Raw genomic sequence first — 58,184 nt, forward strand, 5'->3', positions numbered from 1 at the left:
ATATATATATTGTTTTTAAGTCAAATTTCAGAAGACTTAGTCATTTTTCACAAACACCCAATTGAAATAAAAAAACCTCCCTCTTCTCTCAAAAAAAATCTCTCTCTAGACTCAAGAAAAAGAAGAACAAGACATTGGATCTAGGGTTGCTGGAGTTTCAAGATTCTTCTTCAAATTTCATGGAGCATGTTAGTGAAGGTATGGTTGCTTTTCATCCTTGGGTAGCTATCACCCAAGGAGCCCCTTCAAATTATGTTTTCAAGATATAAAATCCCCCAATTTCTAGGGTTTTCATTCTATAACATGGGTCTTCTTTCCAAAACGTTTTCATTGCTTAACTATGATTGTTTATGGTTGTTTATGATGAATTATGAATATATTGATGGAGAATTGATGTTTATAATGAGAATTCCCCATAGACCCATGTGTTCCGCATGTTGATAGATCTTGAATTGATATTGTGGGTTCGATGATACTATGAATGTTTCAATTGAATATGTTTATGTTAATTAAGCTATTGAATCATGAATTCCTTCTACATTATGTAGTAATTGTATATAGTTGGGTTGATTGTTATTTCAAGACCATTGAAGGGTAAAGGTATAAGGGTTATGCCACTTTATGGGAATTATGTATGAGATGGTTATGTAATTAGGTAGTAATGATTCTATATCTATTGTGTTGTTGTGGTATTGATGGCAAGATCCTTCATCCCTATACCCCATACACTTGGTTATACATGAAGTACGTATGTATGTTTATGGAAAGCTTGTTGTGTTGGTTGAAAGTACATTCTCATGGTCACAATACGATTATAATATGAAAGGTTTACTCACATGCTAATGTTTCTAAAGTGAAAGGAACATTCTCACTCAAGGAACTTATGAGCGATTATGATGTTATGTTGGCATGAGTGCCTAGTGTATTATTTTATGAATGTGAACTTAAGTAAAGACTAAATGTGACTCTTAAAGGGAATTATGCTTAGCATCGAGCGGATATGAATATGAGATGGGTTCCTTCACACTAGTCGGGGGTTCACATTACAGTGTCTCATGAGATGGAAGACTCCACGTTAGAGTACGGGTTTCTAGAAGCAATTTTTGTATCCCATAACTATGTGCCCACATAGGTCTTAGCTAGTGGATCCACCTAGAAGCTAACATATATATTCTACCTTGGGCAAGTAGGACACCTATTTTTGGTGTGGGGGTAGAACACCGGATTCCATGTAGCTCACATGGTCTATGTCGGTTAATGCAATCTTTCCTAAATGATATGAATATGAATCATGGTAAGAACATGGACTTTAATTATAAATTCTTGAAGGGTACTACTTAGTGTGAGTGGGGGTATGGGACTTCACTTATGCATTGTACAAGTGGACTCTAAGAGGGGTTGGGATAAGGTTCTGTTGTGTTATGACAATATGATGACTTATGAACTATGTATGAAATGGTATGTATGAATGTCTTCACTCTTAGGTAGGTGTGATATGACTATGGTAAGATATGTATGTTGTTGGTGACCTATTTGTGATACTTAGCATTTGGTAGGGTTATAGGATCTTACCTTTGCATTGCACTAGTGTGGCTTTGGGTTTCTTATATGTTGAGATGGCTTATGTTTCTTCATAAATATGCATATGGGTTTCCAAACTTGACAAAGGCATGATTTCAACTAAATGTCCCTTTTATGCATGTTTTAAGGATTTTTGTGCATGGCATCCATACTTAGTACAATTATTTGTGCTAACCAATATTTTCTACTTTACTATGAGTGTAGGTTCCGATCGTTGATACTTACTACTTCCTTGAAGGTGAAGCCTGGGTCGACTATTCCTAGGCTTGGTGAGTCCTCCATTTTGGGGACAAGGTGCTATTGATTCTAGTTTCTAGTTTCTAGTTTCTAGTTTACTTCCTAAGTTCAAAACTATATTGTATTCTCTATATTTGGAAACTTTATTGATGTAAGGTCTTAGACCCTAATTGTACTCTTATGTTTAGACGGTGATTGAGACAAGTCTAGTTCCTAATTTTCTTATATGAAAGAAGTTGACTTCTATTGTAAAAGTTTTAAATTTTTCCATATTTTTCTATGCCTTTATGTGATGATGAATGCTAAGGGCTTGTATGTGACCCCTTCGGAGTCAATTATGCCGTGTCACACCTAGGGGGTACTCTTTGGTCGTGACAGAGATGGAAGCTCTCCCGTAGTTAGTGGTCGAGTTCCTAGTAGAAATTTTCCTTATCCCATACCTATTTGCCCTAATAGGATGATTCTCTTAAGATAGATGATGATTGTCTAACATAGACATTAGCTAGTGGATCCACGTAAGCTACAAGTTATGGTTCTACCTTGGCAAGTGGGATGCTCTCTTTTCGGTGTGAGAGGAGTACACCAGATTCCATGTTATAGCTCACATTGTTTCTATGTCGGTTAAAGCTACTTCTCACAAAAATAATGAACTAAGGTTACCTCAAGAAGTATCTCACAAGTGTTCAAAGATGATTTAACTTTCATTAACCATGATTACGATTTATATTTTCTAACCCTCTTTATCTTATGTTTTCACTTTGTCTTTGTATACCACGAAATTACTTTTAGCATGATTTCATAACTTTTAAACATTGCTCTCATACTTGGTACATTTTGGTACTATCGCATACTCTTTCACATTGTTTCACTAGTGCAGGATATGACGCTCATATTCCGTATTTTCGTGGTTAGGGATCACTTAGTAGATATTGAAGGTTGGCGAGTCCTCATGTTCCGAGGACCTAATCTTTATTTCTTATTTTCTTTATATTTTTTTAGAGATTGTATGTGATCTACGGGTTACCTCTCGGTCACACTTGATGTAATAGATGGCTTTGAAACTATGTAGACTTCCACTTCGTTTTGACAAACTCTTTTATTAAATAAACTATTTTTTTAACTCATTAGTTCTATTTTCTTGGTTATGTATGCGAAGTGGCTTGTGAGCCTCCTTTTGGGGTATGATATGTCATGTCATGCCTACGGGGTACTTTGGGTTGTGACATTAAATATACAATGAATGACCAATATTTGTACCTTTGAAAGCATAAAGAAACAACAACATATAAATCATAAGATATGGTCAACTCATTTAAAATAAAAGACATAAAGTAGCTATGAAGAAAACATATTCTTTTTGTGGGAAATTAGTTTTAACCTTTAATAAGACCATGAGAGCTATATCATGGAATCCGGTCTATCTAGAAGAGGATTCTACTTGCCAAGATAGAACCCGTGCACATCATCTTTTGATAAAGTGGATCTACTAGTTAGGTCATGTAAGACAAACCTTGCGAGGGCACATAGTTTAGGACTAGAGGTTGTTACTAGAGACTACCATATTTGATCCTCTACCTCAAAGCCCACTCAGTGCTAAGTTAATATCCCAACAGAATAGATCAAAATCAAATATCATTATTATATAGGAAAGACAATGATCAATACCAACCTACATCTTAAAATTAAAACATAGAATAGCTCCATAAAACACAATTCAACATAGGTGAGAATACCTTTCATATTTATGATCATAGTAGCATGTGAAAAACCTTTCACAATAACATTGATACTTACCTCTCAAAAAATCCTCAAATTAGTTACATCAATTTCATAAAAGCATGAAAATCTTCATAAATTCATATTTCATAGTTCATAAGCTGCATCATGTGTTCATAGTTTAAAATCATGGATCATGAATGGGTTCATGTGGATTCAACTCAAAATCATATAATTACCTCAATTAATGCATTAGAAGATATAAATTAATTAATAAAATCACAATTGAAGAGAACCCACCATGAAGATTGGATAAAACCCTAACATTGAATTGAGAATTGAACTTGTAAAATTGCAATATCTTGGGAACCCTATGGAGGAAAGGACTCCGTAGGTGAATTAGTGATCAAGGCCCAAGAGCTATGTTAATTAAATATCTTGAAGTGAAACCCTAGATTCTTTTTCCTTAGCTTTGAGAGAACTTTGGAGATAAACTTGGAGGAAAATTTATGATTTAGGAGAATGATTTAGAATGGGTAGTTTTAGGACTTAAATCACATATATAGGGCTTATAATAGGGGTTAAAATGACATATCTTAGGTATTAAATACATAGGGAAAGACTAAAATGTCCCTGACATAAAAATTTGACAGCAGACATAAACTGGAGACCTTCACGGACTGTTTAGCCCTTCACGGTCCATCAAGGGTGTCGTACAGATTGGCCATCATTCAAGGTTTCCTTAAACGGCCAACCAGCTTCCTTTAAATGGGACGTGAACCCTTCCACAAACCGTTTACGCAATCGTGAAGGGTTCATGGTTGGTCTAAGGCTGTCGACCTGCCCGTTCAACCTGGCGTACCTTTCCCAAACTCAAAGGTGTTACGATCGAGGTCATATTGCAGTTTGAAAGTTGGGTCATGAGTCAGGTGTTAGAGCTTAGTCCCGATTTACAAGTTGGGGTCGAGTCCTAATTCAAAATTTTGGTTTCGTGTCAGGAGTCGGGGTAAAGTCCCTATTTGAATGTTGGGTCCTAGGTCTGGGGTCAGGAGTCGAGGTATTATCTCGGATCAACTATGGGGTTTTGGTCGTACTTCAAAAGTTGGGTCTAGCATCGGGTATTTGGGTCAAGTTTTGTTTTGGATGTCGGATCCAAGTTAAGATGTGGGGTCAAAGTTTGGGTGTCGGGTCATATGTTAGGGTGTCTAGGTCGGAGTTTAGGGCGGGTGTTGGGGTTGTATCCCATTTTAGGTTTTGACGTCAAAATTTAGTTTGAATATAGGGTCCTTAAATGAGAGTCGGGGTCAGTTCCTATGTGGGATGTCACGGTCAGATACCAAATCAATCATAGCATCGTGTTCTAGTTTGGAGTTCGGCTTTGGTCATGAAACGATAATTGGAATATTTTTCGAATTAGAAATTGTTTTCCTAAAAGGTATATTCTACTCTCTAGTCGAAAAAAATCTAAAATATATTTTTCATTCACCTTATTAATTGCTATGGTACATTATTTATTGTTCATTAAAAAATTTATCATTTTTTTATATAATGAAGTGTTATTTATTACTAGTCATGAGGTGGATTAAAATTGCAAATTTTGAAAATCATTTTTTTAATTACTACTATATATAAAGAAGAATATCCAAATTTTGTAGTATTCACATAATTTTCTTTTCATTTCTATTCGATGTTTTACAAATTTGTAAGTCCTCACATATTTGATAAATTTTAAGAACTTTAATGATTTTCTAATGCTTTCAAAAATAATGATGTCATGAAAAAGGTAATATAGAACCTATGAAAAATTATATATATAAAAGTACTTTACCTTAAAAATTTATTGTAAACATAAACTTAATGCATGTTATGATTTGAAACAAGTTGATTTATAGAGAGACATTATAGAAACATACATAAATACATTATCATGGTACCTCCTTGTTCAAACCTTATGTTATAACAATTGTCAGCGGCGAAAAAGTGTCTAGAGAACTATTTGATAACTCTAGTGAGTGGTGTAGGATAACCAATTTATAGAGGCTAAGATTTAATCTTGACCGTCCATCAAATAACCAATCTAGCATATGAAATTTGTTTTTCATTAGACATTAGTTAACAACTTTACATTAATTGGACCACACATAAATAAATAAATAAAAACATTTATTATACACAAGGAAATAATTATCCTAGCATTCAATTTCTATCTCAATATAGGTTTAAATATAAGTATCAATAAAAAATTTACTTATGATAGGGTTATATTTTAAATTTTAGAAAGAAAAAAAATAACTTACAGCTTTGTTATATACATTTAAAAGATGTTAAGATGTAAATTTTATTCTTCCATATCAATTGAAAAAATGAGTTTCAAAATTTGAAAGTTAATTAATTTAATTGTATAGGCATGCACTTTTAACATAATATATATATATATATAATAAATTATAGATTAATAAGTTTTTAAAAGGCTTGATAAAATCTTGTAATTAGAGAAAAAACACTTGGATCTTAAAAAAATTATGATAAAGCTCAATTTGAATGTCTTAGTAAAATATAAAATTTAATAAGTTCTTATGCATGAATTGATTTGTTTTCTTTTTAAAAATTTAATATATACAAATTAACAAAAAAAAATATTTTAACCTTCAGATGACAGTATAACAACCTAGCCCACCAGTGATATTAGCCACCCTAGGCCTAGACCCGCATGACTTTACCATGTGTCACTAGTGGTTGAGGTATAGTTACTTATATACCCAACATCTCACCTATATTTTACTGATGTGGACTTCTTATCTTAAGGTGGGGCTTCACATATACCCTTTTTATGGACTCAGCTTCATGGCTGAGGTTTGCCCTATTGTATGAGATTTGTGTAGACTCAGCACTCAAGTGTGTCTCGCCATATCAGAATTTACCTAAACTCAGTTGAACTTGGGCCCACATCGACAAGGCTGATACAAGAGTGTTTTTGATACCATTTTCTAATGGCCCAGTCCGTTTTTTATATTGTTTGTTGTGGTCCATGACCCACACAACTTTAAAAGGCGTTACTAGTGGGTAAGGACTGCTTACTTATATACCCAACATCTCTCCCAGGTATTGCTTATGTGAAACTTTTTATCCTAAGGTGGGGCATCACATAAATTTTGTCTCTACCCAAGTCTACACCCTAGTTGTGAAACGGTACTCGGAACGACAAGTGATCCCAATCTTAGCCTTGGCATAACATATCAAAACATATCATCTGACACTAATGCATAAGCTTAAACATATGCTTAATAAGTCTTAATATGGAAATCAATAAATCCATGTTGACTGAACAACTAATGTCTGAAATAAGCCTCTAGCTTTTAGACTAAAAGAAATAAATTTACTAGAACATGGCCCCTAGTTACCTCAATCCAAATAAACAAAGGAACTACTTAAATTAGTCTAACAACTAATCAGGAATTACCCGAAAGATCATTTTAGGATATTTTTAAAAAAATTATTGTTTCACCCCTCTCGATAGTTGTCTGAGTCATTTTCAATCAGTCGGTAAAGTTGGTTTGATGAATATTGAGCTTGTTGTTGAGGATATGTAATTGTTAGAGTGTTGTTGTTGAGCTGTGTGCTATGTTCATTGGGAATTGTTAGGTTGGGCTAATTTTATGCAGGTTGTAGTTGTGGAAGTTTGGTTGGGGTGGTAGGAGTACCCGTATTCTATATTCTTAACTTGTGTTTAGGAGTTCGCTTGTTGAGTATTGTGTGGTTTGGTACTCACCCCTTTCTTCTACATTTGTGTAGGTTATGTGCCCGGATATTCATGATACTCTCTCTTATCTTCTTTTCCAAGGCTTTCTATGAATATTTGTGAGGTAGATGATTGTTATCTCAGCACTCCTATTTATGATCTTGTACTACTTTAAAGACATCATTTGAGACTTGTTTAGTTCTTTCAAATCTATTGTAATACATAAGAGGCTTATGCACATGACAATCAGGTTTTCGGGGTATATTTAAGTTGATTATAAATTTCTGCATTATTTTTTAGTTTGGACTTTTATTCTTATTTTACTTATGTATTTATCATGTTAGTTGGATTTTAGGCTGACTTATCTTAGTGGAATAAGACGTGTGTCATCACGTCCATTTTTGGATCGTGACAAACTACTAGCTGGAACTGTTGCAACCTCACTAACCAAGAGTTTGAGTAAGGGCATCGGAATCTACATCATAAAAGTATGCGACATAGAGAAAGTATGTGTCAGTACGTTGAATATATTGAGTAAGTAAGGGGCACTACATTAATCGTATAATGGCATAATGAAGACAGTGAAATACAATTCCCAAAATCATATACATAGTGAAACAACTAAGAGAAAACAATTGGAGTTCATATCTAAGTACCATTCACATTCTTCTTTCAAAAGCATATATAGAGATGAGTTTATTTTTGTTGCCTTGTATAATCATAATTTTAAACAACATACTTAAAGTGAATCAAATAGAGTTAAGAGTATATCGTAAAAAGATACATAAATTGGGGGATTTCTTATAGCCAGCATATACAATGTGAGCTCATGATACCCAACAACTAACCCAGTTGGGAGGCCTTCCATATACCTTGACAGTGTATAAGACCATATCATATCTATGTGGATCCACTAATCAGAGCCTCTCAGGGCCAAAAGGTGTTGTCTGACAAAGTCATATACTCAAAACCTACGATGGCGTGTAGTTATGAGACTTGGGTTTACTAAACCCATGTCCTCTCTATACTATATGTTCCTCCCAAAATAGCATACATACATACATATATATTAATCCTCATAAGGAAAATAATATTCATCTATCTGAATCATATACGTGAATGAGCTCAAAAGTCATATCTAAAATAACTTGTATGGAGGTTAAAGTTCATATCATGTGAATTTTCTTACTCGAAAGCCTAAGGGTTTATATGATCAAAGAAATCATTCTAAATCAGTTCAATGTAGTTTAAAAGGCTAAAATAATATATAGGAAGCCTTCTACTCTTAACTCCCAATGATGAAAACTTTGTGGTGTTACAAAGACGACTCATATACCTTTAATTTGATAGGTCATGGTCTACTTAATTAATTATATACTGAGAGATATGATCGTTTGAAGTTGACCCTAGTATGAACTAATGTGAAAAACCTGAGCCGGTAGGAAGGTTTTGAACTAGACATAGTACTAGAGGTCTCTTTTGACCCTAACCACTTCTAATACACTTCTCACTAATAGGAATGAATTATAAAACATAAACACAAGTAGGACATCACCCGGTTCAAGCTTGTATACTTACGACGAAATATTCGGATTCTAAGAGTAGGTTACGAGGTGTTGCAATCATTTTTTATTTTAATATTTTAGGAGTCCTTAAAAAATGTCAAACTGATGTTTTTTTAAAAACAAAAGTCTTTTTTTAAAAAAAAATCTATGAATTTATTTTTTAGTATTGATTTGGGCCCAAACATAGGGTGGGCCAAATAAAACTTATGTAATAAAACTGATTTAATACATGAACTCGACAAACATAAAATAGTTTCACTAATACATTATTTTTTTTAATTGAAAATAATATTTATATTTCTTTGACAACATTTACATATATAATAATAAGCACTAATTGCATTAACCTTCGCATATTTTTGGGTGTTTGAATTCCCTTTGTCAATGGTAATAAATCCTCCTCAACAAGTTTCTGCATGAATTTTCTTTTCAACAAATCGGTATTTCTAATTTAAGTTCATTTTATTTGAAGTGTTAATTTTTGTTTTTGTAGTTTATTTAATAAAAAATTGTGAATGAAATTTTGTTTGGGCATAACTACTCACATGTTATACCCCACATGATTTGATTCTAAACACCTAATTCTAATGGACATAAAATTTTGGTTGCTATAAAGGGAAAAAGTTAAAGATCTATATATTATATAAGAAATTTCTGCAATTTCCTGTTTATTCGTGTATTTTTTCTTAAAATTATAAAAGATACATATGTCCTAAAAACACTTTAGTTTATAAACACTATAATAACTTCTAAAATACTATACATTTTATCTCATCTTCTTCTTCCTTCACCTACTCTTCCTCTTCTTCTGGATACATGTATATATGTAACTGGTATCATATGTATCAATGAATACAGTTTTACCAATGAATAGAATTTGTATCAATGAATAAATTGTATCATCAGATACAATTGTATCAATGTTGTATTAAGTTCAACACTTGTATTTGTATAATTGATTGCTATCATTTGTATCAATGTTATCTCAATTGTATTAACGAATAATACAATTTGTATTTATATACAGTTATATGAATGTTGTATCAAATTAAACATTTGTATTTGTATAATTAATTGTTATCATTTGTATGAATGATGTATGAGTGTTGTATTAGCGAATACACGTATATTTATATTTTGTATCACTGAAGAGGATCTGTATAGTTGACACTTCTCTTTTGTATAATTATAATTGGATGTTAAGATTGTTATTTGTATAATTAATTGCTATCATTTGTATTTGTATTGAGGGAGGGGGAGGTTAGAGAAAGGCGAGAGAGAGAGAGAGGAGGAGGAAAGGAGAGGAAAGAGGCAAGGAAGACATGAAAGAGAGAGAGGAGAGAGGCAAGCAAGCATGCAGAGATAGAGAGGAGAGAGGCAAGCAAGCGTGCAGAGATAGAGAGACGAGAGAGGCGAGCAAGAGTGCTGAGAGAGGAAGAGAGGTGATCGAGAGTGTAGAGAGAGAGGAGAGAGAAAATAACAACACCCTAACTATAGCAACATATTGTAATTCTTTCAAACTGTAATTAATGATATATTGTAAATACATCATGTATGTCTAATTATATAATTTTCCATATTTTCTAGATATATAGCTCAGTTATACATAACTTTGGTTCTATTATGAAATCATGCGTGAACTTGAAAGTGTTTTTTTTGTGGTAAGCTTTGTCATATGTATTGAAGTTGTCAAGACATTTTTATTAGGGCACAACTCTGACTAGCTGAAATTAAAAAAAATTGTAAACTCGAACTCTCTGGAATTTTTCTTAACTCAATGAAATCTGAAATTGAGAACTGAGTAAAAATAGGAGTAGAAGGGGTTCTATTTATAGACCCCAAATAGTTAGGGTTCAAAATTCGAAATTGGTTGGATGGATTTAGAATACGGATTTGAAATTGAATTTTGAGTTACTAAATGGGACAAAGATTCTGGTCTTGGTTCTTGTGATATGAATGTAAAAACTAACAAAACATAAAGTCAAAGAGAATAGATATTACCTTTCAAACAAAACTTTACATAATCCATTACTTCCTTTACTCGAAATAGGTTAGTTAGCTCTAAAGGAGAACCCGCAAGTTTCTTTATCAAGCGGGTAAAAACATGTGGGTGAACTTGATTGTCAAATAAGACAAACTCCATCAATATATTACTCCCAAAAGAGCGAGCTACATCTGGAGACAACAAAAGAGGACTGAGAAAAAAGCGACCAACATCAAACATTGATATGAATTGGATCTTCTATTTCTTGAGGAAGCTCAAATTGTTGAGGAAAATGTACGCAAACTACTAAAGAAGGTTGAGAACTTGTGGAGGAGTTTAATGTAGTGCATAAATTAAAATAGAGGATTCTTAAATTTAAATAGCATAAATTATTTACTATGTTGGTGGATTCATAGAAAGTTGACTTTACCTATCGATGCTTGCTCACAGGGGAGCATTAAGAAAAAATGTCGAGTTCATGTAAATCGTCTTCAAGCGTCTCAGGAGTATATAAATGTGAAACTTAAAATGATCAGTATATGCTAAAAAAGGTAAGGTACAAAAAAAATATAGATGTGCTCCTCTTTATTTACTCAGAAAGATCCTTGGGCAATTTTTTCCTAAAATGTGATTAGAATTTTCAATGAAATGTTGTCACATATATGATTGAGACAAAATAAATAGAGTTCGATGAACCTAACTCTTACATAGAGAGAAGAGTAGAGGCAAAAACTTTAGTCTGTCCGAACTCTTTTCCCGGAAAACACACAACCTCGCATGTATGGGGCTGTCACTTGTGTTCTTAACTGGGAAAGACACAATGAATATGATGAATGTCAAAGTAGAGAAGCCAACTTAGCATTTCATATTTATTCCACAATAATGAGAAACAATGATACCCATTAACTCTTCCACTAATTTAGCAAATGCAAATTAACACATGTATGCTTGAAAAGCAAAGTAAATGTTGAAAATTCTCCATTTCCCTGTAGAAGAAGCTGAAGAGTCTAGATAAAAACCAAATACAAGAGTCTCTCCCATCCAGAGAACTTGGTTAGGAAAGGATATCACAACTTGGATTTATCTCTACAAGTGCATCAACAATTCTAGAGCTTATTCCGACACAGTGTTGTATGTTCAAGCCCTGAAGGTTCTGAACCAAATCGAGCAAGAAGGGTAAGTTATTGTCCGACACAAAAGGGCAACCAGACAGTGAGAGGATCTGCAAGTGAAGTTGTGTAGCATTGGCCAAAGTTTTAATCCCTGAATCGGTGATTCCACTCATGGAAACATCGAGTACAATAAGCATCCAGCAAGACTTCAAAATTTCTACTAATGTTGCATCAGTAACATGTCTGCAACCATCTACGAGCAGAGACTTTAGAGATCCCCCGTTCAACTTAACTATGGTTGAAACTGATATGTCTGTAATATTGATACACCAGCTTAAACTCACCGCCACCAAATTAGCTGCACAATTTTTAACAAGAGGGATGAGCCCCTCGTCAGTAATTCTAAGAAGCCCACTCAGATCTATATGAGTCAGTTTGCGACACAGTCCACCTACTATATAAATTGTAGTATTGCCTACTCCAGGACAATTGCGAATAGCCAAAGATACTAGTGAGTTACGATAAGAAGCCACCAAAGTTGATGGATAGTCTTCCACACCAATGCAGCTCACCATGGAAAGAGTCTCTAGTTTTGTACAGTAGTTAAAAAGTATACCTAGAGACAGATCCCTGATGCATAGGCCCTGGAGCCTTTCTTTTGTTAAAACTTTACTAGCTAAATAAAATAGAACTGCTAATCCATGATCCCCAATGAGTGGAGAATTCTTTAATACAACAATCTTCGGGTTCAGACAGTATTGACCCACAGCTTTGAGCTACCCATTCCCTATGTTTGAACAAGAATCTATTGTTAAAGAGGTCATATCAGGATAGTTCTTCGCAATGTCTAACAAAGACTTGTCAGTAATTATTGGGCATTTGATATACCGTGAGTTTACGGTATTTCTAATACATTTCACTTACAAGTTGTGTGTGTCTAGGGCCTTTTTGTATTAGTTTTTATGTGTTTTTATCATATTTTGCAGGAAAGATGTTCAGGCGTGGAATTAAAGAGATAGCTTAAAGAAATGCAGAAAAGGGAATCTACGGATGTGATCTATGGACCGTAGGTCCATTGACGCACCGTAGATGGTGGTCGTAGATCAGCAGCCAAGGCATGGAAGGAAAATAAGGGAAATATGACCAAGTGTGGAACCACGGTGACCATTGACGGACCGTAGATTGATCTACAGACCGTACTGTTGATCTGTAGATTGATACTGCGAGGGTTCCAGTACCTGATTTTTGAAGAGTCTAAGTATGGAGCTACAGAGTCGTACTGTAGTTCCGTCGTTTGTTTCAGAGAAGCTGAAATATTTCCAAGTCTTGGCTGACGGAAGGGACTCACGGACCGTAGATCCATTGACGGTTCGTGAGTCAGTCTCTTGGAATGAAGACACGTGCCTGTAACAAACTTTCTTAATTTTGTTTCCCTTTTAATTTAGGACTTGTTTTCTATAAATAGGGCTTGTAAACCTCATTTTTGGGGGTTAGACATTATTGTTCTATTCTAGTTCTTGACTTGGGAGATTGACATGCAACTTTAGCAATTTTTAATTTCCTAAGTTCGTTTAGAAGATTTTTGTGTTGCAATTCAAGTTGAATTTCTTGGTTTATTATTCTTCTTACGTAAGTTCATAATTCTTTCATCTAACACAATGAATTATGTTCATATGATTATGGGTAACTAAACTCCACAACTACGGTTGTGGGAACCATGAGCGATTAACAAAGTATGAATAGTAAATAAGCAATTCTTTAATAGTGTGGTGCATGCATTGATAATTCTTTCATTTAAAAGTCTTTTTAGCGGTTGCAAACGTTAGAACTCGCCTTGTTGCTACTTGCCGGACCAAGGAGGTAATCAACAAGAAAAGAATTATCAACATAAATTTAGTGTGATACTATCTAATAGGCTAGTGTCGATTGGTGTGAAGTAATAACTAAGCCAAACATCGATTATGATGTCTAATATGAGGTAAAGGTAAGGGTTAGTAAATTATATACACATAGCCGGACCAAGGTGCAGGGTGAAATTCTCTATATGCCGGACCAAGGATTTAGAGATACCCAACTTATTACTTTGCATGTAGTGCACTAGGAAAGGATTGCTATTACTAGGATTACTGCGTTATGAGCTTGTGGGGAACATGTATACCCTAGTTATTTCTCTCATCTTGATAACAACCAAAACTGACTTTTGATTACTGATTATTTATTGAATTCTTACAATTTGTTTCACAAACCCCCCCCCCCCCCTTTTTATTTCTTGCTTCTAGAAGTAATTTGACTAATTGAATATAATTGTTGGTTAAAGTAAAGTCTAAACCATTTTCCTCGTGGGATCGACCCCAACCTACAAGTTGGGTTCTTTACTTGATAACGATCGCTTATTCTTCTTTAGGGAAGTGTAATTTAGCGTATCAAATTTTGGCATCAACCCACGAACTCAATCTACGGTCCGTAGACGGGGTATCGTGGATGCGATCTGTGTCAGGTTTCAGCTAATCTTTATTTGCAAGTCTTAGACCATTTTCAACAATATCCTAGTCTATCTATGCATTTCAACATTAAATCATGCTAGTTTGTCATTCTCAGGATTCCAATTAATCATTTGAACAAGTATTTAAGACAAACTTTGGAACCCTAAGTCGAAACTTACATGTAGACTTATAATCACATACAACAAGGCAATAATCACTATCTATCGTTCCAAGGGTATTGTAACTTCCAATTTTATCATGCAATTTCATCTAACAATTACCCAAGGTCAAGACCCAACTCCCGACTTTCTATATTCAATCTATGAACCGAAATTCAAAGTGAGGGGAAAGTCTATTACCTTACAAGCAACGAGGAGTGGGGTGATTGCGTGACGACACTAAGCTTAGCAAGACCAAGGAAGCACCTCTTCGTTACTAACCCAACACCGAACCCTTTTGTGGAATATGGAAAGAGTTGTATTCGTAAATGGAAAGGAATTGTGGAAATTATGGGGGAATGGAAGGGATGATTTTATGGGGGAGTTATGGAGTGATTTAGGGAGGTTATGGAATGGTGAAACGGTTGGAGAGTGAATGGAGGGAAATGGAAATGATTTGAAATTAGGGGAGACTTAAATAAGGGGGTTCGGGTCGGGTCAGACAGAATTAGGGTTTACACCCATGAGACCCCGTCTACGGTCCGTGAGTTGATCTACGGTCCGTAGATGATGACCGTAGATCACTCTTACACTTAGAAAAATTTAAGGGCTTACCTGGGATCTACGGACACCATCCACGGTCCGTGTATTGAACGACGGACTGTCGATGGGTCCGTAGACCTCTGCACCAGACCACTTTCTGCAGATTTTTCATGGTGTACCTGCACATGTAGCAACCGATAGGCTATTCTTTTTACATTTTCTAGACACTTTTTAGACATGGACTCTATGCTAATTCTAGCCAACACTAAAAAAAAACTAAAACACCTATCTAAATTGATACAAAGACACAATTAAACAAAGAAAACTACTAAATGGAAAACAGAAACCTATCGTTGGCTAGATTGTACATCTTGGGTTGCCTCCCAAGCAGCGCTTGATTTAACATCGCGGCACGACGCAAGTTTCTTGATTAATCAGACTTCATCAAGATAGTAGGCCTCAATCACTTCTTGCACACTTTCAGCATTTCCCAGATAGATCTTAATCCTTTGCCCGTTTACCATGAACCTTGTTCCTTCACTATTTTCAAGCTCAACCGCTCCATGGGGAAGCACTTTTGTGAGCAAAAATGGCCCAGTCCATTTGGACTTGAGATTTCCTGGAAAAAAGCGCAACCTAGAGTTGAATAGAAGCACAAGATCACTAACCACAAACTCTCGCTTTTCAATTCTTTGATCATGATACCACTTCATCTTTTCTTTGTACAAGGCTGAACTTTCGTTAGCTTTTAGGTGAAACTCATCAAGCATATTCAAGTAATTCATTCTTTGATTAGATGTAGCGCCCCAATCCAAATTTAGCTTCTTCATTGCCCACATCGCCTTATGCTCTAGCTCTACCGGTAAATGACAAGACTTCCCATATACAAGTTGGTAAGGAGACATACCTATGGGAGTCTTGTATGTATTGCGATAGGCCCATAGACCATCATCAAGCTTCCTTGACCAATCCATTCTATTAGCATTTACAGTATTTGCCAAATTCTGTTTGATTTCTCTGTTCGACACTTCAACTTGCCCACTAGTCTGCGGATGGTAAGGAGTGGCTACATTGTGACGGACACCATATTTCTCAAGTAGTACCTTGAACAACTTATTACAAAAGTGAGAACCTTCATCGCTAATAATAGCCCTCGGTGTACCAAATCTGGAAAAGATATTCTTTTTCAAGAATGTGGTGACACTTTTACCTTCATTGTTGGGGAGCGCAACTGCTTCCACCTACTTCGATACATAATCAACCGCAACAAGAATATACTTCATACCATATGAACTCACAAATGAACCCATAAAATCAATGCCCCATACATCAAACAACTCTATCACCAATATAGGATTCATAGGGAGCTCTTGCCTCTCTGAAATCCCTCCTTCTCTTTGGCAACTATCACAACACTTGGCAAAATCATGAGCATCTTGATGGATGGTAGGCCAGTAGTACCAACACTGCAAAATCTTATGTGCAGTCCGAATACCACTATGATGCCCACCAACAGGAGATGAATGGCATGCTTCAAGTATACTCAACATCTCAACCTCGGGCACACAGCGACGAATAATCCCATCAGCACAACTACGATACAAGTAAGGCTCTTCCCAAAAGAATTTCTTCACATCATGCATAAACTTTTTCCTTTGGTGAAAAGACAAATCAGGAGGCACAATATCGCTTGCCAAATAATTAGCAAAGTCTGCTAACCAAGGAATCAAATCATGAGAAGCAGCCAATACATGTTCATCTGGAAAAGCATCATTAATTTCAGCCCTATCTCCAAGCTTTAGCATAGCCTCTTCATCTAATTTGGACAAGTGATCGGCAACTTGATTTTTGGTCCCCTTTCTATCTTTTACCACAAAATCAAACTCTTGCAGCAACAATACCCATCTAATCAATCTTGGTTTTGCATCCTTTTTCGCCACCAAATTCCTCAATGCAGAATGGTCAGTATGCACTATGACCTTAGTGCTAAGCAAGTAGGATCGAAATTTCTCGAATGTAAAAACCACCGCAAGAAGTTCTTGTTCGGTCACAGTATAGTTCTTCTGGGCCACATTTAGAGCTTTGCTAGCATAGTAAATAGGGTGAAGAATTTTCTCTCGCCTCTGTCCCAATACTACACCAAGCGCCACTCCACTCGCATCGCACATTACCTTGAACGGTTGTCCCTAATCCGGTGAAATAATGATAGGTGTAGTAACCAAATTCTCCTTCAACTCTCCAAATGCTCTAAGACAAGCATCATTAAAATAGAACTTACACTCCTTCTCGAGCAGTTTGCACAACGGATGTGCAATTTTTGAGAAATCTTTGATGAATCTCTTATAAAAACCTGCATGCCCAAGAAATCTTCTAACACCTTTTACAGAAATGGATGGCGGAAGCTTTTCTCTTACCTCAACTTTAGCTCTATCAACCTCAATACCTTTCTCTGAAATTCGATGACCTAACACTATACCTTCTTTAACCATGAAATGACATTTCTCCCAATTTAGCACCAAGTTGCATTCTTCACACCTTTTAAGCACCTCGGCCAAATGATCTAGGCAATGATCAAAAGAATCACCTATAACTGAAAAATCATCCATGAACACCTCAATAGTGTCATCCACCATATAAAAAAATATCGACATCATACAGTGCTGGAAGGTTGTTGGAGCATTGCACAACCCAAATGGCATCCGTTTGAAAGAAAAAGTCCCATATGGGCAAGTGAATGTGGTCTTCTCTTGGTCTTCTGGAGCTATAGAAATTTGATTGTAGCCCGAATACCTATCAAGAAAATAATACCAACCCTTTACTGCAAGTCTATCCAACATCTGGTCCATGAATGGCATAGGAAAGTGGTCATTTTCTGTTCACGCATTCAACTTCCGGTAATCCATTCAAACTCTCCATCCAGTAACGGGCCTCATTGGAACAAGCTCATTTCTTTCATTTGGAACCACAGTAATACCACCCTTTTTAGGCACACACTGCACAGGACACACCCAACTATTATCTGCAATGGGATAAATAACTCCCGCATCCAGCCACTTGATGATCTCCTTTTTAACTACCTCTTGCATAGGTGGATTTAATCTTCTCTGGTGCTCGATACTGGGCTTATGATCTGGCATGAGTTGGATTTTGTGAGAGTATATACCGAGAGGAATCCCAATAATATCCGCAATAGTCCACCCAATAGCTCGCTTGAACCTCTTTAACACAGTCATCAAGCACTCTACTTGTCTCGCATTCAAATGTTCTGCAATGATGACCGGCAAATTATTCTCTTTGCCCAAGTATACATACCTCAAATGCGGTGGTAGAGCCTTAACTCCAATTTCGGTGCCTCCACAATATATGGTCTTGCGGGTGGGGACTCGCGATTCTTCATGTCTAATTCATACTTCTTTGGTTTGGACCGATATTCACACCTATCGAGTGCGGCTACCAACTCATCATACTCTTCAATACCATCACTATCGAAATTCATCATAACTGCTGCTAGTGCCTCAACACCTAGTCGCTTTTCAATTTGCACTTCTGTCTCACTCTCCACTCTGTAAGTTATAGAAAATACTATTTGAAGCTCACCACTCTGCTTCATAGACCTACAAATATTGAAAGTTGTTTCTTCATTGTTCAGTTTGAACTTCATCTGTCCCTTTTCCATATCAACCAACGCATGCCCTGTGGCAAGAAATGGTCTTCCAAGGATCATGGGAACCTCAAAATCAACCTCACTATCAAGAATCACAAAATCTGCCGAAAAAATGAAAGATTCCACTTTCACTAGCACATCATGGAGTACACCAATGGGCCTCTTCACAGTTCGATCAGTCATTAGTAACCGCATTGCAGTGGGCTTTGGGTCCCCTAGACCCAACTTCTTGTAAACAGACAAGGGCATGAGGTTTATGCTAGCACCAAGATCGCACAATGCCTTAGCAAATTGTAACAACCCTATAGTACATAGGATCGTTAAAGTACCACGGTCTTTCCTCTTCTGCACAAGAGATCTTATAGCAATAGCGCTACAATGCTGCAATCTATCATCATCTTCAAAACTCACAGACCTTTTCTTTGTCACCATATCTTTCATAAACTTCGCATACCCAGGCATTTGCTCCTAAGCTTCTATTAAAGGAACATTGATAGAAAGCTGCTTCAACATAGTAATAAACCTGCGATATTTACCATCTTCAGTCTTCTTCACTAACCTCTGTGGAAAAGGTGGTGAAGGTCTAGGTATGGGGACCACTTTCTGAGATATCTCTGCTTCTTGCTCTGTCCCAGTCTCAGACTCTTCTCTAACCTCCACCACATCATCTTCTTTTCTAATCTCAACATCCACCACAGACGGCATAGGTGGATTTATGGTTTTCTTGCCCCCTCGAGTAGTAATTGCCATATAATGACCATCATTCTTTAGATTCTGGATGGTGTTGCTAGGAAGAGTGCCAGGTTGACGTGGGTTCACTGTAGTAGACAATTGAGTCATCTGTTGCTCTAGATGTTTTATTGACACTGCATGGGCATCAACCTTTTGACCAATACCAGACAAGTCGTTTCTCATCTCCTACACATTCTCATCAGTTGCATCAAGCCTTCTCATCATCTTATGCATCATATCTTCAATACACGCCAGATTGCCTCCAGCTTCCCTAGTACCAGATTCCCGATTTTGAGGGGGAACATAAGGTCCAACCCGATCATTTCTGTTGCCATAGTTGTTCTGGTTGTAGTTGTTGTCGCAATTGAAGTTTCCATCCCGGACATATTGACCCTCGCAGTTGTAATTTCCATAGTTTCGACCTTGGTTTCCTTGACCTAGGTGCCAATTTTCCGTGTTGGATCCTTGAGCGTTAGGTCGGAAACCCCCCGTCTGATCATTCACTGCATAAGCATCCTCTTCATAGTAACACTCTTCAACTGGTGGTGGCGTTCTAGTCAAGTAATTCACAGCATTTACCTTCTCTGCACCTCCGCGCACATGCTTCAATACCAAACCCAACTCGGTCCACATCTGAGCCATCTCCTCACAAATACCTCTGCAAACTGATTGTTCATAGCATGAACGGCAAATGTGTTTCTCCCAGTATCTGACCTCCTAGTGCTCCATGCTTTATTGTTGCGAGAGATCTTCTCCAATTTTTCTGCAATCTGCGCATATGTGCACTCACCATATGATCCTCCAGCAATAGTATCAAGCACTGCTTTATTGTTGTCATCTTGACCTCGATAAAAATATTCCTTCAGCGACACATCATCAATACGGTGATTCGGAACACCTCTTACAAATGCAGTGAACCTGTCTCAAGAGCTACTTACAGACTCTCCGGGCGATGCTATGAAATTATTGACCCTATCTTTGTGATTTAGCTTCTTGGACACTGGGTAATATCTTGCTAAGAACACATCCATTAGTTGGTCCCATGTATATATTGAGTTATAAGAAAGCTCAGTGAACCATACAGCAGCATCGCTTGTCAATGATAGAGGGAACACTCGCAACCCGATGACATCCATATCTAAGTCTGATCGACCTACACAGCTTTTGCAAACCACCCTAGGCTTGGCTATGTGAGCATTTGGGTCCTCTAATGGTGACCCCGAGAACAAGCCCCTTGTTGTAAGCATCTCCATCAAGCTACTGGTCACTACAAATGTGTGCCCCGGAGGCAAAGGGGGTAGGATAATAGGTCCATCTGAGTCAGCACTATTGACGTTGCCCCTATAGTTGTCATGTAGTCGTGGGCCTGGTGGATCATGCATTTCCCAATTGATTCTCAGCTTGAACCTGGTTGTCCCCACCAATTACCCTCGAAAGTTGCAACTCTACTCTCGATTTTAGATGAACAGTTGCGCCAATAGAGGGTGCCTGAGAGTGTTGCAAGGGCATCGAGTTCTGCCCCAGTTGTAGAGGTCCCGCTTGTTGTGAGGGACGTTGTGAGCACCACTGATGGTTTTATGATGGATGATGTGGGCACTACTGAGGGTAACCCAACTATTGTTCCAGCGGGCTCTGGGAAACCGGACCCACCCGCACGTGCATGGTTTGTCAGCGCTATGCGCCATAGGTTTCCTTCACCCAATCCACTATCTTTTATTGTTCTTGTATGCATTGGGGACAATAGCATCTATTTTTGTTGGGGGTGGGGTAAATGGATTGTGAGTGATAGGGTGAAGTCTGAGTAACCCAACTCAAAAATCCTCTTTTGGGGTTTTCTTGCCTGTGTTCATTTTCCCCAAGATACTGTTTAATTTATGTTGAATCGGCATGTGTTACAATTGTATGTATAGAAGCATGAACAAGAATGAAGCATGATGGCTTATGAAAAATATACCCGTCCAAATTGTAAAATATGATAAAGGGGGGGGAGGGGAGGTTTGTGAAACAAATTGTAAGAATTCAATAAATAATCAGTAATCAAAAGTCAGTTTTGGTTGTTATCAAGATGAGAGAAATAACTAGGGTATCCGTGTTCCCTACAAGCTCATAACGTAGTAATTCTAGTAATAGCAATCCTTTCCTAGTGCACTACATGAAAAGTGATAAGTTGGGTATCTCTAAATCCTTGGTCCGGCATCTAGAGAATTTCACCCCGCACCTTGGTCCGGCTACGTGTGTATAATTTACTAACCCTTACATTTACCTCATATTAGACATCATAATCGATGTTTGGCTTAGTTATTACTTCACACCAATCGACACTAGCCTATTAGATAGTATCATACTAAATCTATGTTGATAATTCTTTTCTTGTTGATTACCTCCTTGGTCCGGCAAGTAGCAACAAGGCGAGTTCTAACGTTTGCAACCGCTAAAAAGACTTTTAAACGAAAGAATTATTAATGCATGCACCACACTATTAAAGAATTGCTTATTTACTATTCATACTTTGTTAATCGCTCATGGTTCCCACAACCCTAGTTGTGGAGTTTAGTTACCCATAATCATATGAACACAATTCATCGTTTTAGATGAAAGAATAATGAACTTACGTAAGAAGAATAATAAACCCAGAAATTCAACTTGAATTGCAACACAAAAATCTTATAAACGAACTTAGGAAATTAAAAATTGCTAAAGTTGCAAGTTAATCTCCCAAGTGAAGAACTAGAATAGAACAATAATGTCTAACCCCCAAAAACGATGTTTGCATGCCCTATTATAGAAAACAAGTCCTAAATTAAAAGAGAAACAAAACAAGGAAAGTTTGTTACAGGCACGCATCTTCATTCCACGAGACTGACTCACAGACCGTCAATGGATCTACGGTCCGTGAGTCCCTTCCGTCAGCCAAGACTTGGAAAATATTTCAGCTTCCAAAAATCAGCTTCTCTGAAACAAATGACAGAAAAGCCAAAATATTTGACTTATTCCCTATGTTTGAACAAGAATCTATTGTTAAAGAGGTCATATCGGGATAGTTCTTCTCAATGTCTAACAAATACTTGTCAGTAATTATTAGGCATTGGAAAAGATCAAGCTTCTTTAATAGATGGTACCCATGAGCTATTTCAGATAAGCCCTTATCACCAATAAAAGACACATTCCACAAGAAAAGATCGCTGAGAGTAGGTCAACCTCGAGCAATAGCCGCAGACGAACATCAGTCACACTAAGACAAGGATTGTTTCCCTGAATGGATAACTTTGCTAAGCCTCCATGATTTGCAGTTCCAATGGCAATAGAAGCAAGTCTGACATCTGTGGCTTCCCTGCCAAAAAGGGACCTAGCAAGATATCCCTCACCTTCTATACCATTAGATTCTGCAATCTGATCCTTGTGAATATTGCTTAAAAGCATAAGCCATCGCTTGGAAACACAAGCACAGACACTTCTCTCTTGGGCACTGGGAAGACGTTTGAATTCCTCAAAGAGGCTTTCATCAAGAAGAATTTCAATGGAAGGATGATTCCTCTGCTCAAAATTTTGAGAAGCGGTAGTGGCACAAATCCTCTCCCTAGAAGGAAAATTTACATTCCAATTTTAACCACGTGATAAAAGCAGAGATGATTGTCTAGAACTTAGATATGAAGCTCGAAAAAAAAAGCACCATTTTCTAAAAACTAGAAGATTAAACTCATCAAACAAAGATCAGAATAGAAACTTATATACATGATACACCCATTTGCTTTCATATCACCATCATATATAAACTATCACTTGAAAGAGGGAGGAAAAATAAAATAAAAGATAAAGACACAAGCTTTGTGTTTAGTACGATTTCCATATTTTTCATGTTTGGTTGACTTCAATGTTTTGGAAAATATTTTCCAAATAATCTTATTTTCTCAAAATTAAGGAAAATTACTTACCTCCAAAAATAATATAGAAAACATTTTCCAAAATTCATTTTCAAACTAACACATCAACTTTGGTTAGGGTTGCAACCATCTACAACTAGAGACTTCAGTTACCAATTTTTCAAATTAGTATCGAGAATTGGTATTAAGATGTCGGGTTGCAATTTGGGTACTGGTTCATGTAATGGGGTGCCTAGGTCGGATCCTAGGTCGGGTGTTGGGGTATATCCCATTTTGTGTGTTGGGGGTGTTAGTTCGAATATCGGGTCCTTAAACGAGAGTCGGGGTCAAGTCCTAGATCACGTGTCAGGGTCGGATACCAAATTGATTATAGCATTGTGTTCTGATTTGGAGTTGGGATCGGGTCCTAAATCAATAATCGGAATTGTTTTTCGGGTTAGAAACTATTTTTCTAAAAGGTATAATCTACTCTGTAGCCGGGGAAAAATCTAGAAAATGTTTTTCATTCACTCCATTAGTTTCTAAGTTACATTTTTTATGCTCATTAAAAATAATAATTTTTTTATATAATGAATTGTGATTTATTACAAGTCATGAGGTGGATTAGAATTGCAAATTTTGAAAATAATCTTTTTTCAATTACTACTATATATAGAAGAATATCCAATTTTTGTAGTATTCACATAATTTTATTGTCATTTCTATTCGAAATTTTACAAATTTGTAAGTCCTCACATATTTGTTAAATTTTAAGAACTTCAATTATTTTCTACAATTCTTTCAAAAATGATGATCTAATGATTTTTGTTGCCTGTAGGTTGCAAACCTAACCCAACACCCCAACTACCCTAAATCAAATCTCAGTTACCGATTCTCGATACTAGTTTGGAATCTGACTCATGATTCTCAATTTGGGACCCAACTCACGACCTTGATTCAAAACCCAGCTCTCGAGTCTAAAATTTGCTTGGGGTCGATCCTCGATTTGGGTGTCAAATCCTAGGTAAGCACTCGAGGTCGAATTCTGGTTGGGTGTTTTGGTGGTGATGTGAGTCGGGTGTTAGAATCTAGTTTTGGGTAGAGAGTCAAGGTCAGGTCACAAGTAGGTTGTCGGGTTCACACACATGCTCAAAACGCAAACCAAGGTGGAGACTGAAAAAGTTGGTTTGGTCCTAGTGGGGTCAAGCCCAATAGAAGAAAATTCCATATGCCAATTTACTTGGCTAGGAATTAAACTTTGAGAGCAAGCTAAAATTTGTGGAAGACATTTTTTGTATTTCTTTTCTTTGTGCTTGGAGCCTAAGTTTGACCACCTATAAAGGATGGTGATTCTTCATTGTTGAAGTCATCCGAAACTCATAGTAAAATACATTAGAAGAGTACAGAATCAGCGATTCTGTTAGATGTATTTGGGATCTCTCCCATTTCTTTAATAATATACAGGTAGTTGTTCTCTGGTGGACATAGGATTATTTGAATCTAAACAACATTAAATATTGTTGTTCTTCCTAGTTTTTATTTTCACATTTCTGCTAACAGGGGTTTTGTCCTTATTTGAGTGTTGGGGTAAGAACTGGGTCCTAGTTCGAATATCGGGTCCTGAAACGAGTGTTGTGGTTAGGTTCTATTTTGGAAGTTCAGGTCCCAATTAAGGGGTCAGGGTCAAGTTCCAATTTGGAAGTTGGTCCTTGGACGAAAGTCAGGAATCTCAGTTTTGTCCTCCTTCAGAAGTCTAGTCTCGCATCAGGTGTCGGGTTCAAGGTCGAGTCCTAATTTGGAAGTTGGTCTTAGTTCAGATGTCAGGTCTCTAGTTAGAGTATCAAGGTTAAATCAGAAATCATGTGTTGGGGTGGGGTCCGAATTCAGAAGTCAGTTCTCTATTCAGGAGTAGAGTTTTGATCTTGAATAAGTTTTAGAGTCGGGTTAAGGTCTTGCTTTAAAAGTTAGGATTTGTATTGGGTTTCAGGGTAGGGGTCGGATCATTGTTCAAAAGTCTGGTCCCATTTCAGATATTGTGGCCCAAGTTAAATTTCAAGATTGGAAATAAGATCGGGCGTTCGGGTAGGGTCATGATTAAGAAATAATGTCCTAATTCAATAGTTGGGGTTGGATATCGAATCATTCGTCAAGGTTCAGTATGGGTAATATTCTGATTTGAAATACATGTACCCATTTGGGTGTCAAGCTCGTATTCCAGTTTTAAAGTTGAGTCCTGAGTTTGGTGTCAAGGTCTGGTCCCAATTTGCTAGTTGGGTTTCTAATAAGAGCCAATGTCGAATCCAAATTCAAAAGATTGGTCCCGGTCAGGAGTCAGGGTCAAGTCTCTATCTCAAAGATGGGTCCTAGGTCTAAAGTCACGAGTTGAGGTCGCGTCTTATATAAACTATTGGGGTTTGGTCGTACTTCAAAAGTTGGGTCCCACATCGGGTGTCGAGGTCAAGTCTGGATTTTGACATCGGATTCCTGTTAAGATCCACGGTTGCAGTTTAGGTGTTGGTTCACGTGTTAGGGTGTCTAGGTCGTAACCTAGGTCGGGTCCCATTTTGTGTGTTGGGGTCAAAATCAGGTCTTAGTTTGAATATCGAGTCCTTAAACGAGAGTAGGGGTCAGGTCCTAGGTCGAGTTTCATGGTCAGATACCAAATCGATCATAGCATTATGTTCTGGTTTGGAGTTGGGGTCGGGTCCTAAATCAATAATCAAAATTTTTTTTCGGGTTAGAAACTATTTTTCTAATAGGTATATTCTACTCTGTAGCCGAAAAAAATCTAGAAAATGTTTTTCATTCACACCATTAGTTTCTAAGTTACATTATTTGATGCTCATTAAAAAATAATATTTTTTTATATAAAATGAACTGTGATTTATTACCAGTCATGAGGTGGATTAGAATTGCAAATTTTGAAAATAAATTTTTTTATTACTACTCTATATAAGGAATGATATCCATTTGTAGTCTTCACATAATTTTCTTGTCATTTCTAATCGAAGTTTTACAAATTTGTAAGTCCTCACATATTTGTTAAATTTTAGCAACTTTAATGATTTTCTACAATGCTTTCAAAAATGATGATCGGATGAAAAAGGTTATATAGAACCTACAAAAAACATTCATACATATAATATTTTACCTTAAAAAGTTGTTGTAAACATAAACTTAATGTACATTAGGATTTAAAACAAGATGATTCAGAGAGAGACATTATAGAAACATACATGAAGACATTATCACGGTACCTTCTTGTTCAAACCTTATGTTATCAGAATTATCAGCGGCGAGAAAGTGTCTAGAGAACTATATGATAACCCAAGTGAGTGGAATGGGATGACCAATTTATAGAAGCTGAGATTTAATCTTGACCGTCCATCAAAAACCAACCTAACATATGAAATTCATTTTTTCTTTAGACATTACTTACCAAATTTACATTAATTGGGTCACAAATAAAATAAATTAATCCAAACATTTATTAATAAAAAAGCAAATAATTATCCTAGCATTCAATTTCTATCTCAATATAGGTTTAGTTATTGACTTAAAATATTATTTTGATAATATTATTTATTTTTATTTATAATTTAACGTTTACTATTTTAAATTTTCATTTATTGATTGAATGTAAAGTTTATTTCTCTAGTTTGCTCTTCTAATTTTATGCCGTACATGCTGAAAAATTTAAGTACTAATAAAAATTTCACTTATGATAGGATTATATTTAAAATTTAGAAAACAAATACAATTAACTTTTAGCATTGTTAAATACTATTAAAAGGTGTCAAAAATGCAAATTTTATTCTTCCATCTCAATTGAAAAAATGAGTTTCAATATCCGATAGTTAATTAATTAAATTTTATATGCATGCACTATTAACATAAAATTAAGATAATAAATGATTAAACATATATATATATATATATATATATATAAAATTAATAGAAATATTTTTTTTTAAAATTTAGATGTCATTGTAGCGGTCCAACCCACTAGTGATATTGTCCGCTCTAGGCCTAGACCTGCAAATATTTAACATGTGTCACTAGTTGTTAAGGTATGGTTACTTATATACCCAACATCTAACCTATGTTTTGCCAATGTGGACTTTTTATCTTAAGATGGGGTGTCATATACACCCCCTCTATGGACTCAGCGTCCTCGCTAAGGTTTACCCTAATTTGTTTAAACTCATAACTCAGGTTTGTCCAGCCATATCAGAATTTGCCTAAACTCGATTAAACTTGGGCGCACATCGATAAGGCTGATACAACAGTGTCTCTAATACCATTTTCTAATGGCCCAATCTGCTTTTGATATTGTCTGCTTTGGTCCATTACCTGCACGACTTTCAAAGGTGTCACTAGAGAATACCTTTCATATTTATGATCATAGTAGCATGTGAAAAACCTTTCCCAATAACATTGATACTTTCCTCTCAAAAAATCCTCAAATTAGTTACATCAATTTCATAAAAGCATGAAAATCTTCATAAATTCATCTTTCATAGTTCATAAGCTTCATCATATGCTCTTAGTTTAAAATCATGGATCATGAATGGGTTCATGTGGATTCAACTCAAAATCTTGTAATTACCTCAATTCATGCATTAGAAGATATAAATTAATTAATAAAATCACAATTGAAGAGAACCCACCATGAAGATTGGATAAAACCCTAACATTGAATTGAGAATTGAACTTGTAAAATTGGAATATCTTGGGAACCCTATGGAGGAAAGGACTCCATAGGTGAATTAGTGACCAAGGCCCAACAGCTATGGTTAATTAAATATATTGAAGTGAAACCCTAGCTTCTTTTTCCATAGCTTTGAGAGAACTTTGGAGATAAACTTGGAGGAAAATTTATGATTTAGGAGAATGATTTAGAATAGGTAGTTTTAGGACTTAAATCACATATATAGGGCTTAGAATAGGGGTTAAAATGAAATATCTAAGGTATTAAATACATAGGGAAAGACTAAAACATCCCTGACTTAAAAATTTGACAGGAGACATAAACTGGAGACCTTCACGGATTGTTCAGCCCTTCACGGTCCATTAAGGGTGTCGTACAGATGGGCCATCATTCAAGGTTTCCTTAAACGGCCAACCAGCTTCCCCTAAATGGGACGTGAATCCTTCCACGGACCGTTTATGCAATCTTGGAAGGATCATGGTGGGTCTAAGGTTGCTAACCTGCCCGTTCAACTGGCGTACCTTTCCTAAACTCAAAGGTGTTACGATTGAGGTCATATTCCAGTTTGAAAGTTGGGTCCTGAGTCAGGTGTTAGAGTCTAGTCCTGATTTACAAGTCGGGGTCGAGTCCTAATTCAAAATTTTGGTTCCGCGTTGGGAGTTGGGGTGAAGTCCCTATTTGAATGTTGGGTCCTAGGTTTGGAGTCAGGAGTCGAGGTATTATCTCAGATTAACTATGGGGTTTTATTCGTACTTCAAAAGTTGGATCTAGCATCGGGTGTCTGGATCTAGTTTTGATTTGTATGTCGGATCCAAGTTAAGATGTGGGGTCACAGTTTCGGTGTCGAGTCATATGTTAGGGTGTCTAGGTCGGAGCCTAGGGTGGGTGTTGGGGTTGTATCCCATTTTTGGTTTTGACGTCAAAATTTAGTTTGAATATAGGGTCCTTAAATGAGAGTCGGGGTCAGTTCATGTGTGGGCTGTCACGGTCGGATATCAAATCGACTGGTTTGGAGTTCGGCTTCGGTCATGAATCGATAATTGGAATTTTTTATGAGTTAGAAATTGTTTTCCTAAAAGGTATATTCTACTCTCTAGTCGAAAAAGATCTAAAAAATATTTTTCATTCACCCTATTAATTGCTAAGTTACATTATTTATTGTTCATTAAAAAATTGATCATTTTTTTATATAATGAAGTGTGTTTTATTACTAGTCATGAGGTGGATTAAAATTGCAAATTTTGAAACTAATTTTTTAATTACTACTATATATAAGGAAGAATATCCAAATTTTGTAGTATTCACATAATTCTTTTCATATCTATTCGATGTTTTACAAATTTGTAAGTCCTCACATATTTGATAAATTTTAAGAACTTTAATGATTTTCTAATGCTTTCAAAAATAATGATGTCATGAAAAAGGTAATATCGAACCTATGAAAAATTATATATATAAAATTTTACCTTAAAAATTTATTGTAAACATAAACTTAATGCATGTTATGATTTGAAACAAGTTGATTATAGAGAGACATTATAGAAACATACTTTAAGATATTATCATGGTACCTCCTTGTTCAAACCTTATGTTATAACCATTGTCAGCGGCAAAAAAGTGTCTAGAGAACAATTTGATAACTCTAGTGAGTGGTGTAGGATGACCAATTTATAGAGGCTAAGATTTAATCTTGACCGTCCATCAAATAACAAATCTAGCATATGAAATTTGCTTTTCATTAGACATTACTTAACAACTTTACATTAATTGGGCCACACATAAAATAAATAAATAAAACATTTATTATACACAAGGAAATAATTATCCTAGCATTCAATTTCTATTTCAATATAGGTTTAGTTATTGACTTAAAATATTATATTTATATTATTATTTATTATTTATTTGATGTTATTTATAATTTAACTTTTACTATTTTAAATAATCATTTATTTATCGTACATGCGTACAAATATAAGTATCAATAAAAATTTCACTTATGATAGGGTTAAATTTTAAATTTTAGAAAGAAAAAAAAATAACTTATAGCTTTGTTAAATACTTTTAAAAGATGTTAAAATGTAAATTTTATTCTTCAAACTCAATTGAAAAAATGAGAATCAAAATTTAAAAGTTAATTAATTGTCACTACCCAGACCGTCGTAATTGACACTCACACTAACACACCGATGGGAGAACCACTACTACGACCCAAACCAAGCAAATAATCTAAAAACTAAGGCTATTAAGTTACGGAAGCAAGTTAATTAATAACAAATGTGGAAATTTAATACCTAGAATATGAAAGTCAATGTACCAAAACATCTAAACAAATGATCCAAGTCTAAACAAGAAGGGGTACATCCCCAAACTAATGAACTAATCCAATAACTAGAACAAATATCTAAGTCCGAAAATGATGGACATAGACGAAAGAGAATCCCATGGCAGCCCGAAAAAATTAGCTCACCCTCGAATTCGAAGCAACGATCACTGATCTTCTCAACGAGGTCTGTCAATAGTCGCGTGAAGATGCCCTGTACTCAACAAAAATAAGAGCAAGTGCAGTATCAGTACACAACCACAGTGTACTGGTAGGATCACGCAGCTATCGCACAAGTGCAACATAAACAAGTCAAATAACATTACAATCACAAGCATATATATCAACATATAGAACATCATCAACATGAAGAATCAACAATGCATTTCACATTTATCATCACATCATTGGTCCTCTCGCAGAACCCAAACCAAACAGTTAGCATGCCGGAACGTGGCAATCCGATCCCATATTTATGCCGGAACGTGGCAATCCGATGCAATAATTATGCCAGAACGTGGGAATCCGATCCAATAATTATGTCGAAACGTGGCAATTCGATCTAAGTTAGTTATGTCGGAATGTGGCAATCTGATCCCATTCACACACCACAATCACAAACACAAGTACATCATCAAGATCATACATTTAAGTCATGATTTCATTGCAATGATATTAATTTATCTCATTTACAACAAGTGTGATCAGCATTGCAGCATTTATACATACACAAGTACCATAAGGAAGCAAGAACAAGCATACATCACACAAACATAGAATCACAATCATCACCTACCTCAAAACAAGCTTGAAACCCTAAGAAACTTGATCCTTCCCTTTTCGAAATTGTTCCGCTTGTTCTTGGTCTACAAGCAATCACAATAACACGGGAATCAACAAACAATCGCTAATTACCCAAAACTATAACAATTCTATGAACCTTAGATCAAACCCATGATCCCAACTAACCAATTTAGGGTTGTTTTCACCATAGAATCTATAACAAAACCCTCCCCAATCAATATTCACCCATTCTATTATGTTCTACGGATCAAGAAACGGATTTGAGGAGTGAAAAGCTTACCTTTACCCTCAAGAATGGTGAAAACTGAGTAGAAATCGCCTGGGGGTCGTTCCTTAGCTCTAAAAGTCAAAAAGTGCCAAATAAGGTCATTTAGGGGTTTATTAACGACATTAGGTCGCGTCTAGCCCGCCACAGTGGCCTTCATCCCATTGTAGTGGCGACGCTAGAGCGACCCGCTTTCCCGCCATAGCGGCAATTTCAAACAAGTGAGCTATTCGTCTTTCCCTACGTTTTAAGTCTCGTCGTACCTGCCACAGCGCCACATATCCCGCTGTAGCGACCCCACCAGAGCGGCCAAACTCCCACCAAAGTGGTACAAACGAAACTAGAGAGTTAATTGAAGGAATTCCAAAATCCCTTTTCACAACACACCGCTAACCCACGACAATCATAAAATACCATTTATGCTAAGATCGATTCTGGAGTTCTACTCTCCCGAATTTAATTCCGTAAAGTGGTACAGTTTCCTTAACAAGTTATGTAACTACTCATGCAATCAAAAACAAAAACAACTCACCCGATTGTTACCAGATTTCCCCACACCTCAAGGAATCCAATTTCGTCCAAATCTGGATAAGGTTGGGAAAATACTAAAACTACGAAAAAGTTTTTTTGGCCACAAATTTCCCCCCGTTGGCATTTCTATAATGACGGAACCCGGTCGTTACAATAGATACCAATTTACCCATCACTCATCCCCGAGTGACAAAACTTAGGAAAAGTAGGCTAAGGAAAGAATGAAGTAGTACTTGATTTGATGAACAATTGGGAATACTTGTCTCGCATGTCCCTCTCGATTTCCCAAGTAGCTTCCTCAACTGGACGATGCTTCCATTGAACTTTCACGGACTTAATCTCTTTGGTCCTCAACTTATGCACATCATGATCAAGAATAGCAATCGGTTCCTCCTCATATTGGAGGTCTTTGTCTAGCACAATTGAGTCCCACTTAATGATATAATCTTCGTCACCATGATATCTCTCCAGCATAGACACATGAAATACCAGATGAACACCGAATAAATTAGGGGGTAGAGCCAATTTATACGCCACCGGCCCTACACATTCAAGAACATAAAAGGGACCAATATATCGCGGACTTAACTTACCCTTCTTACCAAATGTCATCACCCCTTTCATGGTTGATACCTTAAGGAGAACGTTTCACCAGTCTGAAATTCCATGTCTCTTACCTTATGATCTGCATACTTCTTCTGTCTACTCTGGGCTGCTAGAAGTTTAGCTTGAATACTCCTCACCTTATCTTGAGCATCCTTCACTAAATCAACCCCCAAAGGTTTCACATCTCCAACCTCGAACCAACCTATGGGTGACCTACATCCCCTCCCATATAATTCCTCAAATGGTGTCATGTCAACGCTGGAGTGATAACTATTATTATAGGAAAACTTACACAAAGGTATGAATTTATCCCAATGCCCTCCAAAATCAATCACAAATTCCCTCAACATGTCTTCCAATACTTGAATAGTCCTCTAAGATTGTCCATCCGTCTGTGGATGAAAGGTTGTACTAAAAGTGAGTTGTGTGCCCAATTCATCATGCAATTTCCTCCAAAATTTGGAAGTGAATTAGGTACCACAATCTGAGATGATAGAAAGGGGAACCCCATGCAACTTCACTATCTCTTTCACATACATTGTTCAGCGTTATAATCTGTTCTTACCGGAATGAAATGGGCTAACTTAGTCAATCTATCAATCACTACCCAAATAGAATCAAATTTCCCCAAAGTCATGGGAAGACCAACAACAAAATCCATAGCTATTCTTTCCCACTTCCGAAATTGGCATATTTTGAAGTAAATCTGCAGGCCTTTGATGATCATATTTCACTTGTTGGCAATTATGACACTTCGCCACAAACTTCGCTATATCTTTCTTCATACCCGACCACCAATAAATTCGTTTCAGATCTCTATACATCTTGGTCACACCCGGATGAATAGATTATCGCGAACCATGAGATTCTGCCAGTAATTTTTGAATCAAGCCATCAACTCGAGGAACACAAATCCTCCCTTTAACATTGAGTACACCATCTGCATCAAGAGTGGTCTCTTGTGCCTTACCATTTGCTATCTTCTCCTTGAGTTCGTTCAAATTTTCATCCTCAAATTGTTTGCCCTTGATCTCCTCAATGAATGTGGCCTTAACTTCAATGCTAGCTAACACCCTGCCTCTTTTAAAGATGCCCAATTGCATGAACTTAGACTTTAAGGTTTGAATTTCTTTGGCCAAAGGTCGCTTGGTTACACTCAAGTAAGCTAAGCTACCCATACTTACCGTTTTTTGACTCAAAGCGTCTGCCACAACATTAGCCTTATCCGGATGGTATTGAATAGTCACATCATAATCTTTGAGTAACTCCATCCATCTTCATTGTCTCAAATTCAGATCCTTTTGAGTGAATAGATGTTGCAAACTACGATGATCAGTAAACACTTCACACTTAACACCATAAAGATAATGCCGCCAGATCTTAAGAGCAAATATTACCGCCGCCATCTCCAAATCATGGGTTGGATAATTTCTCTCATACACCTTCAATTGGCGCAACGCATAGGCTATAACATTCTTATCATGCATTAACACAACACCTAATCCAGAATGAGAAGCAACACAATAAACTATAAAATCCTCACCTTCCACCAGTAATGCTAAGATAGGTGTGGTGGTCAAAAGAGTCTTGAGCTTTTGAAAGCTCTCCCCACATTTTTTCAGTCCATTCAAATGGTATCTCCTTTTTGGTCAAATTGGTCAAGTTAGTAGCAATTGAAGAAAAATTCTTAAAAAATCGACGATAATAGCTAGTGAATCCCACAAAACTCCTAACCTCCATCACCGAGCCAGGCCTAACCCAATTCCTAACCGCTTCAATCTTTTGAGGATCTACCATTACACCTTCTTTTGACACTACATGCCCCAAAAATGCAACTAACTTCAACCAAAATTCACACTTCAAAAATTTAGCATATAACTTTTGTTCTCCAAGAACACCCAAAACAGTACGAAGATGGTTGGCATGCTCTTCTTCACTTTTCAAATAAACTAAAATATCATTAATAAAGACTATCACAATGGAATCAAGAAATGGCTTGAACACCCCACTAATCAAAATCATGAAAGTTGCAGGCGCATTGGTCAAATCAATAGACAACCAAAAACTCATAGTGCCCATAACGAGTTCTAAACGTCGTGTTGGGCACATCCTCATGCCTAATTTTCAATTGATGGTAACCGGATCTTAGATCAAACTTTGAGAAAACCACTGCACCTTGAAATTGGTCAAAGAGATCATCTATTCTAGGCAAGGGATACCTATTTCGAATAGTGACCCTATTTAATTGCCGGTAATCTATACACATTCTCATACTACCATCCTTCTTCTTAACAAACAAAGATGGAGCACTCCATGGGGAGGCAATAGGGAGAACAAATCTCTTATCAAGGAGCTCTTGGATTTGAGCCTTAAGCTCTCTTAATTCTGTCGGAGCCATGCGATATGGAGGGATAGATATGGGGAGTGTTCCAGGCCCTAAATTGATGCAAAAATCTATATCTCTATCCGGAGACATACCAGGAAAGTCATTAGGAAACACTTCACTAAATTCAGACACCACAGGAATAGACCCAATGGATGGAGCCACAATCTCGACATCACTAACATGAGCCAAATAAGTCAAACAACCCTGCTCTACTAATTTACTAGCCCGAATGAAGGATATAATTTTAGCTTGCTTAGGATTGTACACCCCTTCCCACTCTAATTTTTCCCTTCCCAGAATTTCTAGAGTCACAGACTTAGTATTACAATTAAGCACAGCGTAATAGGAGGACAACCAAGTCATGCCTAAGATTATATCAAAGTCAATCATATCCAAAATCACCAAATCAACCTAAGTCTAAGAACTCATAAACACAATAGGACAAGCACGATAGACATGGGTGACTATGACCGACTCTCTAACAGGGGTAGAAACCTGAATGGGAGCATCAAGTATATCATAAATCATCACAAAATCAGAGGCAAATCTCACATATACATATGAATAAGTACAACCCGGATCAAACAACACATTAGACCAGTACATGTGATCACCGCGTCGAACGCCTCTACCTTATTCTTGCCCAGAAAAGCATAACATTGAGCCCTATCATCTTGTGGAGCTACTTCCCTGCCTGTTTGCGCGTTACCCCGACCTCCATTACCATTACCATCTCATCTACCTCCACGGCTCCGCTGATTACCTCCTCACCTACCTTGTGGACGTCCTCTACCATTATTACCATTCCCCTCGGGTACCACTGCTCTAGACTTTTGCTGTTGCACGGAATCTAACATACGTAGGTGGGGACAATATCTCCTCATATACCCAGGTTCACCACAGTTGTAGCAAGTATGATCAAAAGATAGTTTGTCATCTGTCGAAGGCACGACACTCTGACTATCTTGAAATTATGAGATGGAGTTCCCGAGTAGTTACCTGTAGAGGCGGGCATAGCGGATTGAATTTGCTTGGCTGCAAGTGTGGGCCTTCCAGACCCCTTAGAGTAAGAGCCTTGAAAGTTACCTGAATTCTTTGCTATTTTTGCCCAAGCCTTAGCTTGACCGTCTCGCCTCACCCCCTCCACTTTCTTAACATAGTCTGTCACCTCATTAAAACGCCTCCTTGCAGAAGTCATATGAACAGATAATACTTGCAACTCAGAATTCAAACCTCTAATAAACAACCGGATCCTCTCCTCCTCAGTAGTAACCAACTGTGTAGCATATCTGGATAAGGCATGGAACTTGGCCTCATAAGCAGCCACAGACATACCGCCTTGTTCTAAAGTCATAAATTCATCCTTCTTGTGATCCTTTAAAGTTCTGGGCACATACTTTCTAGAAATGTCACGCCCCAAGAGCACCCCCTAGGCGTAACACAGCGTACTTGATCCCGAAGGGGTCTTATACAATCGCTTAGCATAATCGTCATTGTATATAGACATTGAATAATGCGGAAATTTAAAAACTTTTCAACATCAATGTCAAAGTGTCTCATAATAGAAAATAGAATGTCTAGACATCATTATCTCTATGAAACCCTCTAAGTACACATAAGAGTCTCAAATAGGGACCATATCCCTTAACAATAGAATTGTCTCAAAATGACAAGTACATAAGAAGTCTAATAGTCTATTCCAATATGAGGAACACAAGTGTCATAATGTGTGTCCTCGAAACTTGAGGACATACCAAAAAGTCTTGGAGAAAGTCTAAGTCCGAGCTTGAGTGTCTTAGTAGCACAATCACTTCCTGGAACCTACACTTAGTAGAAGAAGGAAGATATATGGGTTAGCACAATCAATTGTACTAAGTATGGAAGCCATGCAATTAAAACCATTTAAATCATGCAAAAAGGGACCTTTAGTTGAAAACATGTTATTTCAAGTTAAAAGCCATAATGCATATTCAAGGAACATGTAGCCAATTCACATTACAAGGTAAAGAGATATTCCTTATCATAACAAGAATCCATAACACATACCTTACATATTTGAATTCCATTTACATCATACCATCATAAGACACCACCCATGATCCCCCTTTCAAGCTCACTTGTGCAATGTACATATGAAGTCCCATACCCCCATCTATACTAAGTAAAGCTATCAAGAAGACACAAGTATAGTCACATACATAATCAATATCATAATAGGTGAAATCAACCTTAACATAATTCTTGCCTTACCACATATAAAGGACTCACACAAGAACTCCTCAAAAAACCCACTTGTGCAATGCATAGGTAAAGTCCCATACCCTCACCTATACTAAGTAGTATTCTTCAAGTAATCCTAGTTAGAGTTCATAAGTCATTTACATAAGTCATATTTATACATTAGATCATCCTTTTGAAAATATAAGGACATTAGCAATAACCGACATAGACCATGGGAGCTTCATGGAATCCGGTGTTCTACTCCCACACCGAAAAGAGAGTGTTCCACTTGCCACGGTAGAACTAACCTATTAGCATCTAGGTGGATCCACTAGCTAATACCTATGTGGACAAACATAGTTATGGAACAAGGAGATTGCTACTAGAAACCCGGACTTGCTAAACGTAAAAGGCTTCCATTTCATGAGACAACATATATATTGGGAACTCGGACTTGCTAAACGTAAAAGGAACCCATATGGGAAGCCAGACTTGCTAAACGTAAAAGGTTCCATCTCATATTCATGTTCACTCAGTGCTAAGCAAAATTCCCTTTTAAAGTAGTATTAGGCCTTTACTTACACATTAATTCATTAAGGAGTGCGTTAGGGATTCAACCCATCATTCATCATATAGCTCACAAGTTCTAAGATGAGAATAACCTTTCATCGTAGAACCATCAACATATAATAATGTTCATTCATAACATAGTCACGGAGTGTTCATGAGATTTACCTTCTATTCATCATACCAACACTACCATAATCATAGCTTAACATTCATGTTTGTATCATAGCATACTTGTCAACACTTGGGATTGTAGGGAAGAGGAAACATAACTCACTCACTATAATTCATAATCAAGTAGCACCTCCACCATAAGTGGATCAACAATTCAACATGTGAACATTCATCAATTTGACAACCTTCATTCATTACCTTAAAGGATTACATCAAGATTCAACCCTAATTCATTGATAGTCATTCATCATATATAGTAACATCATAATCCAATAATGAATTCCACATTTATATATTAGATTCTCATTCTTCATTCACCATTAAAGTCCTACTAGGGTTTAAAGTGAGAAAGAAGGGGAAACCATGGGTCTTGTGGGGATTTGTTCAAAAACCATAAACATAACATTAATTCATCCACAAATTATCATATACAACCATAATTAATCATTATAATTCAATGAAAACACATTTGCAAAGTGACCCACGAAATTGAGAAAAAACCTAGAATTTGGGGAACTTTGAAACCCAATTTTTGAGAGGGCCTCTTGGGGAAAAGATCCCAAGAGTGAAGAACAACCATACCTTAGTTGATTCCTTGAGAATCAATGGAGAAACTCCAAGCAATTTGGGAAGAATCCTTGAAACCCTAGCTCCAATGTATTCTTCTTCTTCTAGAGTTTTTAAAGAGAGAGTTTAGAGAGAAGTAGGAGAATTTTGATTTCAATTGGGTGTTGTGAATAATGACCAAAACTAATGAATTTAGACTTAAAAAGCAATATATATTTAACCCCTAAAATACCCAAAACACCCCCACTTAATTTGGACTTAAAAGGAAAAGTCCCAAAACTCCTCATTTAAATGGTCCCCGTCAGGGACCACGGCCAACACTTCTTGGGTCGTGAAAGTGCACCATGGACCGTGGTGTTGGAGGCAGTAGCCCCTCTTTCGTGCACAAGCCAACCCTTGGCCAAGGCAAGACCACGGAGCTTCCCACGAAAGAGGAGGATAAAAAAGCGACCAACATCAAACATTGACATGAATTGGATCTTCTATTTCTTGATGAAGCTCAAATTGTTGAGGAAAATGTACGCAAACTACTAAAGAAGGTTGAGAACTTGTGGAGGAGTTTAATGTAGTGCATAAATTAAAATAGAGTATTCTTAAATTGAAATAGCATAAATTATTTTATTATGTTGGAGGATTCATAGAAAGCTGACTTTATCTATCAAATGCTTGCTCACATGGGAGCATTAAGAAAAAATGTTGAGTTCAAGTAAAGCGTCTTCAAGAGTCTCAGGACTATATAAAATATAAATGTGAAACTTAAAATGATTAGTATATGCTAAAAAAGGTAAGGTACAAAAACAAAATATAGATGTGCTCCTCTTTATTTACTCAGAAAGATCCTTGGGCAATTTTTTCCTCAAATGTGATTAGAATTTTCAATGAAATGTTGTCACATATATGATTGAGTTAAAATAAATAGAGTTCGATGAACCTAACTCTCACATAGAAATAATGATAGAGGAAAAAACTTTAGTCTGTCCGAACTCTTTTGGTGTAACTCTCACTATGCAACAGGAGAGTTAAATAGGAATTCTCTTCTTTCCCCTTAAAACACACAACCTCGCATGGTATGGGGTTGTCACTTGTGTTCTTATCTGGGAAAGACAAAATGAATATGATGAATGTCAAAGTAGAGAAGCCAACTTAGCGTTTTATCTTCATTCCACAATAATGAGAAAAAATGATACCCATTAACTCTTCCACTAATTTAGCAAATGCAAATTAACACATGTATGCTTGAAAAGCAAAGTAAATGTTGAAAACTATCTATTTCCCTGTAGTAGAAGTTGAAGAGTCTAGATAAAACCCAAATACAAGAGTCTTTCCTATCCAGAGAACCTGCTTAGGAAAGGATATCACAACTTGGATTTATCTCTACAAGTGCATCAACAGTTCTAGAGCTTATTCCGAGACAATGTTGTATGTTCAAGCCCTGAAGGTTCTGAACCAAACAGAGCAAGAAGGGTAAGCTATTATCTGACACAAAAGGGCAACCAGACAGTGAGAGGATATGCAGGTGAAGTTCTGTAGCATTGGCCAAAGTTTTAATCCCTGAATCGGTGAATCCACTCTTGGAAACATCGAGTACATTAAGCATCCAGCAAGACTTCAAAATTTCTACTAATGTTGCATCAATAACATGTTTGCAACCATCTACGAGCAGAGACTTCAGAGATCCCCCGTTCAGCTTAACTATGGTTGAAACTGATATGTCTGTAATATTGACATACCCGCTTAAATTCACCGCCACCAAATTAGCTGCACAATTTTGAATAAGAGGGATGAGCCCCTCGTCAGTAATTCTAAGAAGCCCACTCAGATCTATATGAGTCAGTTTGCGACACAGTCCACCTACTACATCAATTGTAGTATTGCTTACTCTAGGACAATTGTGAATAGCCAAAGATACTAGTGAGTTACGACCAGAATCCACCAAAGTTAATGGATAGTCTTCCACACCAATGCAGCTCACCAAGGAAAGAGTCTCTAGTTTTGTACAACAGTTAAAAAGTATACCTAGAGACAGATCCCTGATGCATAGGCCCTGGAGCCTTACTTCTGTTAAAACTTTACCAGCTAAATAAAATAGAACTGCTAATCCATGATCCCCAATGAGTAGAGAATTCTTTAATAAGACAATCTTCAGGTTCGGAAAGTATTGACCCACAGCTTTAAGCGACTCATTCCTTATGTTTGAACAAGAATCTATTGTTAAAGAGGTCATATCGAGACAGTTCTTCGCAATGTCCAACAAAGACTTGTCAGTAATTATTGGGCATTGGAAAAAATCAAGCTTCTCTAATAGATGGCACCCATGAGCTATTTCAGATAAGCCTTTATCACCAACAAAAGACACATTCCACAAGGAAAGATCGCTGAGAGTAGGGCAACCTCGAGCAATAGCCACAAGACCAGCATCAGTCACACTAAGACAAGGATTGTTTCCCTGAATGGATAACTTTGCTAAGCCTCCATGATTTGCAGTTCCAATGGCAATAGCAGCAAGTCTGACATTTGTGGCTTCCCTGCCAAAAAGGGACCTGACAAGATATCCCTCACCTTCTATACCATTAGATTCTGCAATATCATCTTTGTGAATGCTGCTTAAAAGCATAATCCATCGCTTGGAAACACAAGCACAGACACTTGTCTCTTGGCCACTGGGAAGACGTTTAAATACCTCAAAGAGGCATTCATCAGGAAGAATTTCAATGGAAGGATGATTCCTCTGCTCAAAATTTTGAGAAGCGGTAGTGGCACAAATCCTCTCCCTAGAAGGAAAATTTACATTCCAATTTTGACCACGTGATAAAAGCAAAGATGATTGTCTTGAACTTGGATATGAAGCTCGAAAAAAAGCACCATTTTCTGAAAACCAAAAGATTAAACACATCAGACAAAGATAGGAATAGAAACTTATATACATGATATACCCATATGTTTTCTTATCACCATCATATATAAACTATCACTTGAAAGAGGGAGAAAAAATTAAAAATAAGATAAAGACACAAGCTTTGTGTTTAGTACGATTTCCATATTTTTCATGTTTGGTTGACTTCAATGTTTTGGAAAATATTTTCCAAATAATCTTATTTTCTCAAAATTAAGGAAAATTACTTACCTCCGAAAATAATATGGAAAACATTTTCCAAAACTCATTTTCAACTAACACGTCAACTTTGGATAGGGTTGCAACCATCTACAAGTAGAGACTTCAGGTACCAATTTTTCAAATTAGTATCGAGAATCGATAATTAAGATGTCAGGTTGCAGTTTGGGTGTTGGGTCATGTGTAAGGGTGCCTAGGTCATATCCTAGGTCGGGTGTTATGGTTGTATCCCATTTTGTGTGTTGGGGTCCAAATCAGGTCTTAGTTCGAATATCGGGTCCTTAAATGAAAGTCGGGATCAAGTCCTAGGTCACGTGTCAGGTCGGATACCAAATTGATCATAGCATTTTGTTCTGGTTTGGAATTGGGGTCGGGTCCTGAATCAATAATCAGAATTGTTTATCGAGTTAGAAACTATTTTTCTAAAAGGTATATTCTACTCTGTAGCCGAAAAAAATCTAGAAAATGTGTTTTATTCACTCCATTAGTTTCTAAGTTACATTATTTTATGCTCATTAAAAAATAATAATTTTTTAATATAATGAACTGTGATTTATTACCAGTCATGAGGTGGATTAGAATTGCAAATTTTGAAAATAATCTTTTTTTAATTACTACTATATATAAGGAAGGATATCCAATTTTTGTAGTCTTCACATAATTTTCTTGTCATTTCTATTCGAAGTTTTACAAATTTGTAAGTCCTCACATATTTGTTAAATTTTAAGAACTTCAATGATTTTCTACAATTCTTTCAAAAATGATGATCTAATGATTTTCTCTGCTTGTAGATGGTTGCAACCCTAACCCAACACCTCAACTACCCTAAATCAAATCTCAGTTACCGATTCTCGATACTTGTTTGGAATCCGACTCATAATTCTTAATTTGGGACCCAACTCAAGACCTTGATTCAAGACCCAACTCTCGAGTCTAAAATTTGCTCGGGGTCGATCCTCGATTTGGGTGTCAAATCCTAGGTAAGCACTCAAGGTCGAATTCTAGGTTGGGTGTTTGAGTGGTGATGTGAGTCGGGTGTTAGAATCTAGTTTTGGGTAGAGAGTTGAGGTCAGGTCACAAGTGGTTGTTGGGTTCATACACATACTCAAACAGCAAACCAAGGTGGAGACTGAAAAAGTTGGTTTGGTCCTAGTAAGGTCAAGCCCAATGGAAGAAAAATCCATGTGCCAATTTACTTGGCGAGGAATTAAACTTTGAGAGCAAGCTAAAATTTGTGGAAGACAATTTTTGTATTTCTTTTCTTTGTGCTTGTAGCCTAAGTTTGACCACCAATAAAAGGATGGTCATTCTTCATTGTTGAATTCATCCTAAACTCATAGTAAAATACATTAGAAGAACACATAATCAGTAGAGCAATTCTCTTAGATGTATTTGGGATCTCTCCCATTTCTTTAATAATATACAGGTAGTTGTTCTCTGGTGGATATAGGATCATTCGAATCTAAACAACATTAAATATTGTTGTTCTTCCTAGTTTTTATTTTCACATTTCTGCTAACATGGGTTTTGTCCTAGTTTGAGTGTCGGGGTAAGAATTAGGTCCTAGTTCGAATATCGAGTCTTGAAACGAGTGTTGTGGTTAGGTTCTAGTTTGGAAGTTCAGGTCCCAATTAAGGGGTCACGGTCAAGTTCCAATTTGGAAGTCGGTCCTTGGACGAAAGTCAGGAATCTCAGTTTGGTCCTCATTCGGAAGTCTAGTCTCGCATCAGGTGTTGGGGTCAGGGTCGAGTCCTAATTTGAAAGTTGGTCTTAGTTCAGATGTCAGGTCTCTAGTTAGAGTATCAAGGTTAAATCAGAAATCATGTGTTGGGGTGAGGTCCCAATTCAGAAGTCAGGTCTCTATTCAAGAGTAGAGTTTGGATCTTGAATAAGTTTTGGGGTCGGGTGTCGGGTTAAGGTCTTGCATTAAAAGTTAGGATTTGTATTGGGTTTCAGGGTAGGGTCTGAGTCACTGTTCAAAAGTCTGGTCCCATTTCAGATGTTGTGTCCCAAGTTAAATTTTGAGGTTGGAAATAAAGTCGGGCGTTCAGGTAGGGTCATGATTAAGAAATAATGTCCTAATTCAGAGTTCGGGTTAGATATCAAATCAGTCGTCAAGGTCAAATATGGGTAATATTCTAATTTGAAATACAGGTACCCATTTGGGTGTAGAGGTCGTATTCCCGTTTTAAAGTTGGGTCCTAATTCGGGTGTCAGGGTCAGGTCCTAATTTGCTAGTTGGGTTTCTAATGAGAGCTAGTGTTAAGTCCAAATTCAAAAGATTGGTCCCGGTCAGCAGTCAGGGTCAAGTCCCTATATGTAAGTTGGGTCCTAGGTCTAAAGTCATGAGTCGAGGTCGCGTCTCATATCAACTATTGGGGTTTGGTCGTACTTCAAAAGTTGGGTCCCATATCGGGTGTCGAGGTCAAGTCTGGATTTGGACATCGGATCCCAGTTAAGATCCACGGTTGCAGTTTGGGTGTTGGTTCACGTGTTAAGGTGCCTAGGTTGGGTGTTGGGGTTTTATCCCATTTTGTGTGTTGGGGTCAAAATCAGTTCTTAGTTCCAATATCGGGTCCTTAAACGAGAGTAGGGGTCAGGTCCTAGGTCGAGTGTCAGGGTCGGATACCAAATCAATCATAGCATTGTGTTATGGTTTGGAGTTGGGGTCGGGTCCTGAATCAATAATTGAAATTGTTTTTCGGGTTAGAAACTATATTTCTAAAAGGTATATTCTACTTTGTAGCCGAAAAAAATCTAGAAAATGTTTTTCATTCACTCCATTAGTTTCTAAGTTACATTATTTGATGCTCATTAAAAAATAATATATTTTTTATATAATGAAGTGTGATTTATTACCAGTCATGAGGTGAATTAGAATTGCAAATTTTGAAAATAATTTTTTTTAATTACTACTCTATATAAGGAAGGATATCCAGTTTCTGTAGTCTTCACATAATTTTCTTGTCATTTCTATTCGAAGTTTTACAAATTTGTAAGTCCTCACATATTTGTTAAATTTTAGCAACTTTAATGATTTTCTTCAATGCTTTCAAAAATGATGATCCCGATGAAAAAGGTTATATAGAACCTACAAAAAACATTCATATATACAATATTTTACCTTAAAAAGTTATTGTAAACGTAAACTTAATGTACGTTGGGATTTGAAACAAGATGATTCACAGAGAGATGTTATAGAAACATACCTGAAGACATTATCGCGGTACCTTCTTGCTCAAACCTTATGTTATCACAATTAACAGCGGCGAGAAAGTGTTTACAGAACTATATGATTACCCTAGTGAGTGGAATGGGATGACCAATTTATAGAAGCTGAGATTTAATCTTGACCGTCCATCAAAAACCAACCTAACATATGAAATTTGTTTTTTCTTTAGACATTACTTACCAAATTTACATTAATTGGGTCACAAATAAAATAAATTAATCCAAACATTTACTATAAAAAGAAGCAAATAATTATCCTAGCATTCAATTTCAAACTCAATATAGGTGTAGTTATTGACTTAAAATATTATTTTTAGAATATTATTTATTGTTTATTTATAATTTAACATTTACTATTTTAAATTTTCATTTATTGATTGAATGTAAAGTTTGTTTCTCTAGTTTGCTCTTCTAATTTTATGCCGTACATGCTGAAAAATTTAAGTACTAATAAAAATTTCACTTATGATAGGATTATATTTAAAATTTAGAAAACAAATACAATTAACTTTTAGCATTGATAAATACTATTAAAAGGTGTCAAAAATGCAAATTTTATTCTTCCATCTCAATTGAAAAAATGAGTTTCAATATCCGATAGTTAATTAATTAAATTTTATATGCATGCACTATTAACATAAAATTAAGCTAATAAATGATTAAATATATATATACATATACATATACATATAAATACATATACATATATATACATATATATGTATATATATGTATATATATGTATGTATATATATGTATATATATATGTATGTATATATATGTATATATTAATAGAAATATTTTCTTTTAAATTTTAGATGTCATTGTAGCGGTCCAATCCACTAGTGATATTGTCCGCTCTAGGCCTAGACCTGCAAGAATTTAACATGTGTCACTAGTTGTTAAGGTATGGTTACTTATATACCCAACATCTAACCTATGTTTTGCCAATGTGGACTTTTTATCTTAAGATGGGGTGTCACATACACCCCTCTATGGACTCACCGTCCTCGCTAAGGTTTGTCCTAATTTTTTTAGACTCAAAACTAAGGTTTGTCCCGCCATGTCAGAATTTGCCTAAACTCGGTTAAACTTGGGCGCACATCGACAAGGCTGATACAACATTGTCTCTGATACCATTTTCTAATGGCCCAATCCGCTTTTGATATTGTCTGCTTTGGTCCATTACCCACACGACTTTCAAAGGTGTCACTAATGGGTAAGATCCTTACTTATATAGCCAACATATGTCAACAACTTAGATTTTTATTGTGCAACACAATATGAAGTTAGTATTGATATAAATTCAATTAAGTATTCAAGTATTCATCTATCCGCGTTGTATCGACAAATACAAATTTCTTCAGAGACCTTATAAATGACCAAAATAGATACACTAAAATAAAGTTTAACTTTCAATACAATTAGCAATTACATGATGAAGATAAATCACGATTAAAAGGCTAAAATCGTGAAAAAATTGTGATAAGTGAGGAGATTTGAAAAAAAAACTCACTGACTGTGGATAAAAAGAGAGAAAGACCAAAATAATAATTAGAAATAAAGAGAGAGAGAAATTAAAAAATTGGCATGAATATAGGCCTTATTTGTTTCCATTAAGATTAAGACGTCTGAATCTATATAAACATCTGAATATTAAGATGTGCATTAAGATCTAAATTCCTAGATCTGAATGCACATCTGAATATTAAGATGTGGTCTCTAGATCTGAACACTAAATCATTAAGATTGTTTATTTTCAATATCTGAATGTGCATATGAAATTAAATATTATAAAATATTTTAAAATTTTCATTTCAACAAAAAAGTATTACTTTTTAATAAAAAAAAATTAATGTTTATATTTGATTAAAAAATTATATGATACGCAAATAAAAAAATTATATATCGATACAAAATTATTGTAACGTGATTTCTTTTAAGAATTCAACATAAACATCTTTTTATAAGAAAATATATCACGAAAAAATATATATTTCATAACTATAATATAATATCAAAAAGTTCAATAAGTATGATACATACTAGTCGAAAAATAATAAATAAGTTTTCAAATCATCAAGCTTAACATATATTATAGTTAATCAGAAAAATTAAAGAATTCCTATTTTTTCTCGAATGACCTTCATCCAATTCTCTAACTTGTGAACCTCTAGCGTCATCATGTTTTTTTGTAGATGTCACCTTCACAAAATATACTGACAAATGTACTATATAATTGTTCTTCCCATTCAAGTCCATCTAATTTTTTCTTTGCATTTTTCAAAGCTAGATGCGCTATTTTTTTTAATCAATAACTCCAAAGCAGTACTCATCTTTTCATAAATTTCTTCCTCAAAACTTTTCTTTCAATCAAAACTGAAGTGTGACATCTTGCAATTTGAAATAACTATGAAGAAGCTTGAAATTGGAAATAGTCATTTTTTTGGAAAGAGTTCAAAATCTGGAAATTTAGTCAAGTATGGAAAAAAAATGAGTTTTTGGTCAATTTCAAACGGTCATAACTCCTAGCTCAGGATGAGTTTGGTGTATTTCCAGTTATGTTTGGAAAGCCCTTGGACTGATCTTTCCAACGCCGCCGCGTTTGCTCGATTTCGAGTTCGTATGAGTGAGTTATGCCCTTTGGAAGTTGGGTTGTTGGCATAGGGCAGTTTAGTCCGAATTTGTAAGGGTATTTTGGTCTTTTCCCTAACCATTTCTTTTGTTATTAAGGGTCTAGACTGATTTTAAATCAGTTTTCCCTTTTAAAAGTGAGAGTTAGGGCTTTTGAGAGAAGAGGAGAAAGAGAAGGAAAAGCAAGGTTCGTCAAGATCGTCGTGGTTTTCGTCGGGGGTGATCCCTAATAAGGTATGTGAGATCATAGTGTTGGGTTGGTTCATTCCCCCACACGCCATACTCGTTTTAATTTCGAGAAAAAGATTGGTTGTGGTTGTTGAAATCTTGTGGTTGTGTTGAAGTTTCTTGTTGATTTGGTACATGTTTCCGGTTGTGATTTCAAGTTGAATCTATTGTATGTTGAGGGTTTTAATGATATTAAGTGTTTGGGGAAATAACTTTGGAGGTTAAGAGGGTTTAGAGTTGGAGAAACTAAGGAGAAAAGTCGGATTTTCTGGGCAAAAGGTTGGGGCGTCGCGCCAGCCAGCGCGCCCCAAAAGGGACTCTGAAGTCCCCCCCCTTGGGGCGGCGCGCCATGCAGTGCGCCCAGCAGGCCCTCTGGAATTTGAGGGCTGGCACCTCGTGCCTCTCAGAGCGTCAAGGACACCAGTTCTCCTCATTCCTTCCCCACTTTTTCATACATGTTCCTTGGTAATGTACCTATGTTGTATAGTTGTTTTCAACACTCTAAGGTACATCTAAACCTCACGAACTCATCCATAAACATGAGATCATTACCTTTGAATTCGTAATCCAATTCGAGGAAAGTTAGGATCAAAGTCGAGTGAAGTTAGAGTCAAGTCTAGAAGTTAAGAAGCAAGTCTTTAAAGTTTTTCAAGAGTCTTTCTTGAACGTTTTAACTTCGTTTTAAGGCTCAAGTTTCAAGTTAAGCCAAGAGTATAGAGTTGAGTTCATTTCTCAAAAGTTATTAGGGGACTAAGTATTCCCAAAGAAGTTTATAAATGTTTTTACATTTGAGTAAGAAAGGAACTATGTTTTCCAAGAGAGCCTTTGGGCTAAGCTTTGAGCAATTATCTCATACTAAAGAAAGATGTGTTTAAAACACTTATGAGCTAAAGTATATTTTTGGGAGTAGTATTGAGCACAGAATTGGGGACATGAGTTCATATTAACTCAACTCTCCATAAGAACCATGTAGCCAAACATGGGATTTAACGGGTCATACTTTTTAGATAATCACATAAGTTAAGCTAGTGGATCCACTAAGTTAAGTAAGGTCCTATATCACGGCAAGGTATAGGATGGTCCTTGGGAAACGTGAGGTAAAACGTTGTATCATCACTAGGGCTCATAGTGGTGGTTGTCGGTTAAAGAATCTCCCACTAAAGTTATATTACTTTTATATAAGTAAAGTTGAGTTTGTTATTGTTTTATCCTTAACGAACTAAGTTGTTTACACTGTTTTACAAGCTTTATATATATTGCATGTGTCTTATTGCTTTATATTGAGTTCGGTTATTCATGAGTTGAACAGAGCCAAGGTAAGAGTTCCTTTGTACTCCTTTCAAGCTTAAGTTGTTGTTTAGTTTTCCAACTCGCATACTCGTACATTCAATGTACTGATGCCAGTTGTCCTGCATCTTATGATGATGCAGATGCAGGTACCCAGGATCAGCATCCAGCACGCCGTTGATCCAGCTGAGCACTCTAGAGTCAGTGGTGAGCCTCCTTGCCTTCCGGAGGACTCTGTTATTTTGTGTTCCTAGTTTTGTTTTATTAGAATGTTGCGGGGTCTGTCCCAACATCCATCTCAGTGTTATAGAGGATTCATAGACCGTCAGTTAGTTAGTATTTAGTCTCTCATTTGTGTATATATATAAATATTCTATTTTGAGACACGAGTTGCCTTTTTGGCCAGATTTTAACAGTTAGGTTGTTTTATGACCTTTCATTGCATTGAGTTATTCTGTTGAGTTAAGTTTCCGCTGAGTTAAAAAAGCCAGGTCAAGGGTTCACTTGGGGCCAGCAATGGTCTTCGAGTGTCGGCCACGTCCAGGGTGTAGGCTCGGGGCGTGACATGAAGATTAGAATAAAGAATTATTAGGAGCTCCATCATTTTGGTCACCAACTAGATATAGTTATAACTTGAACTCCACTCATGAACTCTTGTTGCAGCACAACCTTCAAAAAAATTGTACACAAATTTAGAAAGGGTAGAGATGAAGTCTTCAATGCCTTTGGCCTAAACAAATTATATTACCATAAGAGACCTCAGACATGTATATATAGTTGTTGTTTTTAATCAAGACTACTAATTTTTTACTCAAAAATCTTGAGTTCTTGATAAACATCAATACACCCAAAAGAAATATTATAACAAGAGTTCTTGACAAAAATCAATACAGCCCAAAAGATTGTTAATATAAGAAAATACTTGTAAAGATTATGAAAATTTACCAGTTCAAGAGGAAAAAATTAGTGTTTGATTGACAAAAGAGAGGAATAAATTTTTTAGAGAAAGAGAGAGCAAGATGTGCAATGAGAGAGAGGTGATGTGATTTTTTTATTCTAGCATGTTAATTAAATCTAAATGTTGTTAAGACTCTCCTACATATCTGATTCATTCAGATCTTTTCAAATCCATTCAGAGGATTCTTTTAAAAAGAAACACATGGACTTAATGGACTGAATCTGAATGATTAAGATTCAGACCTAAAAACCAGACACATTTAATGGGCAGAATTTGAATGTTTAAGATTCAGACATTCAGTAAGTACAAACAAATGATGCCTAAATGTGCTAATGATGTGTAAAGTTTTTTTTCTATTTAATATTAAAATATATCCATGTATAATAAATATTTTAAACTATAATTAAGTAGACTAAATATATATATCGTTATTTGCTATGACATATTGTTTTTCGTTCTTAAAAAGTGTGCATTGTCTCACAAATTCACTTAATATGAAATAGAGAGTATAAATTAAGACATTGAACAAATATCAGATAAATCATAACAAAAGGCAGTGTTTAATTGTTGATTTCAAAGTCTCTTATTTTATTCGGAAAATGGTAAAAAAAAATACCCCTAAATTATAGGAAAAGTATAACCTTCATCCATCTTTTGGTCTACAGAAATCCTTCTACTCCTATTTTTGGTTTAAAATACTCTTTCATTCACCTTTTTGGCTCATTTATACTCTGGAAACTAACAACCCTCTTTTTTATTTTTTTATTTATTCATTTTAAAATTTTATTATGTGTCATTCATTCTCTTATTGGATGAAATAAAACCCCACCTCAACTAAGATTATTTCCTATAATTTATATAGGTGAAAACAACATACCTCTTAAGACCCCAAATATATATATATATATACTAGGTAAATTACTCGTGTTTCACACAGAATTGAACTATTTTATTAAGCTTACATATGATCATTCGGTAATATTCGTATTTTTGATAAATACACTACATTGTCAAGAACGTTTTATCCTAAGGCAAAGTGTTCCTCCAAAATCTTAAATTAACATTATTTTTTTAAAAAAAATTGTTATACAAAAATTATGAGTGATAGATAAATTTTAAGTATAAGAAAAAAGTCTTTGGTCAAAAGTAACGAAATTTTCTAAATTTTAAGAAGTTATAAAGAACAACATCAGATGTTAAAGAAGAGATCAAAAATCCTAGAACAACAACACTCCCAAGTAAAGTGGAACATCACGTTCATACAAGAACATAATTAACTAAATTCAAATGGAGGACCTTCGGCTCCTTTCATACGAACCTCCATCAATCTCTTTTTTACTATAGTATGATGTATCATGTATATGTTAATGACCCTAAAATTGTTAGTATCATAAAGTTTTTTCCTATTGTCTCGGAATATTTATTACTATTGCTTAGGTTTCATATCACCGGCCCCAACTTATTTGGAATTGAACCATAGTTATTGTTATTGTTATAGTATGCAATTACAAAGAATTAATTCAAATATCCACAAATAATAATAAAGACGACCTTACCTTCCTAACAATCAAGAAAAAAATGCATGTTTCTTAACATATTTTTCAAAAAGATAGTCTTTCGGGTTGTTTCCAAATTTATAGTTCACAAATTTAATTGAAATAAGCCAAAAGAAAGAGTTATCACTTCTTTATAAAAAAAAAACAAAAAAACTTTATCAAAAGAAAGAGTTATCACTACAGCAAAAATGATCTTTAACAGTAACTAATAGCTTAATTGTCTCTAAATATGTATTTTCAGATGCAATTAGTACTCTATATAATGTCCCTAAAGTCTATAGCAACATTGAATCTAATGACAATTAATTAATATCAGTAGAGGCTCTAGCACTCTTCGTTAATGTGCATATTTATTGCCAATAAAAATTATTTTTGTTATAGTGTATTTTGGGCATCTGTTAGTTTCAAGAAAACCTGATCTCTTATTATGCCCAAAAACAAGAGAGAAAGAAATATGGCAAATTAGTAAACTTGCGATAAAAGAAATGGACTAATTGTCTCTATACTACTTCCTCTGTCCCATTTTATGAGAGGTAGTTTGACTAGGTACGGAGTTTAAGAAAAAAAGGAAGACTTTTAAAACTTATGGTCCAAAATGAATGATAGAAATTTATGTGGGTGTAAATCATTTCGTTAAGGGTAAAATAGACATTTAATAGTTAAATTATTGCTTAAGACAGAAATGTGTCATTCTTTTTGGGACTGACTAAAAAGGAAAGTAAGTCACATAAATTGGAACAGAGGGAGTAATATTATAGGAAGAGTGCAATAACATACAAAACTTTTGTACCTAAGATAAAACAATCAAAATAATATACTAACTATAACAAGCAAGAGAGCAATTTGTTTGGTACTTTTAACAAACTTCATCAATTGTTATGTATTAGTTATCACATATTTGATGTTGTGTGCTATCAAATATAGCACAGCCCACAAGAAATTTTCCAAAGAAGTATATGAAGAAACATGTACAAAGGGACAAAAGAGAAGATCAATTTTCAATCATCCTTACTAGAATTTTTAACAGAGTTAAAAAAAAAGTCACCAAAATAGCAAAAAGAAATTGCAATAGATACATGAATCACTATGACATACAGTAAAAGATTAAGCTTCATGAAATAGGAGGAAGAAAACTTTTGGGAATGAAACACACTTTATAAGAAAGCTAATTAATGTATTTGAATTTGGCTCCCCCTATAGCGGAAAAACCCTACAAATAATAGTGGCATAAATAAAAGTTTTGTTTATGTAATGACCCTCCAGGTCATTTATGTACTAATGTCTTATTTTTGTTGTTTAGTGCATTCAATTTCCATTAGCAACCCCTAATATTTTATGACTTACTGGGACTGATAGTTTTGTCACATGGTCATTCATTTAGATTATGTGTAAGTTTTCATGTTTTGGAGCTTCAAATTTTAACGATCGACTTTGGTCAAAATTTTAGGAAGATAGCCTCAGATACAATTCTGACAATTCCGTTAGTTCCGAAACATCGAGTTCGATCTAGAGGGACTTTTAATATGGATCCCGAGGCTTCCAATTTAATTTCAAGCCCCCTTGTGTAATTTTACTTTAAATGGAGCTTGAGCATGGGACCCACTTATTATTGAGATGACCACAGTTTGAAGTTTTGACTACTCAGTTAAGTCTATAATGCTAAATTTTGAAGGGGTAGCATATTTTATTTGTATGAAAAGGTTTCTAATTGAATCCCGAGCACCTAGTAGGGGTTTCTGAATGTATACCAAATGGGTTGGAAGTAGCCTAAGTCTATACCATATGCCTCGCGGGATCGATCCTAACCTCAGTTAGGTTCTTTTTTTTGGCAACGAGCGCTTATACTTTTTTAGGGAGGTGTAATTTGGGCGTATCAGAGGTCAGTGATTGTACAAAATGAAGCTTTCCCTTGAAGTATTTGGGTTTCCCTATTGGCCATCCTAAGAAAAAGAAGGTGCATTTCTCAGAACTGATAAAAAAGATTCAAAGCAAGTTGTAGTTATGGAAAGGAAACCTATTGTCTTTTGGGGGTAAAGTTATTCTAATCAACAATGTCTTACATATATAGTATTCCTATATATATATACCTATTATCTGTCACTAATCCTCCTAAATGTGTAATATATGATATTCATAGAATTTTTGATAAATTCTTATGGAACTTCAAGGAAGTGGGTAGAGCTACCCAATGGATTGCATGGAATGATATTTGTGTACCAAAAGAAGAAAGAGGATTGGGATTTAGATCACTGCTTGATATTTCTAAGGCTTTATTTACCAAACTATGGTGGAAATTCAGGACTACTAATACAATGTAGTCTAATTATATGTGAAACAAGTATTGCAAGAGACAAAGACCACAAATAGTAGAATGAAAAAGGGGGATCACAAGTATGGAAAAATATGTTACTGGCAAGAGATTTCTTTGATCAAGAGATATGGTGGGAACCAAAGAAGGGACATGATAGTGTATGGTTTAATAATTGGACACAGTTGGGGCTCTGTATTTTCATATGGATGTTCAACAGGATCATAGTAAAGTGAAATTTGTCATGCAATTGGTCAATGAAGATGGATGGGAAGGCCGTGTTACATGATAATTTTGATGAGGAAGTATGAAATCACATTGACAGTGTCATGGGAAATCTGGTACTTACTCAGGGTAGAGATAAACCTTGGTAGATGCCTAGTGGATCTGGACAATTCAAGGTAGGAACAACATGGGATTTATGCAGATACATGAGGGATCCTATAGAGAATATATATAACATATGGATGAAAGGATTACCTTATAAGGTGTCCTTCCTGTTATGAAGGATGTGGTTTAGAAGAATTCCTATAGGCAAAATTTTGATCAGAAGAGGCATTGCTGATTTTGTAGAATGTTGTTGTTGTTGTAACAAAAGTATACAAGAATAGTTTGTACATCTATTTATTAAGTGACATGATTCTAATCATATTTGGAAGTGGTTTAATAAAGTTGCATGAGTACAATGCCAGTTAGTGTAGATTAAACAAGTATTGGAGGAGAGGTGGAAGGTTGATTGTGCTAATAAATTGAAGCCTATTTTTAAAGTAGTCCTTGCCTTTATAATATGGCAGATTTGAAAAAGGATGAATGTGATTAAACATGAGGGAGTTATGTCTAAACAATTATTCAATTGGAAAAGAACAATATGCCAAACATAACAATAACGAGAGTCCAAATTACTGGATATAGGGATGTAGGCTACAAGATTAAACATCAGGCGAGCAGAATCAAAGAAGCTAAATATACAAACAATAACTGTGGAAGCATAAGGCTACAATATCAAAATCTCTCAATACCTTATTTGGCAGCAAAAAAATTATCCTCTTTAACAGTGGTATCAACTCCATTGGGGTTCAATCTATTAAGAGGAAAAATTGAGAGTTGTAATAATGGGGAAATGAGAAATGTATTGAAAATGATTCTAACCGACTCACACCTTTGTTCTAAGTACAACTATGTCACATTCATGTTGAAGAAGTCTTCATTGGTGATGCATCATGATGTCAGTGATAATTTTTGACATCCAAATGATTACATGCCGAACATGGAAGGTGTTAGTAGTGATACAAGTGGTCGGAGGTGCGTTTTTGGGTGTTGAGATGATTACGACGCCGGCGCATACCTGGAAGAAAAATGAAGGTGGAGCTGAGGATTTTATCTTTGCCTTTTCTTTCCTTTACTGATTTAGACTAGTGTAGTTTTGGCTTTTCAGGTCTGGGCCACTTTTGAGCCTAGAACTTTGTAATTTTCTTACTGTTTATCTTTAATAAAAGGCTCATTTTGGGCATCTTTCATAAAAAAATGAATCTTCATTTCCCAACCAACAATTCAAATTAATAGTATTTATAAATACTGAAGGAATTTTATAGAGTGTATTTCATGTAATTATTATTATATTGTCACTTGACAATAAATTTGAAGAAACATAAGGGCCCACATATTCATAAAAGGTATTACATTAAGGATAAATTACCTATATACACACCTTTTTTTTTCATAATTTCCATTATTCTCTATCAGTTTTAAAATTTTCCAAAATCTCTTATTTTACTCCCAATCCCCAAATGTTTGATACATAAATCCTAACTCCCAAAACTAATGCTTATCCCTTCCTTATTTCACTCCACAAATCACTCCCTATAGCACACCAAAAATGAAATCAAAATTTCAGAAAAATAATTTTTATTTCTCAAAAATAAAGTTCCAGATCATAATAAAAAAAGTAAAAATTAAATTAAATTTTCAAAAAATCAAAATCCTTATTTCTACAAAAATCAAATTTCAGATTAAGAAAAATAAAAAACAAGATCAAAGCAAAAAACTTATAAAAAAACAAAAAAAAAATAAACTGATTGAATCAGAAAAAAATTACATGTTGAATCAAGATTTGGAAAAACTCTTTTAATTTTTGGTGATGAAATTTTAAAAATCTTTACCAACTGAGTGAGAATAACGTGGAAGAAAGAAATAGGAAAAAGGATAACAACAAAAATAAAAATCAACTAATAGAAAGAAAATCAATTGATTGATATACCTTATCAATCACAAATTACTATATTTGTGGAAAATATTTTGTTATTTAATTATATTAGGAATTTTTTATTTTATTTTTTTCCGTATTTGATTATTTTATTTTTAAATAATATTTTAATTATTTCTTACATATTGTTAGAAATCTAATGTTATAAATCAAAAACTAGAAAGTCGTATTTGATTTGCAATGTTTATACATGTCCGAGTTCTAAATCTACCATTGAAAAAACATTCAAAAAAGAGAAGGAAAGAGTTGGATTTGTCATTACACGACCATCACTGTCAAAGACACAATGTATCTCGTTTATTTTGATTCTTAAATTAGTCTTTGTTAGTGTTATATTGATTCAATACATCACTGCTACAATCATTTTTTGTTCTACGCATCTGATACTTAATTTTCAATGTATCTCGTTATTTTGATAAACATTGTGTATCAAATTAAGTATCTTGATACATAAATACATAAAAACTGATAATCTTATTGTATCAAACATTATCAACTACAAAATGATACATTTATAGATACACTTTATTTCAGCTTACATATACCCTGCTTTCACAACCTTAGTGTATCAGATACATTATTATCAACTACAAAATAATACATTATATAAAAAAATGTTGCAACTTGTAGCTATTCATTCTTTTTCTTTTCAATTGCCGATAAATTGTTCTATGTGGGATTCAACCCCGACTCTTAGTTGGGTATTATTATTGACAACAACCGCTTACTCTTCAAACTTGTTTTTAGGGTAAATTGAGTGTTATCACGGCATGCATTGAAGTAGGCTACAACTTATCGGTCTTTAGATTGAGCTTGTGAATGTAAATTCTTATTGATTAGCTTGAATTGGGCTGGATTTGTAGTTGATTCATGTTTATTTTCTAGAATTCATGTCTTGGCCTCATTTTTCGGGTAGTTTTGCATAAATTGAGCATCCCTACCTTATTATCGTGATTGCATCATTCCCTGTACTATGCCAGTGGTTGACTAGGTTGTTACTAGTTGTAGTTATTGGGCTTAGCCTAGGTGTAGGCTAGTGATTTTCTTAGACTTGTGATTTGGATCTGATAAGCCTTAAAAATTCTCCAATGTCACTTCATATGACTCAACTTCCTAAAGACTAATATAACAGACTCGGGTCTGATAATATGATTCTTAGCTAGGTGAAAACTAGATTCATATGACCTCTTATCCATAATTTCCCTTGTTTTTTGGATCGGACGCGTTCGTTAGTGATTTTGTGCATCACTCAGTTGTTTGGGGTCGAGTCTTGGATTTGGAGCTAGAGTGGGTACTTGGTGACTTTGAAGATTGTTTCTCTCTACGGCATGGACCGGTTTGAGGAAGATCGAGTGATTTTGGAGCATTTAGAGACTTTAGCCACGGTTCAAGGCCATGGCATACCTTTTACTAGTTGGGGTCGAGGCACTGGCATACATCCTTAGTCACAGTTTTAGGCCTTGACTCATCTCTTTTAGCCTCGGTTCGAATTCGGACACACTTCTATCATTCAGGTTCGAGTCCTGACTTGGTGATTCTATTGGGTTCTTTCAGTGCCTTACCATGGTTTGAGACTGTGGATAGTTGTGGCATTTATGGAAAACTCTTAAACTTAGCTAGTAGTTTCCTTAGTTATTATGTGTATCGATCAGGCTTCTGGGGGTCCAATTGGAACGAGTGTACCTTCTGTGCTTATGGGGTCCAGTTAGGTTATAATTAAATGTTTACTTTACTATTCATTCTTTCCTTGAATCGTATGCATTCATGTTAATTTGTCATTATAGGTCCACTCGTTTGACCTCTAGTTGGTACCATTTCTCGCTTTTCACTATTGTTTTTACTTTTCAAGCTCAGTCGGCCTATGATTCCTACTAGGCACCTGATGTTTTAGTGTTCATACTATACTCTATATTTATTTTCGTGATGCAAGTCCGAGCACCTGTCACCAGCATTAATTTCGAGCTTGTTGTTGAGACTGAGGGTGAGCTTATGAAATCCTAGATTAGCCTGTCTTCTTCTATTTATAGGTTGTTGACTAGTCTTTTGTATTTGAAACAAGTCTGTATTTTTTGTTCACTT

General features: G+C 35.7%; 1 protein-coding gene and 1 pseudogene across 1 annotated transcript; both read right to left on the reverse strand.

The window, feature by feature from the left end:
• Positions 1 to 11,876: 11,876 nt before the first annotated feature.
• On the reverse strand, positions 11,877 to 36,333 carry LOC125823511 (EIN3-binding F-box protein 1-like; annotated as a pseudogene).
• A 3,537-nt stretch (positions 36,334 to 39,870) lies between these two features.
• On the reverse strand, positions 39,871 to 44,859 carry LOC125823519 (EIN3-binding F-box protein 1-like). Its single transcript, XM_049502896.1, has 2 exons — positions 44,850 to 44,859; positions 39,871 to 41,396 (listed from the first exon to the last, which is right to left on the reverse strand). The coding sequence occupies exons 1-2, from the start codon at positions 44,857 to 44,859 to the stop codon at positions 39,871 to 39,873; spliced, it is 1,536 nt and encodes a 511-aa protein (XP_049358853.1).
• Positions 44,860 to 58,184: the final 13,325 nt, after the last annotated feature.

The sequence above is a fragment of the Solanum verrucosum genome, unplaced genomic scaffold (assembly GCF_900185275.1).
Source record: "Solanum verrucosum unplaced genomic scaffold, falcon-dt-bn FXZP01000299.1, whole genome shotgun sequence".
NCBI classification, from domain to species: domain Eukaryota; kingdom Viridiplantae; phylum Streptophyta; class Magnoliopsida; order Solanales; family Solanaceae; genus Solanum; species Solanum verrucosum.